Raw genomic sequence first — 72,089 nt, 5'->3', positions numbered from 1 at the left:
TTTCCCCTAGTCTGCTATAGAATTTCCTATTCCTTTCTTAACTTAAATTTTAGGTCATCCACCATTTTCTTATTCAGATTCCAACCATCACTAATACATAGGTTCATGTTACCAAACTCTCACAGCGTCACCCCGTTTCTCGCCAACACGTCCTTTTCTTCTGACTGTTAACGTTACTGATATTCTAAACCCAACTCATTTCTCCAACCTTGTTACAACCATATTTATCCAAAGCTTCTCTTAATCTAGCCTCTGAACTTCTTGCGAACGTACAACATATGACCTTATGACTTGATTTCTGGAAATTTTCATCACTCATAACCTTACTCCTAAACTCCAATATCTTCACTCGCCCTCCGAAGCTTAACTTTTAGTCTTCTAACTCCTATCTTCGCGGCAAGATCTTGTCTCAAAGGCTTAAACCAATTCTAATAAAGGTATACAACTCAAGTTGTCCTTGAATATGCATTCCTCTACTACTATCGAGCACAAAAGACTACCACAAAAGCAAGAACAAGACACGAATTACTACAGGAAACACCACTAAAACTCTAACCTTTTCTTAACTCTAACCTTCAGAATCAAGAAAGGAAAATCGTCTATGGTAAAAGTCATGAGTGTGCACCCTCATTACTCTTATCAAGACGTTTTCTGTTCTCAAAACATCTAGTTAGATACACATCTTACTATATAGACACGGAGGAAGTGGTAAATCAAACCATTTACACTAAATTCTTCACAGCGAAGACACGGTAAACCCACAACACAGAGGTCATCCTAAGGATGAACTGCTCTGATACCATTACTGTAACATCCCAAAAATTCACCCTAAAAATTAAAATTTATATTCAAAACTTAAATGTTGTAATAATACATAACATCCCGAACATAAACTAAAATTTATACATCAGTTTTAAGCTCAGACGCAACTGCAAAGATAACCTTGAATCCTTCTAATTCGATCTTCCATCTCTTCCTCCATTTGCACAGGATCACGTGACAATCCTTCAACTGCTCCCGTATAACATCACACATTATACGATCATCGCATTCACATGCACAAACAAGCAAAGTAAGGGTGAGCTAACCTGAAACACATCATTTATAAAACTTGCATAGTTATTTCAACACAAATATCATATGATAATTAAATCAGACATCCTCAAACCAACGTACCACAATTCCTGTTGGACACTCATCCCATAATACCTAATAATCAATCCAGTACACAATAGACTCTCATCCGGATGATACATTGATGAGCAAATCAATGGAAGGTGCCCCACTTGTGATTTCATTCTTAGTCCCCTCAATATATCCACAATCAACCACAGATCAAGACATCCTACTACAGTGCACTCAACCTCAATACATACCCAGATATCATATCATTACTGAATCAAACGATAAATCAACGAACTTATATTACATCGGATACTGTTTATACGAACATTAAGATTGATCACTTAAGCTCGAAACTAAACATCAACGCTATTATACCGAATACCATTAGGTTGAATACCAAAAGATCAAACGCTGATTAAGATCAAGTGCTTAGACTTCACGTTAAGACAGTGTACTCTACTAGAACAATTACTATTACTTCGAACACTATTCAAACGATTGCTCAAAGATCAAATCTCGCACACCACAGATTAAGTACCCTTCAGACGAACACTTAATTGATCACTTTACTGGATTTAATTCTATCTGGGTAACCTCATCGAGACCGGATGTTCCCTACGTACAACCACTAACTATTAATGATCCTTACCTGAGACAATCATCATCCGACCCAAGCATTACCTATGAATGATCACTTCCTGAATCATGCATCATCACAACTAATCACTATTTATTAATCGATTGTTACCTCAACGACTATCAAGGCTGGTCACTCCCTATAAATGATTACATCCTCAGAGCAACATCACCAATAAAGATCATTCCCTAAGAACCATCGCTACGAGACAGAACACTATAATAAAGAACGCTTGAGTCTGGGTTAAACACCTACAGTACTCTGCTGAACACCTCAGTACTGACCGAACGTAATCAAACTAAACCTCAGGTTACCAAATTAAGATCGGACGCTAGCTACCTCAGATCCACTAACATCAAGATCAACTGTTACCTAATAACACTCGCTACCAGAAAATAAATAACACGAAGACCGAACGTCGTTAGTAAGAACGCTCGTTACTACCTATAGATCCAACAAGTTTTACTTCCCGTCTCTCTCTTGAAGTATTCCAAATCCAACTTTATCTGCACTACCATCTCTCCCGTATCTGTACGACTATCACAGTTAGAAGCCACAGCCACAACATGCAGATGAATAACCAGAATTATCACATTATAAACCCACTACAAATACTATAACAATCCCCATGATAAATCGACTCACATGACTCTGCAGACTAGTCTTTCATAAACTGATGTCGTTTACTTGTAATTCGTCGTCATAACCTGCTCTCAATAACAGGCGACCCGAGCCGTCATCCATCGCGACTTCAGACCTATCTCCCCGACTCCTCAAGGACTAACGAGTAAAAACATCGATACTACGCGTAACGATGCACTATACTCAACACGAGCCGAAGTCAGTGGGCGAGACATTCACCTCCTCGCGCAGAAGAAGGTGACACTCGAATCTCCGTCTCACGCGTGAGACTAGCAAAAATGCTAAAAAGACCGACGAAGTTACAAGTAAATAACATAGTGTATGTACCACCTCCAACAGAATAAACGTGCTCAATCACGAAGTCATACATATTCTCAATAATATGTATAACTAAACCAGTAGAATAAACGTGCTCAATCACGAAGTCACACATATTCTCAATAATATGTATAACTAAACCAATAGTATAAAACGTGCTCAATCACGAAGTCATACATATCCTCAATAATATGTATAACTAGAAATAACGTGCTCAATCACGAAGTCATACATATTCTCAATAATATGTAATAAACCAATATTGGATCAAGGAAATAACCAACAATTCTCAATAATTGCTTCAAAATACTTCCACGGATTCATGCATTATTACCGAACGCTATTTCCAACTCTGATGCTGTCTGAACGAACGTCCTGAAATCAATCCTCATCAAAACCGAACGCTGCCGAGCTCCAAGGACGAACGCTCATAAAACCAAGGACGAACGCTCTCAAAATCAAGGACGAACGCTCCCAAAACAAAGGACGAACGCTCCCAGAAAACAAGGACGAACGTCCAAGATCCACACCGAACACTTAAAACCGAACGCTCCTTATATCCAAAAACCGAACGTTCACTTATACTCAAAAACCGAACGCTCGTTATACCCCAAAAGCCGAACGCTCATAATTATCACAAGGCCGAACGCTCAATTACTGAGCCGAACGCTAAGATCAATCATTTAGGCCGAACGCTAAATCATTGGACGCTTTGGACGAGCGCATAAGATCAAACATCCTCAAAGACCGAACGCTCTACATAACCTACGGACGTTCGTCTTGAGACCAAGGCCGAACGTTCAAGATTACTCCACGAAGATACTAAGTTACGGACGAACGCTCATAATTCACTGTTTAAATACCACGTGGACGAGCGTCCCATATATTATGACGAACGAACGCGGACGTTCGTTCAAAACCGAACGCTCAACAATTTGGACGAACGTCCAATTTCACCAGAATTGGACGAACGTTCAGAAGTTGACCGACCACTATTTGGTCGAGCACTGTTAGGACGAACGTCCAATTTTGACTTCCCAAAATTGGACGAACGCGCATTCTGCAGAAATTCTGCAGAATCGCGCCAGAGTCCAGAAAGCCCAGAAAACCTCCATTTTCATTCCTTCTTCCCAGATTTGCATCAAATACAGATTATTTCAACAATTAATGAAATAAATCAAACTCCCCTTACTTCTTGAAGACTTCCATGTAAGTTTTGGGATCAATCTCCTCCCAGACGTGCAGATCAAGATCTTCTAGGAACTTCAGTAGCTCTTCACTTCCTTTTCCAGCTCTTGATGCAAGAACTCCATCATCACCAGATGCCCAACTCAGGTCCTCCTCTAAGCCCCTTCCAAGGTTGGAACAGCTTCCCATGGGTGCTCTTTGGACGGGTGAAAATGGGAGAAAGGGTTCCCTCCCTTTGGTTGTTCTCCCTCTCTCTCTCCCTCTCCTGCCAAAAATGAATCCCACACCTTGCAAAGCTTCCCGTAAAATGCACCCCCAATAATTGCATCTTGATAGTCAAAGAGGTGGGTGACCACCATGTCCCCACCATGTCCAAAAAAAATACGGGTCTTACACATAGCAGGTAGCTCCATCTTTGATATCCTTCGCAGCGACTCGAGTTGAGCTTAGTTCTAAATTGTTCAAATTTAGAAACTCTATCTTTTGTTTCCCACAATCAATAAGAACGTGATTGGCAGTCAACCAATCCATTCCTAAAATAATGTCTAGATTTTGAAGGGGTAAGCAGATCAAGTTCACTTTGAACTTGCGTCCTGCAATTTGGATCGGGCATCCGACACAGACTGAACTGGTCGTAACTGGTCCCGATGCTGGTGTAGAAACTACTAATTCACACCCTAGATCAAGCATCGGTAATCCGAGTCTTTCTAAACATGCTAGAGATATAAAGGAGTGTGTGGCTCCAGAGTCAAACAAAACATATACGCATTCTCCTAACAGCATACAGGTGTGTAAGATTAATGTACCTGGCTTAGTAGCCTCTTCTGCAGACATTGCGAATACTCTTCCTGTTGCCCGGGGCTTTACTTCAGCAGAATCTTGTTGTTGTGGTTCTCCCACCTTCTTTTTCTTTGGACAGACATTAGCAAAGTGTCCTGGATCATTGCAGATGAAACATCTCTTCCCTTCAACTCTTTCCCCAGTAAGTTTAGGGCAGTCACGTCTGAAATGTGCCCCTCCACACTCAAAACACTTCACTGTTCCTCGATATGATAATTGTGGTTTTTCATAAGGTTTCTTGTTGAATTTCATTGAAGATTCTCCCTTTGCAAGTCTGGAAACTCTACTTGGATCAAACTCCAACAATTCTATCATTCTGGCTTTCTCTACCAATGCTGGAAACTCTTGTATTTCCAATGGCATAAGTACCTTCTTCAGTTCATGCCTTAGTCCTCCCTCGAATTTTCGACATCTCCATTCTTCTGTGATATTCTGAGTATAAAACCTCGAGAGATAATTAAATTTTACTACGTACTCTTGTACTGATAACCTTCTTTGTTGTAAGGTCAGAAACTCCGCCTCCCTTGCAAATTTTGCACTGTTTGGAAAATATTTTTCCAAGAACCTTATCTTAAAGTTCTCCCAATTCACAGTCTCACCACGAACCGTCATCAACTGTTGCATACTTTCCCACCAATATTCAGCCTCACCCACCAAAAGAAATGATGCATAAGTTAATTTTTGTTCTTCTGAGCAAGTTATTACCCGAAAAATCTTCTCGTTCTGCCTTAGCCAAGAGTCAGCCTCATCAGGAGTAGCCTCCCCATTAAATTTAGTTGGATCATGCCTTAAGAAGTCATTCAAGCTAGAATGATTTTGAGGTACTTGATCAACTTGTTGTTGCTGCATCTTTGTCGAGTTTAAATGATTTCTTCAAAAAGATAACAATACAATTTAGCATATGATATCAATTTCCTCCAAATAGTCATTTTCATCATAACCATTAATAGTTTTACTAAGAATAATAATTTCACTCCCCATAGTCCCAAAATACTTTCGAAAACCATTGCTCTGATACCATAATGTAACACCCGAATATTTTAAAGGGTATTACTGATAGTAGAGACTAAATTAATTTGATATCTCATATAAACAATCAAACTTTATTTCAATTACTCCAAAGTACAATACCAAACTTACAAACTTTAAACAATATAGTCTTCACCATTGAAATTTCAACTTATAAATTTTACACAACATAATCTTCCCAATACAAATTTATTCTTTTTACAAAAATCCCTGAAAGTTTTTCCCCGCATCTCTCTCATCTCTAAGCTTTTTCAACCGCATCTGCAACATTATCTAATCACATATAACATGAGTTATATGATCATAGTACAAACAAATAAGGGTAAGCCAACCATATCATAAAATCATTAAACTTGTAACAAAAATATTAAAATCAGGTATTTCTGCAATTGATAAAATATCATTATTCCGATGTCATTAATTCATCATTATCAAAATCATCTTTCTCATTTCCATAAATCTTACAAGTGTACCATGCTTACTCATGAAGCCTTATGGTCAGACCGCTCTCTGCCTGCTTCCTTAAGCCTCACTTACATACTATGTCTTACTTTCTGAAGCCTTATGGTCAGACCCCTCTCTGCCTGCTTCCATAAATCTCAGGTGTTACTTTGCTCATACCAAACTCTCATGGTATAACTCGAACATACTACTCCCGGTAGTAAACATCATTTCATAAGTAATGATTTCTCATATCCACTCCAACATTTCATAAAAACCAACAATTCATACCCTCTTATCCACCTAACTCAATCATGTTCATTCTTTAATCATGAATTCATAATAACCCGTTTTGGTATCGATAAATTAAACATATTGCCAGATATCATGCTTCATATTATAAACTCATTTTGCCCATAACGAGTATAACTCAACATATTTTCACCAAACAAAGATCATGGATCAACCAAAATACATCAACATATCTTAGGAACTACATATTAAAGTCTGGGCTCAATGTAATGATAAATAAAATATATATGAAATTTTTACCATGATAATATTATGCATCTACAATCAACTTGTTTTATTTTATTTTCATCCTAGTAGAGATTTTTCTTTACCCCAATTGGTCACCGGAGAGGACCCAGATGTCTGAACGCATCAAACTCACCTTCGACGCCAGCACATATGACTAGTCACAACTGACTGGACCAGGCCAGGGCTGCTCTATGATCAGGGATGTGCCAACTCAGGTTTTTAAGGTTCCTCTATCCTACCAACAAAGGGAGGCCTTCAATAATTAACAATTTATTTATTTAATTTATCTACCTTGTTTTCTTATGCTCTAAATCTTAAAATGCCTAATTTTACTTCCTCTCACAACAACCTCAAACACTGTATATATATTTAATACCCATATACAAGCTATTACAGAACCCTTATTCCAAACCTTCCAACAAGATTAATTTCAGCCAACAAACTCATTCAATAAAATCATCACAATAAACATCCATAATAGAATTCATACAAGATAATTATAAACAATTAACAATAATAAAACATTACTATAAATGGTCATAGAAGAATACAATATTTGACAATCATAAAAATAATCTTAATATAAAAATTCATGGGGAAACAAGAAGTTGAATCTGGCAGAGCCGGTTAGACAACTTCTAATCCATCCATCAATACATATAATTAAATAACAAGAACAATACATGTCTGGGGAAATAAGAAGTTGAATCTGGCAGAGCCGGTTAGACAACTTCTAATCCTTCCAAAAATGCAATAAAATAAATAAGTAAAGAAATAAATAGTTTGGGGAAACAAGAAGTTGAATCTGGCAGAGCCGGTTAGACAACTTCTAATCCTTCCAAAAATGTAATAAAATAAATACGGAAGGAAATAAAAAGTTTGGGGAATCAAGAAATTGAATCTGGCAGAGCCGGTTAGACAATTTCTAATCCTTCCAAAATACAATAAAAAAAATAAGGAAAACAATAAAATGTTTGGGGAAACAAGAAATTGAATCTGGCAGAGCCGGTTAGACAATTTCTAATCCTTCCAAAATAAAAAATAAACCACTAATAACATACAATTGACATAACATAATCAATATCACATTTTACAATATCACACTTGGATATTAACACACAAAAAAAACATATTCTCATTTAAAATTCAAAATCATACAGAAACAAAATACTCCATATTTAAGATTTAAAATCAGACAAAAGAAAAATATAGCATATTCAAGACTCAAGATAATACAAAAAGAAATACTCAAAGTTAGCTTCCCTTACCTCTATTCCAGACTTAGTTTCCTCTTCTCAAACCGTTCTCCGGAAACTTCCAGAATTTCCCCTCTTTAACTAGAATTTCCTCTAACTCTCTTCTCTCACAATTTCTCTAGAATTTTGGTGTAAATCTTCAGCCTCCCCCCCTTGGCTATTTATAGCCAAAAATTTTACTATTCATTTTTACTATTCATTTTTACTATTCACTTTTACTATTCATTTTTACTATTCAAAAATTATTTTTTATTCACCATTCTTATCTCTGAATGATTAATTCTACGTGGAGTGTTCTCTTCCATAATTTATTTTAATATTTTTTTTTTAACTATTCACTATTCACTATTCACTATTTACTATTTACTATTCACTATTCACTATTCACATTTCTAAAAAAATCCTAAATAAGTTATCAAAAATTTGAAGCTCTCCCTCCAAAATTACTATAACTTTATATCCAAAAATTTACATTTTTCTATCCATTAAAATTATTATTACTAATAAAATGTTAAAATTTACTATTATAAATATTTTTTTTTTTTCATGGATCTTACATTTTAACATACAAATATTTTCAAGGATCTTACAGTGAACACTAAAGCATGTGCACATCTTGATTGAACTCTTGGTCTTAAGTTTGAGTGAAGTTATTACTTATCTTGAAAAGAGGATTTTGAATGAGTAAACCATCATATGAATTGGTTGGAGATGGAGTTACATTTTATTTGCTTGAGGACAAGCAAAGTTCTAAGTTTGGGGTTGTGATAACAGTTGAAAAACTGTTATTTTCATGCTTAAAGTTGATACTAAAAGCAACCTTTAGACTTAGAAACTAGCTTGAAATCATGCCTTTTGTTTATATTTTCAGAAATAAGAGAGCTGGACAAGTTTATGCTTGATTTAAGTGTTCTTGTGCAGGTTTTGAGGTGAATTTGGTGAAAGAAGTGAAGAATAAGAGAGAGGACATTTGAAAAGACAAGAAAGAGTGCAAAAAGGAGAAGTCGAAGGCACCGCTCAGCGGCAAACTACCGCTGAGCGGCACTCAAGAGGTGACGTTGGAACCGCTGAGGGGCAAAATGGCCGCTGAGGGGAAGAAAGAAGACGCGCAATCACCGCTGAGCGGTAAATACCGCTGAGCGGCACTTTTTGGGCTTGGGCTTTTGTAATCTTTTGTAACTCTAGATTAGTATATAAGGGCTTGCACGTCCTAGAATTAGGTATCTTTGGCAGAAACGAGGCAAACACTCTCTCTTTCACCCCTTTGAAGGAGGATCTTGGATGCTCAGGCTACCTCTTCACCTTTATTGGGTTTATTCTTTCATACTTTCATTGTAATTCATCTAGGTTCACCATGAATATGGTGAACTAAACCTTGTATGTTTGTTGGGGAATCAAAGTAATCTCTTGAAGCTCTCATATATGGATTTGTTGAGTACATCTTTGAATTAAGACATATGCTTTCTTTCATCATTAGTTAGGGTTTTTCCTCTTTGCTCAATGCTTGCATTGTTTAACTCATTCTAATGCATGATTATTGGTTTTGTTGATACGGACACGTACGGGGAAATCTAGATCCGGGGAATTTCTCCCAATATTATACTGACAATATTATATTGGTTGCCTTAAGCTCCTGCGCAAAATAAACTAATCATTAGGAATGCTAGGAATTGTATGAACTATTTGATTAGGGAGAAGCCATCTAGAATGGTATTTTAGAGAGTGGCATTAACAATGATGATTTGAATGTTGAATTCCTAAAATATATGAGAGTGGATGAGATGAAATTGACCCCCAACAACATATTCATTCATATATTCCATTGAAAGTGTTTATCTTTTGTCTTTGCCATTGATCAAAATTCATGCATACATGTTTACTTTTCGTCTTGCATAATTAAATCCAAATATTTCGTTTGTAAGTCTTAGCTAATCAACAAATCACATAACTAAACTAGGCCGTGAGTCCTTTGGGAGAACGATACTTGGTCTTACCAAGTTTATTACTTGAAACGATTCGGTCATACTTGCCGATTGTGAAACAAGTTTGTGACATCATATTTTGGTGCTTACAAATTTGTCCATCTAAGCTCCTGCACTTATGAACTGATCATTAGGAATGCTAGGAATTGTATGAACTCGTGATTAGGGAGAAGCCTTCTGGAAAGGTACATTAGAGAGTGGCATTAACAATGATGATTTGACTGTTGAATTCCTAAAAATATGAGAGTGGATAAGATGAAATTGACCCCCAACAACATATTCATATCTATATTTCATTGAAAGTGTTTATCTTTTGCTTTTTGCCATTGATCAAAATTCATGCATACATGTTTATTTTCTGTCTTGCATATTAAACTCCAAATATTTCGTTTGTAAGTCTTAGTTAATCAAGAAACCACATAACTAAACCAGGCCGTGAGTCCTTTGGGAAGAACGATACTTGGTCTAACCAAGTTTATTACTTGAACGATTCGGTCATACTTGCCGATTGAAAACAAGTTTGTGACATCATATTTTGGTGTTCATAAATTTGTCCATCAAGTTTTTGGCGCCGTTGCCGGGGGCTCTGGTTTAACTGGTTAATTTGTGTAATTATTGATTATCTTTGACTTTAATTTTGAATTTCTGTTTTTATTTTTTTATTTTTGGTTATTATTTTATTTTATTTTATTTTCTGTTTTTATTTTATTTTATTTTATTTTTTCTGTTTTTATTTCCTATCTTCTTATCTTTTCAATTATATCCTTTGATTTTTTTTCTCTATCTTTTTGTGCTAACAATTGTTTTTAGGGTTTTGTGCCTAATGTCTGCAGAATGCAATTTAGTCAAGAATTTAACTATATGGGCACTCAATTCTACCAAAGTAATCTCAACCACTGGTGGGAACCTCACTCAAGCATGGATCAAAGCCAATTTCGGCAAGCTGCTGGACAATTTGAGAACCAACCACAACAACAATGGCAGCAACAACCCTTTCTATCAGGAAGTTTGGATAGGTTGGAGGACACCCTTCAACGATTTTTGAAAAATTCCGACTCTACTCAGAAAAGCATTGAAGAATCATGTAAAAGAATGGAGATGCAACTTCGTTACATCAATCAGATATTGAATGATGATGTTAATACTGAAGTTAATCTTAAGGAGGAAGGGCAAGTCATTATCACTGAAAGTGACAAGATTCTTGATGAGGAAAAATTAGAGGGAGATGAGGAAAGGGTAGAGAGAAAAGAGAAAGAAGAGTTGAGTGAGAAAGATAAAGATGAAGAAAAAGAAAAAGAAGTGGTTGAGAGAGAAGAGAGAAAGAAAATTTGTGTGAAAATAAAGAAGTTGAGGAGAAAAAGAGAAGGGAAGAAAAAAATAAAAGAAAAGAAAAAGAGAAAATTTGGGGAGAGAAAGCATAAGAAAAAGAAGATGAGAGGAAAGAAGAAGGAATCATATGAAAAATCCCATCCTCATCTAAAGAAGAATCATATGAAGAAAAAGAAATTTAAGTGCTTTATGGAAATCTTCAAGAAATTGGAGATTAAAGTTCCTATGATTGAGACAGTGCAACAGGTTCCTGGTTTGATTAAATTTCTAAAGAAGTTCAGTAGAAAGAAGAAGAAAAAGAAGATGGAACTTGAACTTTACTGGGTCAAGCTAATGACGTTAAAAGAGCGCTTGCTGGGAGGCAACCCAGTGGATTTAAAGATTTTTGATTTGGTTTTGAAACTGTTAATTTGTGAACATTATTTTTGTAACTATTTTGTTGGAGATAGCATCTACTGAAGGATGCTAGGTGGTTAAGTATCTAGTGAAGGATACTATGTTTGTAACACCTACTGATGAGTGTTGGTAAGAAAATTTTGCACCTACTGATGGGTGTTGGTGGATTTTGGGTCAGGCTCGTGACGTTAAACAAGCGCTACCTGGGAGGCAACCCAATTGATTGAATATTTCTGTTTGTTTATTTTAGTTAGGGTTTGCATAAGCATTTTAAACATTGAATTGCAGGGAACCAGTGAGGGCATGTATGGGAGGCACGTAGGTTAAGAAAAGAAGGAGAAGAGCATATCACGATAGTGCCGCTGAGCGGTACTTTACCGCTGAGCGGTTGATGAGTCAATATTTTATTCACTTCACTTAGTTTATTGTACCGAATTTAATCGGGAAATTGTGCTTAATTGTCCGGTATTTTCCCATTTTTGATAATTGTGCATAATTTGATCGGAAATTCAAATTTAAATTAATTTAAATTATTTGAGCTAATTATTTGCATTATTAATTGTAGGGAAATTTTTGGAAATACAATTTGGGACATTTGGAGGTCAAAAGAAAATGCCACATCAAATATATTTTGAAATAAAATGAAAGAGAGGTGTGGATTTAAATTATGGGAGTGCACATGGAGATGGACTTGATTGGAGAATTCTTTTTGGAGTGTGTAAACCGTGAAGCTTGATGGAATAAGGGTGTCAGGGAGAAGCACATTTGATTCATGCTAATTTATTTTGCTTGTGGCCCACTTGTTGGCTCATTTTACGTGGAAGCAAAATCCACACACGGTCAAAGCATGCGGCCCACACAAGAAGATGCTGTCCAGTGTTGGAAGGGAGGTGCACGAAGAAGGAGCAGCAAGCTTGCAGGGGTGTAGGAAGGAAAAAGAGGAGTCCACGGTCCAAGCAGCTTCCGTCCAGCAAGTGAAGAAGCACACGGCATCCCAGCACTCCACGCGTAAGGGGCTGGACAGATGGCACATCCAACAGCGGTCCAGCAGATGGCTTCATGCATCCAACAAAGGGAGCGTCCAGCAAGGCTCATGACACGTCCATATAGAGAAGCTTCAAAAAGCAACAGGGAGGTGCACAACACAGCAAGTCTGCGGCCCAACATGTTTCTTCAATTCCCAGCAGCTTGGGGTGTGCACGGGAGAGAAAGAAGAGAAGCACTCGGCCCTTGGAAAGAAAGCAATCCAGCAGCATCCAGCTGAAGCACGTGGTGTCCAAAGGAGAAGCATGGCCCACACTAAGCAGCAGCCTTCACGGTCCAAGAGGTGTTGCACGTCCAGTAAAAAGAGGGTGCATCCAGCATTCCAGCTTGGAAAACACGGAGGTAGCAAGTCCAGCAGGCACACGTTGAAATAAACCAGCCGCCACAGTAGAAAAGGGAGCTGACCTAATGGGGGGAACGGAGATTGAAGGGGCTGTAACGTGAAATGGTGTCCAGCCGCCACCCTTTCTTTTTCTGCTTTTCACCTTTGAACATTTGCTGGTCCTTTAGGAATTCATTTCTTCTATTTGTTTAAGCAGTGTACACGGTTGGGTCTTACTCATGCTGGACCTATAAGGATTCATATATTTCCCATGTTAGCTCACTCATTTAGTTCTACTTCACTGATTAATATGTTTGCTTCGAATGCCATTCTCGCTGCAATACATTTTCATTTCTTACACTAGCTTGAATCTTGTTCTATTTTTCTTATTAATCTGTAATGTACCCTTGTCTCAATTAGCTCATCACTGCAACTTACTAGCATGGATTTATCTTTACAATTCACGTTGTTTACACAAGCTGAGATTTAAATTTGGTTCTCTTGGTTTAATTGTTCTGTAAGTTCATAATGGGGCTCTCGGTTTTGGAAAAATGAGGAGAATGAGATGGAAGAACCCACGTGAAGAGGTCACGTCCAGGGGAGAAAAAAAAATTCATTTTAGCATTTGCTTTCATTTTGAAGTTCACAGTGCACATGGTTGGAGATAAAATCATATAGTTTTATTTTCATTGCTATTTTTATATCATATGTGATGGATGTGTCCTGGAGCTTTTCATTTCTTTTAACGTTGCATTTTATTTCGATTAAAGCATTTTTCATTTTAGTGTTGTCTATTTTGCTTGGTTGTGATACTTTAGTTATAATGTTAGTAGTGACCAATCAATTTAATTTTTATTTTTAATTGAAACTATTTTTATATTTCTGTTTGCATTCAAAATTCTTCACAAACCCCCCCCCACTGCGTGTTTGATCTGAGACTGAACCAAAAATTGGTCCTTGAGAGACGACCTAGGAGTCACTTCCTAGTCTATACTGCATTCTTTTCTGCACAATTTTTGTTGGGAGGTGCGACCCTCTCATCAAAATGGCGCCGTTGCCGGGGACCAACGGTTTAGTCTTAGGTCTTTTGTTGTGTTAGTGTCTTTTGTTGTGTTAGTGTTGTGTTGTGTGATGTGTTTTAGGATGTTTAGTTAGTCTTGTTTGGGTTTACTTCTTTTATCGATTTTTGTGTTTTTAGAATTTTTATCATTTTTTTTTTGAATTTTGTGCATTTAGTTGTTGTTTCTGGAAGTTTCAGATTATGTAAATAATGGTTTTCCCCCATATGTTATGTTTCTATATGTTTGGTTTAATCTTTGTTTGAAGTGGAAGTCCAGGTCTGGGACAGGTTTTGCACTACAATAGAGGAGATGACAGATTCTCAAGACTGGATATATGATCTGATCCAGAGTCTTCCCAAATTCCATGGGTTGGCACATGAAGATCCATACAGGCACCTCAAGGAGTTTTGTTTAGTGTGTTTGTCGATGAGGCCTCCTGGTGTTTCAAAGGAGACAGTGTTGATGAAAGTGTTTCCAATGTCCCTTCAAGGTGTAGCAAGAGACTGGTTCCTATACCAGTATCCTTTTGATAGTTGGCAGGAAACACAACAGAGATTCCTCCACAAGTTCTTTCCAACAGCAAAGGTAAGCAGCATTAGGAGGGAGATCACTACCATTGAGCAATTTCAAGAAGAAAGCCTGCCAGATTATTGGGAGAGGTTTAACAGGCTCTGCACAGCCTGTCCAAACCACCAAATTCCAGAGCATTTGCTCTTGATTTACTTTTATGAAGGGCTCTTGGACAATGAAAGGATATTAGTGGATGTAGCTGCTGGGGGATCTTTGATGGACACAACTCCAACAGAGGCAAAGAAGTTGCTCTGCAAGCTGGCGGGTCAAAATCCAAGTGAGGTAGTAAAGGAAAAACCTGAGCAGGTTTACTGTAAAGTTGAAATCCCTACTCATGTATCTGAGGTTCAAGTAAATTTTAATGCTTTTGAATTGGTAAAACTTGAACCATTTAAGCCTGTTCTGGATTCTGATATTGATACACATGTGCACACTCATGCTGTGGATTCATTATTCCCTGTAGAGCACATTGACATACCTGATGTTCACTATCCTTGCACTGACCTTGATTTAAATGATAGCCTTGAGGATGCAGTTGATGACTTGGAGATTGGTAAGAAAATTTTCAATGAGCAAAAACAGGTTTATTCTGAACTTGAGATTCCAAACACTTTACCTGATTTGCTTATACATTCAAATGCCTGTGATTTGATGCACACTGATTCTATAGGATTCATGACTGATACTGATACAGATTTGATTGACCATTCTAAAATTTTTGATTCAATATCAGCCATTGAACCCATTGGTCTAAAGGTTGTTTTGAATGGACATGATTGTCGTGATGAAATTTTGAATGATAATAGCCTTGAACTGACCTTTGATTCTGTTGATGATGCATATATCAATATTGATTTTGAGGTAGAAACTGTGCAATCTGATAACTCTATAGAGTTAGGACTGAACTTTGATCTGACACAGTTCTCTAAGAACTTTGAATGTGATTGTGAATCTGGTTCTTGCCCGATTTGTATTGAAATTGATTATGTGTTACAGATAGATTCTAAGCGTATAACAGATGCTATTAATTGTGAGTTTGATGACCATGCTGCAGAATTAAATGAGAATGCAGGTGCTGACATTAAGGAAATCATGATTAATGAAGGAGAGTGTACTGCTACTTCTTTGACTGAGCCAGAGATCTCCATTCTGGTGTCACACACTGAACAACTGCCAGTGGAAGGAAAGCTACTGATGGAACAGTTTGCTGGGAAAAGAAAGAAGAAGCATCTCGTTGTGGATGATATGGCAGTACTGATGAAGTTGTTCCTCCTCCAAACTTGTTTGCTGAATCTTGTGGTGGAAGACATCTCCCTGAAAGTCCAAAATTGGCAACTGCCACCATGATCAGGGGAGTTTCCTTTCTCTCTTCTCCCCTTTTCCCTACTTTTATTGCACTTGTCCATGATCTGTTCATTGTTTTGATTTTCGATCTTATGCTTATGACACATTGAGGACACTGTGTAGTTTAAGTGTGGTCTATTGGGGGAGATTTTTATTTTTTCTTTGTTAGTTTTTGTTTTCTTGGTTAAATTTTTTTTCTTTTCTAGGTTATTTTTGTCGTGTCTTGTGTACAGTTTTACATGTTTCTCTTGATTTCTGGACTTTGATTAGGTTGTAGATGTGTCTTTCACTTCATTGATACTCTGATTTGTTTGAAATCCTTGCTTTTCTCTGCTTGGGAAGATGATTATGATGTTTGAGAGGTTGATTTGATTGTGACATAAATTACCCTGTGTGAGAATTTGAGCCACTTTATGTTCTTTCTTGAGTGCATTGAGTTGAAATTCTTTACCTTAAACACTTGAGAGAAACACTGATTGTGTGCATCTGTGAGGTTCTGTTGTTTTTGATTCACCTCTTGAGCTGATCAATCATTTTGCCATGTCTTGAATTGCTTGGATGATTTCATGAGTATCTGCTTTCTCTGATTGATTCTGTGTTGGATATTGTCTACTTCCTTTCTTGGTCCAGATTCCTGGAGAACTGTGTAATTCTGTTTTTGTTCCTGTTTTGGAGTCTTTGTTGTCTGTCTGTCGAGTCTGTGTCACCTCCCTGATGTTTGAGTAGTTCCCTGGTTTTCGTCTTGATTTTGCCCAGGAGTGCAAAAGACTAAGTGTGGTCTATTTTGATGAGTCAATATTTTATTCACTTCACTTAGTTTATTGTACCGAATTTAATCGGGAAATTGTGCTTAATTGTCCGGTATTTTCCCGTTTTTGATAATTGTGCATAATTTGATCGGAAATTCAAATTTAAATTAATTTGAATTATTTGAGCTAATTATTTGCATTATTAATTGTAGGGAAATTTTTGGAAATACAATTTGGGACATTTGGAGGTCAAAAGAAAATGCCACATCAAATATATTTTGAAATAAAATGAAAGAGAGGTGTGGATTTAAATTATGGGAGTGCACATGGAGATGGACTTGATTGGAGAATTCTTTTTGGAGTGTGTAAACCGTGAAGCTTGATGGAATAAGGGTGTCAGGGAGAAGCACATTTGATTCATGCTAATTTATTTTGCTTGTGGCCCACTTGTTGGCTCATTTTACGTGGAAGCAAAATCCACACACGGTCAAAGCATGCGGCCCACACAAGAAGATGCTGTCCAGTGTTGGAAGGGAGGTGCACGAAGAAGGAGCAGCAAGCTTGCAGGGGTGTAGGAAGGAAAAAGAGGAGTCCACGGTCCAAGCAGCTTCCGTCCAGCAAGTGAAGAAGCACACGGCATCCAGCAGCACTCCACGCGTAAGGGGCTGGACAGATGGCACATCCAACAGCGGTCCAGCAGATGGCTTCATGCATCCAACAAAGGGAGCGTCCAGCAAGGCTCATGACACGTCCATATAGAGAAGCTTCAAAAAGCAACAGGGAGGTGCACAACACAGCAAGTCTGCGGCCCAACATGTTTCTTCAATTCCCAGCAGCTTGGGGTGTGCACGGGAGAGAAAGAAGAGAAGCACTCGGCCCTTGGAAAGAAAGCAATCCAGCAGCATCCAGCTGAAGCACGTGGTGTCCAAAGGAGAAGCATGGCCCACACTAAGCAGCAGCCTTCACGGTCCAAGAGGTGTTGCACGTCCAGTAAAAAGAGGGTGCATCCAGCATTCCAGCTTGGAAAACACGGAGGTAGCAAGTCCAGCAGGCACACGTTGAAATAAACCAGCCGCCACAGTAGAAAAGGGAGCTGACCTAATGGGGGGAACGGAGATTGAAGGGGCTGTAACGTGAAATGGTGTCCAGCCGCCACCCTTTCTTTTTCTGCTTTTCACCTTTGAACATTTGCTGGTCCTTTAGGAATTCATTTCTTCTATTTGTTTAAGCAGTGTACACGGTTGGGTCTTACTCATGCTGGACCTATAAGGATTCATATATTTCCCATGTTAGCTCACTCATTTAGTTCTACTTCACTGATTAATATGTTTGCTTCGAATGCCATTCTCGCTGCAATACATTTTCATTTCTTACACTAGCTTGAATCTTGTTCTATTTTTCTTATTAATCTGTAATGTACCCTTGTCTCAATTAGCTCATCACTGCAACTTACTAGCATGGATTTATCTTTACAATTCACGTTGTTTACACAAGCTGAGATTTAAATTTGGTTCTCTTGGTTTAATTGTTCTGTAAGTTCATAATGGGGCTCTCGGTTTTGGAAAAATGAGGAGAATGAGATGGAAGAACCCACGTGAAGAGGTCACGTCCAGGGGAGAAAAAAAAATTCATTTTAGCATTTGCTTTCATTTTGAAGTTCACAGTGCACATGGTTGGAGATAAAATCATATAGTTTTATTTTCATTGCTATTTTTTATCATATGTGATGGATGTGTCCTGGAGCTTTTCATTTCTTTTAACGTTGCATTTTATTTCGATTAAAGCATTTTTCATTTTAGTGTTGTCTATTTTGCTTGGTTGTGATACTTTAGTTATAATGTTAGTAGTGACCAATCAATTTAATTTTTATTTTTAATTGAAACTATTTTTATATTTCTGTTTGCATTCAAAATTCTTCACAAACCCCCCCCCACTGCGTGTTTGATCTGAGACTGAACCAAAAATTGGTCCTTGAGAGACGACCTAGGAGTCACTTCCTAGTCTATACTGCATTCTTTTATGCACAATTTTTGATGGGAGGTGCGACCCTCTCATCAGCGGTACTCTCACAGATTGGGTTTTAGTTCCCCTTAGCGGGACCCGAGCCCATTAGGGTATTTTTAAACCCTAAGCTGCGTATTCTCTCACACTTTCAGATTTTTCTCTGCACAAACACTCCCACATACCTTCTCCAAGGTTTTCCACATCTTTTCACTCTTCCCTCTTAAGAAAATTTCTCTTCCACTCACTTTTTCACTAGTGTGCCATCAAAGTTTGGGGTTGGAAGAGAGCATTCTAGCTTGGAAGCATTCTCATTGCATCTAGTATCTCCACCCAAGTAAGTAAAATGCATTTTGTTCATTCTAGGGTTTTTGATTTTGAATATGATTGTCAAAGCATGAAGATTTAGGGGTTTTGATTTCTTTGCATGATTTGATGATATATTTGATGTTTGAACCGATTAAACTGCATGATTATGAACTAGAAAACTGAAAATTGCATTTGGGTGGAGTTAGGAAAGCTTTAAAACAGGTTTTTCAAAAATCTACAGAGTTACCGCTGAGGGGTAAACTGCCGCTGAGCGGCACTCTGCCAGATTTGATTTTTCTGGTTTTTTGTGATATGGAATGTGGTACTGGTGGCGCTGAGGGGAAATTCTGGCCCTCAGCTGTGGTTTAGCTTCGAAAGGAGTTGTGTTCTGTGTTTTACTAATGATTAACATCATGTTCTGTGGTTTTGTATTTGTGTTTTGAATGTAGGAATGGCATCATCTTCAGGAAAAAGATTGAAAACCATGGCAACCAAGAGAAAGGAAAAGGAACCAGAGCAACCCCACTCTAGCAGGTTCCTCTCTAGGAAACATGAGAAGCACTTTAAAGTGGTTCAGGACAGGAGACTTCTGATGGAGAGAAAGGTTGGAATGATACCTAACCTTGCTCCTCGATTTGGAGAGCAAGTTTTAGGGAATGACTGGGGAAAGCTAGCCACTTATCCTGCACCTGCCAACATAGCTGTGGTTAAGGAATTTTACACCAATGCAAAGAAGATTGGTGATTATCCAGTTGAGAATTATTTGGGCTATGTCAGAGGCCATGCTATCAGGTATGATCCTGATTCAATTAATAACTTTCTGGACACTGTATGGGCTGGTGAGCAGTGCCAGTTTGCTCTTTGCATGGAGGAAGGTGCTGATTATGAGGATGTGGAGAGAGTACTATGTATACCTGGAGGACACTTCCAAAGGAATCGATCTGGCTCAGTGGTTAACATTAGGAGGACAAATTTGACTCCTCTTGCAAAGTATTGGATGGCGTTTTCTCATGCCAACATTCAGCCATGTTCACATGTGTCAGATATTACTCTCAGCAGGGCATTCTTCATCTACTGTGCTATCAGAAACTTGAATGTTAATATTGGGCAGGTGATAGCTGATGAGATTAGTGTGTGCGCCAATACTTCAAACAACAAAGCACCACTGGGACATCCTTCTTTGATCACGCACCTTTGCAAGATAGCTGGGGTGGACACTTCTGCTCCACCATTTGAGAGGCCAAGAAAAGCTATTGATGAGGCCTATTATAGACAGTACTGTGGAGGTGATGATGCAGCTCAGCCAGTTCCACCACGCCGGGCTCGTAGAGAGAGAGGGCCAGCACAGAGCCAGACATCTGCTGATACACATGAAGCAGAACCATTCTAGATGAGGGACATGTACATGTCTCTTATAGGTGCTCAGTTGCAGTCCATTCACAGAGGGCAGGTGGCCACTGCTGAGATGATTGTGGGGATGTATGATACACCTCCAGCCCACAGGTGGACTATGGATGAATTCCATAATGTGGTAGCTTGGCCAGAGGAACCGGTGCATGGAGGAGGAGCTGGAGCAGCTGAAGCTTCGGCTAGAGAGATGGAAGAAGATGAAGCTGATGATGATGATGCATTTGAAGATGCTGAAGATGAGGAAGAAGAAGAAGATACAGAGGACAGCTCAGACTGATGAGGAGCTGAGATAGCATTTACTGATAAATGTTATCATATGATTATGCTTTTGTGGTTTAAGTTTTCTGATGAGCCCAGCCACATTATAAGCCCAGCCACATTATAAGCCCAGCCACATTATAAGCCATAGAAAAGTCCTTGTGATGATGCATGCTTGTGAATGTTTTTTGATTGTGGTAAAATGAAAGGCAATGTTGATTCATGTAACATTGTGATAGTAGAGTGAATGAGTGATCATCTCTTATACACTTGAGTGTGAGTGAAACACTTGACTTAGTGAGGAAATATCACATGAACACATGAACATCCATGTTTAATTGATTGATCATTCATGAAAAACAGCATTTGTTGGAATTTAAATGACTTTGTGAACACTAAAGCATGTGCACATCTTGATTGAAATTTTGGTCATAAGTTTGATTGAAGTTTTTACTTATCATTGAAAAGAAGATTTTGAATGAAGTGAATCATCATATGAATTGGTTGAAGATAGAGTTACATCTTGTTTGCTTGAGGACAAGCAAAGTTCTAAGTTTGGGGTTGTGATAACAGTTGAAAAACTTTTATTTTCATGATAAAAATTGACACTAAAAGCAACCTTTACACTTAGAAACTAGCTTGAAATCATGTTTTTATTGATATTTTCATAAATAAGAGAGCTGGACAGGTTTATGCTTGATTTCAGTGTTTTTTGTGCAGGTTTTAAGGTGAATTTGGTGAAAGAAGTGAAGAAGGAGAGAGTTGAAATCAGAAAAGACAACAAAAAGTGCAAAAAGGAGAAGTCGAAGTCACCGCTCAGCGGCAGTTTACCGCTGAGCGGCACTCTGGAAGTCACGTGAGGTCCGCTGAGGGGCAAAATGGCCGCTGAGGGGAGAAAACAAGTCACGCACTCACCGCTGAGCGGTATTTTACCGCTGAGCGGCACTTTAATGGGCTTGGACTTGACTTTTTGTAATTTACGAATGATATATAAGCTTTAGGGTTTCCTAGAGTTAGGCATCTTTGGCAGAAACGAGGCAAACACTCTCTCTTCCACCCCTTTGAAGGAGGATCTTGGATGCTGAGGCTTCCTCTTCACCTTTTTAGGGTTTATTCTTTCATTCTTTCATTGTAATTCATCTAGGTTCACCATGAATATGGTGAACTAAACTCTGTATGTTTGTTGGGGAATCAATGTAATCTTGTGAAACTCTCATATATGGAATCTGTTTTTACATCTTTTAATTAAGACTTATGCTTTCTTTCATCATTAGTTAGGGTTTTTCCTCTTTGCTTAATGCTTGCATTGTTTAACTCATTCGGTGCATGATTATTGGTTTTGTCGATACGGGCACGTACGGGGAAGTCTAGATCCGGGGAATTTCTCCCAATATGATATTGGTTGTCGTTAAGCTCCTGCACTTATGAACTGATCATTAGGAATGCTAGGAATTGTATGAACTCGTGATTAGGGAGAAGCCTTCTGGAAAGGTACATTAGAGAGTGGCATTAACAATGATGATTTGACTGTTGAATTCCTAAAAATATATGAGAGTGGATAAGATGAAATTGACCCCCAACATATTCATATCTATATTTCATTGAAAGTGTTTATCTTTTGCTTTTTGCCATTGATCAAAATTCATGCATACATGTTTATTTTCTGTCTTGCATATTAAACTCCAAATATTTCGTTTGTAAGTCTTAGTTAATCAAGAAACCACATAACTAAACTAGGCCGTGAGTCCTTTGGGAAGAATGATACTTGGTCTAACCAAGTTTATTACTTGAACGATTCGGTCATACTTGCCGATTGAAAACAAGTTTGTGACATCATATTTTGGTGTTCATAAATTTGTCCATCACTTGGACCTAGGGTTTTTCTTTTGTGTGGACCCCACCCTCATTAAGGGGGAGACACACGGTCTTAGAAGAGGGTGCCCAGCCGCCACACTTTTTAGCACTTTTACACTCTCGGTCTCAGCTTTGGTTTTGGGGCTTTTGTGTTTTTGGCTGAAAACGCTATTCTCGAATGATGAATGAAAAGCACATTTTCAATTTGTCCATTTCATTTTTGCAAGCGTTGGATTCATGAGCAATGTTTATTTAATTTTCATTATGATAAGTGCACGGTTTATGTCCAACATTGTCACATTGCAGAGGGGATCCAAATTCTTTTAGAAAAGCTCATTTTTGTTTATTCAGAATGGATGCACACGGTGCTAGCACGTTTTGGAAGAAGTGGTGTGTTGTCACGGCATGAGAGAATGGTAGCAATAAGGTGTTACGTCCAGGGGGCAGCAGCTGTTACGTGGATGTATTTTTGTCAAGGGAGCACCACGGAAGAAGCTTGCACAGCATGAGGTGTTGAGCTAGAAGATGGGCAGCAGCTGTCACGGACACACGGCTGGAAGTAGAAAGTGTTGTCTCGGTTTGGGAGAAGAGTAGTTTGGTGAAGCAATGTATGAGGCACAGGTGGAAGCACGGGAATGAGAGGAGCACATTGTTGAGTTCTTAGGTGGCAACGTGAAGTCACGGCTGGAAGCAAAGAGGAGATACGGTGATTTGAAAGCTGCTGCCACGGAAAAAGGCTACCCCACTTTCGTTTATTGGATTAAACATTTTGCAGATTCATTTACCTTTAGAAATGAAGAAGTGAGTTAATAGGAGAATGAAGTGATGTCTCGGTTGTCTCACGGCTGCTGGAGGAAAAGAGATTTGTTTATTTTTATTTATGAATTGAGAAGTTGACTTGACGGGAGTAGAATGGTGTGCACGGGAATGTGATGCTGGAAAGCATGTCCAGCCTGGAGCAGCTGCAACGTGATTGTTTTTGGAGAAAAAGTAATTATCTTTCCTTGAGAAGCGGTGAAGAAGTGAAGCACGTGGTGTCATGGTAGTAGGGGTAATGGATGTTGGAATTGCAGAATGGTGTGCACGGAAATGTAACCTGGAAGCACTGCTGGAATGAAAAAAGCTATGCCACACTTTCATTTAGTTGGAGATGTCTTTTCTTTAAGAAATGAGAAGTAGAGTAGGTGGTAGTCAAGGATGATGGGACGTGCAAACTTGGCAGCAGAATGTGTGGCACCTCTTTCCTTTATTTCTTTGAGAATAAAGAAATAATTAGAAGGGAACGAAGAAGGCAAGTGAGTCACGACCAGAGAATTGCATTTTAGAAGCATCTTTAATTTCAAATTCTCTTGGAAGCATGCTCACGTTCACGGGTTGCATCTACATTTCTTCTTTCCTTTGGATCATTGCTTTTGATGTTTACCTTATAACATTGCATTTAATATTTTAGCTTTAAGTGTTGCATTTCTATAGTTTTAATTGTGTTTGAATATTTATTTATTGTATTGTTTTCTTTAATGTTTTCATGAACTTTAATGCTTTCAATTATATTCGGTCGTGTTTTATTTAATTTCCAGTTTAATTTAATTTTACCGCAACCAAAAAAATCACAAAAGCCCCCCCTTTTTTTTCCGTGTGTGATCTGAGACTGAACCGCAATATTGGTCCTTGTGAGACGACCTAGGAGTCACTTCCTAGCACTATACTGCATTATTTTATGCACAACTTTTGTGGGAGGTGCGACCCTCTCAACAAAAGGCATGGCCAGTATTCGTCCCATGAAACCTTTACAACCTCCATACCCTCATAATTATGATCAAAATGCAAGATGCAATTTTCATGGGAGAAGCATTGGCCATTCGACTGAAAGGTGCATGGGTCTTAAGTTCAAAGTACAATTGCTAATTGATGCAGGATGGTTGAAGTTCCAGGAAGACAAACCTAGTATTTAGGTCAACCCCCTTGTCGAGCATGGAAACGCCTCAACCAATGCCATCAAGGTTGGACGACACAAGCTAGTAAGGAATGTGAGGGAAATTCGAAGCTCCAAAAAGATTATCTTTGATAAATTGGTAAGATTGGGTTTGCTAAGGGATGAAAATGGCCTCGGAGAGGCATGTGGAATTCATCCAAGAACTAAACATGTCATTAATGAGTGTAGCAAATTTAGAAGTATTCTTCAAGATCTGATTAACAGAAGTTTCATACAAGTATACTATGAGGATAAAGAAGGAGAAGTATTTGCACAGACTGGTGGAGAGCCCAATATGACTTTGCGGGAACCATTAGTGATTCTTTCACCAGAACCCCTCCTACACTCATGACACAAGGAAGATCCTCTATCATTATCCAAACACCTTCCCCTTTTGCCTATAGAAGTGAGAAGACTGTCCCATGGAAATATGACACACGTGTGATTGAGGAGAAATGCGATGAGCCAATCATTGAAAATATATCAGGCATTGGCAGGATGACGAAAAGTGGACAAATCTCTCCACCGTCACTTTTGACAAAGGAAGATGTGGAACTTTCAAAAGAAAAGATCAGGCCATCAGATAAGAATGTTAAAGAAATTTTCGATGAAGAGGCATGTGAATTCTTGAAATTTATACAGCAAAGTGAATATAAAGTGGTGGATCAACTGAAACGCATGCCAGCAAGGATCTCCCTCTTGGAACTACTCATGCATTCAACCTCGCATAGAAAGTTGTTAATGAGAGTACTCGGTGGGGCTCAAGTAGAGCAGAATATTTCCTTGGACCAGTTCGAGGGGATTGCTAACAACATTACTGCTAATGATTACCTCACCTTCACTGATGAAGAAATACCTGCTGAGGGAAGAGGGCACAATAAAGCCCTTCATATCTCTGTAAAATACTTGGATCATGCCATAGCACGCATTTTAATTGATAACGGTTCCTCCCTGAATGTAATGCCTAAGGTAACTCTGAAGAAATTACCGTATGATGTGATTCACTTGAAGCCAAGTACTATGATCGTAAGAGCTTTTGATGGGAGCAAGAGGGATGTTATGGGAGAGATAGATTTGCCAGTACAAGTCGGTCCTTGTGTTTTCCAAATAACCTTTCAAGTCATGGAAATTCACCCAGCCTATAGTTGCCTGTTAGGTCGCCCTTGGATCCATTCAGCGGGAGTGGTGCCCTCTACATTACATCAAAAACTAAAGTATGTCATGGATAATCAGCTAATCATAGTCTCAGGAGAAGAAGATTTCCTTGTAAAAGGGCCCTTGTCTACTCGCTATATTGAGGCGGCAGAGGAGGCTCTCGAGATCGCGTTTCAATCATTGGAGATCATTGGAAATACCTATATAGAGTCAATGCCAGTAAATCCGTACCTGTCTTGTGCCTCTCTTATGACAGCTAAGGTCATGCTAAAAGAGTGTTTTAAGCACGGAAAAGGTCTTGGAAAATACGGGCAAGAACGGACCCTCCTACTAGAACTTGTGGAGAATAAGAATAGATATGGCCTGGGGTACAAGCCCACCAAATATGACAAAAGGAGAGCAAGGAAGGAAAAGAAAGAACAAAGCCTAGCTCGCATAGAAAGAAGAGATCCACTAATAGGGAAGATCCGCACTTGTGATATTAGAGAGAGTTTCTGAAGCGCGGGGTGGATTAACACCAGCCTAATAGCAACAATCGGGAATGAAGAGGAAGATTCCGCATTTGTGTGGCCGTGCACCCCGGAAACACAGCTCAAGAACTGGAGGACAGAGAATTTGCCTGTGATGCTTGTTGAAATGTAATAGTTTTTAAATAGCCTTAATGCTTTTCCCGGAGCATTGGGGTTCGTACGTTACGGGTTGACACTTTCTTTTGCATTCAGTTTAACGTTAAATTAAGTTTGTTTTTTTATTGTTTCGTGGTTATTGTTTGTCCTAAAAAAAGAAATTTTCTTTAAAATCAAATAATGCAGATGTGACAATGAATGTTTTGAAAACAATAATGTTGATACCCCTAATTTCGAGCACCCTATCAATAACATGGAAGATGATTATGAAATTGAGCCGGAACCCTCCCCAGAATTAATGAGATTAGTTGAGCAAGACTCCAGGGAATTAAAACCCCACCAAGAAGAAGTTGAAATATTTGATGTAGGAGAAGATAGCGAGAGGAGAGAGGTGAAAATCGGCACGGGAATGAAAAAAGAAGTGAAGGAAGAGTTATGTGCTCTGTTAAAGGAATTTAGGGACATGTTCGCTTGGTCGTACGATGATATGCTTGGTTTGGATACAGACATAGTCCAACATAGGCTGCCACTCAAGCCAGAATGTCTACCGGTCAAACAAAAACTAAGGAGAATGAAACCAGAAATATCCCTAAAGAACAAAGATGAAATACGAAAGCAGTTCGACGCAGGATTCCTAGCGGTATCAAGGTACCCTCAATGGATGGCAAATATCGTGCCGGTACCAAAGAAAGATGGTAAAGTTCGAATGTGTGTTGACTACCGTGATTTGAACCGCGCAAGTCCAAAGGACAATTTCCCATTACCACATATTGACACATTAGTAGATAACACAATTAAGTTCTCTTTATTTTCATTTATGGATGGCTTTTCGGGATATAACCAGATTAAAATGGCCCCGGAGGATATGGAAAAGACTACTTTCATCACGTTATGGGGAACCTTCTCTTATAAGGTGATGCCTTTCGGACTCAAGAATGTTGGGGAAACTTATCACAGGGCGATGGTGGCGCTTTTCCATGATATGATGCACAAGGAAATAGAAGTTTATGTGGATGACATGATTGCCAAATCTGAACAAGAAGAGGAACACATTCTCAATCTGAAAAAATTGTTTGAAAGACTGGGAAAATTCAAACTCAAACTTAACCCAGCTAAGTGTACATTTGGTGTAAAGTCCAGAAAGTTGTTGGGTTTTGTGGTAAGTCAAAAGGGGATAGAAGTGGACCCCGACAAGATACGAGCAATAATGGAAATGCCATCCCCCAGCACAGAAAAGGAGGTACGACGTTTTTTGGGTCGGCTAAATTACATTGCTAGGTTCATCTCTCAATTAGCAACCACCTGTGAACCCATGTTCAAGTTGTTACGTAAAAATCAACCTGTAAAGTGGAATGAGGATTATCAGACCGCTTTCGACAAAGTCAAGCGGTATCTACAGGACCCTCCTGTATTGAGACCGCTCGAGTCGGGAAGACCGCTCATTCTTTACCTAACGATATTGGATGAATCAATGGGTTGTGTGTTGGGTCAACATGACACAGCCGGAAAAAAAGAGTATGCTATATACTATTTGAGCAAGAGATTCACAGACTGCGAACGACGATATTGACCATTAGAGCGAACTTGTTGCGCATTGGCATGGACTGCTCATCGCCTAAGACAATACATGTTAAATCATTCTACTTGGTTGATATCTAAAATGGATCCTATTAAATATATTTTCGAAAAGCCTGCTCTCACAGGAAGAATTGCACGGTGGCAAATGCTTTTGTCAGAATATGATATCATATACGTCACTCAAAAATCTGTCAAGGGTAGTGCTCTAGCTGATTATTTGGCCCAACAACCTATTAGAGATTATCAACTGATGCAGCCCCACTTTCCTGATGAAGATATCATGGCTTTGTTCGGAAAAGTTGAGGTAGTCCCCAACTGAAGGGGGAATGGGAGACCAGGGATGGAAAGCTAGTCCCCTATCAAGCCTACATCAGTAAGTTGAATGAGGACTTTGACTCCATCACGTTTCATCACATACCGCGAGATGACAATCAATTGGCCGATGCCTTGGCTACCTTATTATCAATGTTTGAGATTAATCGGGATATGGAAGTACCAATGATCAAAATGAAAGCCATGTAGAGCCAGCATACTGTCATTCCGTAGATGCAGAGCCAAACAGGAAGCCTTGGTATTACGATATTATGAATTATCTAAAGACTCAGGGGTATCCAGAAGGGGCATCTGAAAACGATAAGAGGACACTAAGGAGGTTAGCGGCACACTTTATCTTAAATGGGGATGTTTTGTACAAAAGAAACCATGACATGGTACTCCTCAGGTGTGTGGAAGCAAAGGAGGCTGAGTCAATTTTGGAAGAGGTTCATGAAGGCACATTTGGAACACACATGAATGGGCACTCAATGGCTAGAAAGATTCTGAGAGCGGGTTACTTTTGGTTAACCATGGAACGAGATTGTTGTGCGCATGTAAGAAAATGTGAGAAATGCCAAAAGTATGCAGATAATATCAATGCACCACCCGTAAACATAAATGTATTAACGGCACCTTGGCCATTTTCAATGTGGGGAATGGATGTCATTGGGGCTATAGAACCTAAAGCAACCAATGGACATCGCTTTATACTGGTCGCAATGGACTATTTCACCAAATGGGTAGAAGCTGCCTCCTATGCCAATGTGACTAGAAAGGTAGTGACAAAATTCATAAAAAGAGATTTAATTTGCCGATACAGGCTCCCTGACAAGATTATCACTGATAATGCCAGATACCTGAACAATCAAATGATGAAAGAGTTGTGCAAAGAGTTCAAGATTTGACACCATAATTCTTCACCTTATCGTCCACATATGAACAGAGCAGTCGAAGCTGCAAATAAGAACATCAAGAAGATCGTACAAAAGATGGTAGTCACGTATAAGGACTGGCACGAAATGCTTCCTTTCGCTTTACATGGTTACCGCACATCAGTACGCATGTCGACCGGGGCAACACCTTTTTCTTTGGTATACGGAATGGAAGCAGTATTACCCTTCGAGGTAGAAATCCCATCCTTACGAGTGTTAATGGAAACCCATTTAGAAGAAGTCGATTGGGTTCAAACCTGATTTGATCAACTCAATCTCATAGAGGAGAAGCGGTTAACCTCAGCATGCCAAGGACAATTATACCAACAAAGAATGAAAAAAGCATTCAACAAGAAGGTACATCCTAGGGAACTCCAAGAAGGCGAACTGGTCCTAAAAAAAATTTTCCAATACAAAAGGATCACAGTGGCAAGTGGACTCCAAACTATGAGGGTCCGTATGTGGTAAAGAAAGTATTTGATGGTGGGGCACTTATTCTCACAAGAATGGATGGGGAGGAGTTACCTTTGCCAGTTAATTCTAACGTAGTAAAAAAATTCTATGCATAATGATTCCATGATAGGGAGTGCTTTTAAGGTAGAATTGACATCATTGTATTATGTTTTATTCAATAATTATTTTTCTTCGTAAGGTCGCTTTTAACTTTCGATTTACCTTCCCGAAAATAATAAGCATCACAGGCATATTCATAGGGTGCGAGCTTGTCCTTAAGGGATGTCGTGGATTTAAAACAAAACAGGAAATATAATACAATATTTGAGCTCAACTGAATTTTCACCCATACATTCATGCATTCAACTTCATGCATGCATCATCATAGGGGTTCAAAGAAAAAACGTAACACACCAGGCATCGCCAACTCCAACAAGAATTCACGAATTCAATGGAAGTTGACTCCACTAGTACATCAGTCAAAAAGTTAGGAGTTCTTAAATAAAAAAAAATAATACGAGGTTCGTGCGCCTCACCATCAAGTTATATGAGGTTCGTGCGCCTCTCCATTTAATTTTACGAGGTTCGTGCGCCTCTTCATTTAATTTTACGAGGTTCGTGCGCCTCTTCATTTAATTTTACGAGGTTTGTGCGTCTCACGATCAAGTTACGAGGTTCGTGTGCCTCTTCATTTAAAACGAGGTTCGTGCACCTCAATATCAAGTTACGAGGTTCGTGCGCCTCTTTATTTAATTTTACGAGGTTCGTGCGCCTCTCCATTTAATTTTACGAGGTTCGTGTGCCTCACCATCAAGTTATACGAGGTTCGTGCGCCTCTTCTTTTAATTTTACGAGGTTCGTGCGCCTCTCCATTTAATTTTATGAGGTTCGTGCACCTCTTCATTTAATTTTACAAGGTTCGTGCGCCTCTCCATTTAATTTTGTGAGGTTTGTGCGCCTCACCATCAAGTTATACGAGGTTCGTGCGCCTCTTCTTTTAATTTTACGAGGTTCGTGCACCTCTCCATTTAATTTTGCGAGGTTCGTACTCCTCACCATCAGGTTATACGAGGTTCGTGCGCCTCTTCATTTAATTTTACGAGGTTCGTGCGCCTTTCCATTTAATTTTACAAGTGACGAGGTTCGTGCACCTGACCATTTAATTCTACAAGGTTCGTGCGCCTCTCCATTTAATTTTACGAGGTTCGTGCGCCTCACCTTCAAGTTACAAGGTGTCATGGCTCTTCAGCAAGGTCCACAAGGTTGCTACATGCTCTACCAGGTACGCTCCGAGGTAATCTCTTCCCTTTTCCTTGGACCCAAACGAAATTAGTGTCTTTATCTTTATTTAGCTTTTACAAGGATAACACAAAAATCCTATGGTTCATGTTATCCAGCAAAATTCAAATAAAGAGGGGCAGTTGTCAACACCCAATTTCGTCTGGGTAAATAAATATTTAAAAATAATAAAAAAATAAGATAATAATAATTAATGGTGGGTAAAAAGGAATAAAATAATAACTTTAATACCATACTTTTTGAAATGTTAGTTTAATATGGTAATAATTTGAATTAATATTATGCTAATAATTATAAACAATAATTAAAATAGTATATTAATATAATTTGTTACGTCAGTTGCTTTTAAAGAGGAAAATATGATTTTCTGACAATAATGATAATCAATGTTTTGAATATTATTTAATTTGTTTCCTGGCAACCAAGACCATTTCTTTCCCTATTTTGTTTTATTGTCAATTAATGCACAATTAAGGCAAGATTTCCATAATATTATAATGTGTGTATATAAATACGCACTCTGTAAAAAAAAAGGGGGAATATTTTGAAAGAAGAGAGAAAGCAAGAGTACTGAAGAATATAGAGAAAAGTAAGTTCTCAGGTTAGAGGAACTCTGCCAAAAGCAATTGTAAAAGAAGAAAGAGGAGAGTATTAAAAGGTAAAAAGGTATGTCACCTCTATACCATTCTTTTTTTCTCTTTTTATTGTACTCTAAAGTTTTTTTTTCTAAAGGTATGGTTTTTTTCCTACACACAAATAATGTTTTTTAAATCATAATTTTTTTTAAGTATGTGGCGGCCTATGGCCGGTTTCTTTCTTTTTCCCACCATTCTTAAATAAATAAAAAAATACAAAAACATCTTCAAAACCAAAAAAGATGTCAATCTTGTTAAACCAAATCTTTTTCGGATTCACTTTTCAAAAAATCTAAATCAATCAATAATAATTTTCAAACAAACTCACAAACCTTTTTCTACCTAAAGAACTACGTGATCCCTGATTGTTCCATTATAAATGGATGTACGTAGGACCAAGGTCAATTCTTGTCGGGTTCATAAAACAAAAAAAATATTTTTTATTTATTTTTTTATTTTTTAGGGAAATTTAAACGTTTTGAAAAACCACGTCAACTTTATACATTTAGTTAAAGGTACTGCTTTTGGGCAGGCGCGATAAGGTGCTAATACCTTCCTTACGCGTAACCGATTCCCGAACCTGAAAATCACTTTTTGTAGACCATGTCTTATTTTATGGTTTTCCATAGTTTTTCCATAATAAATTATGGTGGCGACTCCCAAAACCATTTTTCTCAAACCCGTTTATTTTTCGGGTCGATGTCCCATCACGATTTCGGTTGCGACACACATATTTACTTGTTATAATTTCTATTATGTAATTAAAGTGTCATAAATTCAAGATGAGAAGAATAATATAAAAAAAGAAAAAAAAAAGAAAAGAAATGAACAATATAGTGTGAACGTTACAACAAAAGGTAATGTGCACTATACCAGAAGGACCGGGCGCCGTACGGAAGGTCATCCACGGATCACCGAACAGACCGGCCGCCCGCTTCACCGTATGTCCTCCCAACGCGCAGACCGGGCGAGCGGTTAACACAATGCCGCCCGCCAAGGTCACAATCAAGATCGGGCGCCCAAACTAACGATTATACCGACCGGTACTCCGCCAAGACCGAACGGGTCGAGCACCAAGACCGAGCGTCCAAGTGAACGGGCCCGGCCGCTCATGGACCGAGTGACCCTCCAAGGTCGTCCAGTCATGAAACGAACGTCCACCCAGGCCGAGCACCAAGGCCGAACGTCCACCCAAGTAAGCAAATAGGACCGAGCGTCCACCTGGGTCGAGCACCAAGGCCGAACGTCCACTTAGGTGAGCAAACAGAGCGTCCAATGTGACCGGACAGCAAAACCAGATGGCCGCCCACCCAGGTTGACATCCCTGGCCAACCATCCTTCCCAAACTACACGGTTAAATGCTAATGATCCATTAAGGCGCAACTAGACCGTTATCAGGCCCACTAAAGGTAAAAGCCCATTACAATCAGTATAAATAAAGGTTCCAGGTATGAGTTCTGGACCAACTTTCCTTACGATGCAATACATGCATGCATCACAAACTGCTCTGTCATATTACTGACTTGAGCGTCGGAGTGCCTTTGACAGGTACCCGACCACCCGTTCTGGAGCAGGAGGACCACCACCGGGAGCGCAGAAGGAGAGACCCGTCCAGCCTCCAATCCGAAGTGCGGAGTAGCATCAGTCTGGCGCCATACCGTCCGCCACACGCACAGCGCGTCCAACCATCGGTAGAGAGGTGGTCGTCCGTCCAGTTTTGGTCCGGCCTTCTTCAGCTCGTGGGATTCAGCAGCGTCCGCCCAGCTCTCGTCAGCTCCAAGTGCCACCAAGCTTCAAAGCCGCTTGTTCTACGGCCGTTCGGTTTTCAGCAGCGCCTAGAGCCGCTGGAGATAGAGCCGCTCGATCCGCTTCAGTTGGAGAGAGAGCGTCCGCCCGGTCCATAACAGCTTCATTGCTCGTCCGCCAGCCTTTACCGTTCGCGATCGTCCGCCCGGTCTGCGACAAGCTTGTGTGTTTTAACAAGGTCCTCACGGATTCAGTCGAAACATGCACTATGTGAATAATGTATACCTTGTAAAAAGAAAAAAAACACAACTAACAAAACACATTATTATCTTACCACTCGAACTCTAGCTTAGAATCCAACAAATTCGAAGAGAATTGGAATTAAAGAAATTGAGAATTTACAAGTTGCGGCTTGGAATCAATTAACAATTAGGAATTGAAAAGAACATAAAACAAAGAAACTTGTATAAAGAAGACCACAAAAACAAGACTTCATAATCGTAAGAATGATTCCCACAAGAGTTGTTGAATTCTTGATAAAATCAAGATGCAATAACAATAAACAACTAGTAGAGTATTTTGACAAAATAATCATCCCTCGTTATAAATATATAAAAATACAAATATAATTATAAATATGACCTCATTTATAAATAAAAAGATACAATCTTCATGTTTTAAGAAAATGAGATAATTTATCCTGATAATTAATTTAACATATTCTAATTGGTTCTAGATTTGAATCCTAACTCCAAACAAAATATTAATGTAATTAGCTCGGTACTTCATACTTTGATTTCACATAAATAGAAAGCAGAAGTACGCTAGAGTTGGATAAATTATTTGTGGTGTAAAAGAATCATCATTATGTTCGTTACTTTGCCTCAAGGAAAGATATTATATGGACATCTTTGGTTTTATTATACAATAGACATTGGATATTTTCTGTACGTGCATAAGTCACGACATTTAATTTATTTGTCCGTTCAAGGAACTGTCAATATAAAAGAAAATTGCCCCATATGATATTCTCTAAGATCAGAATAAATGGCATACTTCTAGAACCTTTTGGACAAATTGTTGGATTGTCTTATAGATTTTTTTAATGGAAATAAAACAATAGACACTCATTCTTTCTTCGAAAAGAATCTTGACTTTGGTAGCAACAAGACGCAATGTTCATCTTCAAATCACAAAATCTTTAATACAAACAAAGAACAAAATATATATGAAAAATAAATAAATCCATCTATCAATTAAACATACATTAGAAATTTACATTTTAGTGTTAGAGAAATCTCACAATCTAAAATCTATATATATATATATATATATATATATATATATATATATTATTATAAGTTTTTGTGAAATTGACTTCAATTAATTCTTAGCATGATAGTAGAGATATAGTTTGAATTTATTGTAGTAAAATTGATTGTTTATTAGATTTAATTTTTTTATTTATTATTGTGACATTTGTTATTATTTATTGAATTTATTAGAATTTATTTTATAATTATTTCGGTAGGGATTTGAAGGACCGAGAGACTAACCTTTGCTGAAGTGGCTCTTCTTCTTCTGACCTTTGAATCTCCTGCTCCAAGTTCTTCAAGTCTAAGCTGAGGGGGAGGGTACCTGCAAAAGGAACTCTGACGCTCAACTTAGGCGTGTGTTGGAAGAGCTTCTGCTCACAATAGAATATTTAGTGAATTGTTAGCACTGTTGATTATTTGGACGTAGTGAAGAATGTATAGAATGTACCTGGTTTTTAGCCTTGGCCCTATATTTATAGGTTATCACAAGCCTAATAAAATATAAACAGACTTACCTTAAAATTTGGTCGGTTGCTCATAAACAACTTTATGAATATCTTTAAACAGATATCTTTGATTATTTTATCCTCTACTAGATTATTAGCCCAATATAACTTAAATGTTGGCCCAATTGTGGCCAAACATCTTTTAACTTGGTTTGACCTAGTTGACGAGAGTTGTGGCCCAACATCATTTAACCTGGTTTGACCTAGTTGACGAGCATTGTCCATGTTTGACCTTGTTGACGAGCGCTGCTATAGTAGATAGACCGATCGTTCTTGGATGCTAACCGTTCGGCCTAGATATCATACTATACATAATGCTCCCCAAGTCCGAATTAACCGTTTGGCTTTAGCCAAGGTTAAGTATAGGACTTATATGAGCTCGGGGGAGGTCGTCCTCGTTCTATTGGGGAGCTTGTTCTTATTGTAATTTGAGTCGTTACTCGTCTTTGACCGAATGGTGGACTTTAGGAGTTACCTTTTGAACTTTTGACTAGGCCGATCGGCTTATGATGGGAATTCTTTTTAGAACTTTTTCCCACGCTGACTAGCGACTTTGATAGCATTTTGTTTATCTGCACTATGAAGCCGACTGACTGAATACCTTTTGAGCCAAATGGCGAAATATCTGTGAAGCTGAATGGCCGAGTACTTGCGAGGTGGAATGGCCGAACACCTTTGAGGCCGATTGGCTGAATACGTGTGAGGAGGCCGAATGGTCGAATGCTTGTGACCGCTAAGTTTAGGACAAGAGTGAGAGAACGTTCCTCACTGCTCGGTTTAAACCAGGAGTTTTTCAGATAACGTCCCTGGGTTTAAACCAGGAGTTTTTCCTCACTGCTCGTTGAGAACTTTTATCACCGCTCGGTTTGGAGCAGGAGTTTTTCGGATAACGTCCCTGGGTTTTATGGACGAGAGTGAGAGTTTCCTCAACGCTCGGTTCAGGACGAGAGTGAGCGTTCAGGGAGAACGTTTCCCACCGCTCGATTTTTTGACTTAGGAATTCGTTTTGGAAGTTCCTAGTGGACGAGAGTGTCAGTCCTTGTGGACGTGCAACACCGCTCGATTTTTTGACTTAGGAGTTCGTTTTGGAACATCCTAGTGGACGAGAGTGTAAGTCCTTGGGGACATGCAACACCGCTAAGTTTAGGACGAGAGTGAGAGTTCATGGAGAACATTCCTCACCGCTCGGATTTTCGACTTAGGAGTTCATTTTGGAACTTCCTAGTGGACGAGAGTGTTAGTCCTTGGGGACGTGCAACACCGCTCGGTTTAGGACGAGAGTGAGAGTTCACAGAGAACGCTCTTCACCGCTCGGTTTGAACCAGGAGTTTTTGGGATAACGTCCCTGGTTTTGTTTACGAGAGTGACAGTTTGTTGACAACTTTTACACCGCTCGGTTTGGACTAGGAGTTTTTGGGATAACGTCCTTGGATTTTGTTTAAGAGAGTGACAGTTTCTTGAGAACTTTTACACCGCTCAGTTTGGACCAGGAGTTTTTGGGATAACGTCCCTGGTTTTGTTTACGAGAGTGACAATTCAATGAGAACTTTTATCACCGCTCGGTTTGGACCAGGAGTTTTTCGAATAACGTCCCTGGGTTTTGTTTACAAGAGTAACAGTTCATTGAGAACTTTTATGACCACTCGGTTTGGACCAGGAGTTTTTCGGATAACGTCCCTGGGTTTTGTTTACGAGAGTGACAGTTCGTTGAGAAATTTTATCACCGCTCGGTTTGGACCAGGAGTTTTTGGGATAAGCTCCCTGGGTTTTGTTTATGAGAGTGACAATTCGTTGAGAACTTTTATCACCGCTCGGTTTTGACCAGGAGTTTTTCGGATAACGTCCCTGGGTTTGTTTATGAGAGTGACAGTTCGTTGAGAACTTTTATCACCGCTCGGTTTTGACCAGGAGTTTTTCGGATAATGTCCCTGGGTTTTATGAGGTGGATCGGATGATAAATTCTCGATTGGCCCAATGATTCATGTGTAGGATCTTGTCACCTGTGTTGTGAAGCCGAACGGCCGAATGCATGTGGTTGAAGGGAAACTCTCTGGCTTTATTCATACCAAAAGTGCAAATACGTAATTCTTATCAAAAAAATTTAATTGAAATAAGACATGACATCAAAATTTAACTAAAGTAAACTTGTGATGAGTCGTATTCCATTACGAAGGGCTTTTTGTTATATCTTCTAGTCGATAGCCCCCGAATTATGCGGTCAGGGCTATGACTGCGGCTGCAACTTCGCCTACGTCTTCGTTCCTCTTTTCTATATGACCGTTCGGGACTTCCTCATGCAGACCCTTTTCTTGACAGACTTTTGACTCGTGTTTTCTCCTACTTCAAATTTTTACGGAGATGACCCTCCCGGATAAGGTTCTCGAGGTCATCTTTTAGTGTTACACACTCTTGAGAGTATGTCCCTGGTTCCGATGATATTAGCAATGCTTCCTTCCATCTGCGTTTCTCGGTGTAACAACATTTTTGACCGAGAGGAGATCAGCATTAAGCACTTCATTCAGAATTTTTGTTCTCGGTGCATTAAGCGTTGTATAGTGAGTAAACCTAGGTGTTCAGGAAAAATCCTTCGAATAAGGGACCTTACCTTTCTCGTTACTGCCTGTAGAAGCTTCTTGTTGTTGTTTCTTCCTTGAGCTCCTCATGTCCTCCATACGATCAAACTCAGTTATCCTTTCCTGAAGTTCATCCATTGTTTTTGGTGGTCGCACATATAATTTTTCAGCAAAATATCCCGGCCTTAGGCATGAAGGCAGGTTGTTGATAATAAAAGTGTGATTAACATCATTAACTCGCCGTGCGGCTTCATTATACCTTTTCATAAAGGCTTTCAAAGTTTCGTCCTTTTCTTGTTTGGTGTTTACCAATTTTGTCAGTGTTATCTCCTGTCTCTGATTGGCTGTGTATTGTCTCCTAAAGAGGGTTTCTACAGTGACGAAGCAATCCACTATGTTGGGAGGAAGAGTGTTGTACCACTCCAATGCCTCGTCCTTGAGTGATAAGGAGAATGCCCTGTATATGACCGGATCACTGTCCGTGTAGAACATCATTGCATTGATGAAGATCCTGAAATGATTGTCGGGGTCTGTCAAGCCATCATACTTCTCTAATGCAGGAGGATTCTTTTCGGGCATTGGAGTTTGCATAATGGTCGTCGTAGAAGGGAGTAAACTTGTAGGTCGGACGGTTCGCAGGGGTGTTGGTTCCCTTCATCCTCGACCGTTCGGGTTTGTGTGTTGGGATAGTTGTTGATTACGGCTTCCATCGTTTTCATTCTCGCGGTTGTTATCCCGTTCGATAGTTGACACCGAGTGCGATCTCGTTCCACCCTTAACGTCGCAATCTCCTATACATGCTTCCGCTGCATCTCTTGTTGTGCTTGGGCTTGTCATTGTATGGTTCATGCTTGTGCCTGCATATGCGCTTGCATCTGTGTTATCAAATCTCAGGTGTTCTATTGTTCCTCCATGCTTCTTGTGGTCACCATTGGGTTTCTTCAGCTTGCTCTCACCCCCACGGTGGGCGCCAAAATGTTTCGGGAGGGATTTGTAGGACCGAGAGTCTAACCTTTGCTGACGTGGTTCTCCTTCTTCTCACCTCTGAATCTTCTGCTCCAAGTTCTTCAAGTCCGAGCCGAGGGGGAGGGTACCTACAAAAGCCACTTTGACGCTCAAGTTAGGACTGTGTTGGAAGAGCTTCTGCTCACAATAGAATATTTAGTGAATTGTTATCACTATTGAGTATTTGGATGTAGTGAAGAGTGCATAGAACGTACATGGTCTTTAGCCTTGGCCCTATATTTATAGGTTATCACAAGCCTAATAAAATATAAATAGACTTACCTTAAAATCCGGTCGGTTGTTCATAAACAACTGTATGAATATCTTTAAACAAATATCTTTAATTATTTTATCCTTTGCTGGATTATTAGCCCAATAACTTAAATGTTGGCCCAATTGTGGCCCAACATCTTTTAACTTGGTTTGACCTGGTTGACAAGCATTGTGGCCCAACATCATTTAACCTGGTTTGACCTGATTGACGAGCGTTGTGACCCAACATCATTTAACCTGGTTTGACCTGGTTTGACCTGGTTTGACCTGGTTGACAGCGCTGTCCACCTTTGACCTTGTTAACGAGTGTTGCTACAGTAGATAAACCGATCGTTCTTGGATGCTAACCGTTCGGCCTAGATATCATACTATATAATAATTAATTAAATTCTTTCACAAGAAATCAATTTTATAAATTAAGAATTTCTGTATTTACAAAACTAACTCCTCTTGTAGGACTTTAACTGGAAAACAATCTTCCACAGTATTAAAAACAGCCTCGTAACTATGCCTGAAATTTGTGAAGAAAAAGATAATAATATAAAGTTTCCAAATTCATAGGAAAAACAACTTGTTTTCACCGGTGAAAAAGAAGTTAATTAGTTTATTTTTTAAATGTAAGTCCAAATAAACATAAGTCACTAAATAAGTTTGAGTCGATTCTAAGTAATTAATATGTAATTCATCAGTAATAATTCTTTATTTTTTTATTATTTTTTATAAGTTTATTTATTATATTATCTCTAATTATGTAAGTTACCAATAAGATTTTTTTAAAGAGTAAATTGTCTAATAATATTTGAATAATTTAAATATTTAATTTATTTGTTTGTTAAAATATAAATTAATAATTTAATATTATTATTTTTATACTATTTTATAAAATATATATTTTTTTTTTATTGTGTTACTATGAATTCCTGAGTAGATTATTTTTTTATTGTTGTATATTATATTATATTTTTTTAGATTTAGGCTTTGTTCATTTAAATGAATTTGGGGGAAGGGTGATTGAGGAGATTTGAGAGGATTTGAAGGTCTATTTTTTTGTTGTTTCTTTGAGTGAATTTGGAGATACATGAGAGTAGATTTGGAAATAAATTTTTTTAATCTGTCACGTGAATCAAAACCTACACTAATTCTCACAAACTTTACTTTCAAATTCACTCAGTACCTCAAAATCTCCTCAAATAAATAACAAAAAAATTAACTTTCTAATCCTCTCAATCACTCTTCTCCAAATCTATTCAAGTGAACAATGTCTTAGAGATGGAAAATCTCTCCGCTTACAACTTTTCTATATAAAACTTCCCACATTTATTTATGTGAAGTCTCCATTTTTATATTTAACATTGAATTAACTTATATGCATACATGTTACATAATATATAATTAAATTTAAAACTATTTTTTTTTTAAATTAATCTTTTTACATAGTGTTAAAATCCGTTTAATCAACAAAAGCATGGGAAAAATAGGTCTTTATTACTTATTTTAATGCTAAGCTTGGGAAAAATAGGTCTTATTACTTCTTTTACTACTAATATCTTATTTTAATATTTTCTACAGTTCACATATTAGAACTTTTGGATTCACATTTGGCACTTGGCCAAGACACACAGAGGATTCTTCTTATGCTGTGAAAGTCCCGGTAACGCTTCTGTGTCAATGTCTTCGCTCTTCATTCCTTCCGGCAATTCCCAGTCAAAGGAACAAAGAAGGTTAGCAAGTACAACATCCAATGTAGCAAAAGCCATATTCAAACCTGGGCACATTCTACGACCAGCACCGAACGGAATGAAACAAAAATCTTGTCCACGAAGATCTACAGTGCTGTTTAAAAACCTCTCTGGTATAAACTCTTCTGCTTCTTCCCAAGCCCCAGGGTCTCTATGAATAGCCCAAGCATTCACATATATCATTGTCTTCGCTGGAATTTCGTAACCATCTATCGTAACTTTTTCCCTTGTTTCTCTTGGTACAAGCAACGGTGCTGGTGGGTACAATCTGAGTGTCTCTTTTATCACTGCTTTAAAATAAGGAAACTTCTGAATATCATCCTCATCTAAGAAAGGTTTTTTACCACTTGTGAGAACCTGATAATTAGTACACATTAATTCAATCTCTAATCACTATTTAATGCACCGTGACACGTCAAAATGCACTCACCTTTCCGCTGCATGCGCCTGCCATGTGTCACGGTTGGAGCATTCTGAGAAGGTTAGTGGGAGACAAGTGGCGTTTGGAGGATGGGAGTTTATTCTGCAGGGGAAAGAGAAAAATAATTCTGGAAAAACTCTCCCTCTTCCTCCTGCATGCTTCATCTTCTTCTCAGAATTTATGCTTCCAAAATTCTCTGCCCTCTCTCTCTAAACTGTTTTCATCTTCTTCCTAAGAAAATTCACCAGCAAACCTTTGATCTTGTTTCAGACACCATAGAAACCTTCCCTGCACTGTGAGCATCATTCGGATCCAAACAGAATTGAGAACTGAACTGGTAAGTTCTCGTCTCTGTGCCTCTCTCCATTTAGTTCATGCAAACCAAAATTCTGGTTGCATGCATGAGTTAGACGTCTGATATGTTAAAATTTTTGGTGTGTTAGATTAAGTTGAAGTGGTTGAGTGAACTTCTGATAGAAAGTCGTGAGAGCACGAGAGAAACTCTAAACATTTGGAAGTACACTGCTAGATCAGGTAAGGGAAGTTTATATGTTTAATTTATACTGTTTGATTTATGATCTGAGATGCATGTATGGAAAGCATGATGTTTGAGTATTTAGAAACGTTTACTGATATGGAATATGATTTCTGGTTTGTTTTGCATGTGTGAAAAATATGAAGTTGAGTTGTTAGAAATGATCACTGATATCTGATATGCATTCTGGTTTGGATGAATCTGTCATGAACTGATACGGCTTGTATGAATTATATTTGATGTTGAATTTGTTTTAAATGCATGTTGAGTTGATTATGGATGAATGGAGAATGGCTATTGTGTGGTTGGAATGATTTTAAATGTTGAAATCTGCATGATGATGATGTTTGAAGGGAATTAAACCTGAAATGGAAGTATAAAGTTGGAAAATGGAAATCTGGAAAAATTCTGCTAAGTGTGAAAAATCTAAATTTTCTGATCATTCTCTGTTGCTAAAAGGACGTTCGTCACTGTACGGTCTTAGACCGTTCGGTTTTTGGTTAACATGACTTAGATTGGAATTCATTCATTTGGAATGAATTCTGCTCGAGAACGAGCGTCCCCCAATTGAGTGAATGAGCGTTCGTTCTGCTCAGTACAGATCAATATTTAAAACTTTATAAATAAGTGACGTTCGGTCTTAAGTCGAGCGTTCGTCCTCAATGACGTTCGGCCTCATGTCGAGCGTTCGTCCTTATTGTTGTTCGACCTTATGTCGAACGTTAGTTCTAGAGAGCGTTCGTCCTTATACTGAACGTTCGTCCAAAGTTGGCGTTCGGTCCTATACCGAAACGCTCGTCCTATAAAGCGCTTGGGTTATAACCAGCGTTAGTGCTGATTCGTGCTTGGTCATTGACCTAGCGTTCGTCCACAGCAGGGTTCGGTTTCTAACTGAACGCTCGTCCTTATTATTGAATTCTGAGCGAACGTAATTGACGTTCGTCCAAAGTAAATTTCTGAACGTTCATTCATTGACAGTAAGAGTTGTTTCTGTACTTTAAATATTCTGGTTATTTATCTAAGTTATTCTGTAAGATAATTATTTCTTTTGATTCAACCTAAAGTTCTTGTACTCAACATCTTCTAAGTATTATTCTGAACTTCTAAATTCAATCTCATCTAAATTCTTTAAGAATTCTTAATGTCCATCAGTGAATAAGAGTTCGTTTCTTTTGTTCAGAAACGTGAAATCAAAGGTTCTGTAATAAGTTCGTTTTATTTGAGTAAAGAATGCATGACGTTAATGTTAAGAGAGTGGAACACAGAATGAAAATGTGAAAATGAGAAATGTTTAATGTGGACGAATGATATGTTGAACGAATTATTGGAATTGGATTTTTACGAGCGTTCCAGGGAGGAACGTCTCTTATATGATTGAATATTGAATTGGTAAGGTATGACTGTGGTTAGTTAATGCTGGCTTGGTCCATCCTGATATTCCGTGATACACCTCTTCAAGTAGAAGGGGGTAGTCATGCGTGGGAATGGCAGGAGGTCCTTAGTCCATAAGTTAACATGGGCGACGTAAGAACGGACTTACCTCGAGTGGCAGCTGTTTGGTGTTACCCAGTTACTACACCACTCGGGTGCAAGGACGCCTGTAACTACATGGTTCATACAGTCCGGACGGTCTGTCTATTATATGCCTTTATATGATTATTATTTGATGAATTACATGCTGTATGTGTGTTTAGAAATGTAACTGTATGTGTTGATTGTATAAATTAAATATTATAAGCTTACCCTTGCATTTCCATTGTGTTGTCTACTGTACATGTATACTCCGTCTTGTCAAATGCAATGATCATCCGTTGTGGATGTGAGCAGATGGTGGTGCATCCCTTGAAGCAATGCTGGAAGAAGAAAATTTGGACGACTCCAATCTGGTTGAAGTTGAAGTAAAGGCCGAGCCTTAGAGTGCTCGTTTGATTTAGGCTGTACATGTTAGCATAGTTATAACGTTCGGCCACCTATTTTGTAAGGCCGTTCGTCTTATTCATCTCTGATTGTATTTTGGTGCACGTTAGTTTATGTATTTAAGAGCGTTCACTCTTGGTTTTATTGTATGCGTTTACACGCGTCCTCTGTACTGATGCCGTTAGGCTTTTCAATCCAGTTTTAAATGCAAAGACTGTTTGTGATTACTGTTAATTGTAATTAATTCTGAATTATAGTGATTACTGTATTTTGGGATGTTACATTAGTGGTATCAGAGCAGTTTTGTTCTTCTAAGGACACTGTAGGGTTATGAGTGCACTGTGTTTTGCTGTGTGCTTATTGCATGTTTAATGAGTTATTATTGTTTTAACTCTTGGACATAACTAATGCTCGTTTGTTTTTCTCTGCATCCAGAGAACAAATGGCACCTAGACTTCCTCCTCCTCCTCAACCGAATGAGTCCGAAACGTCCAACAACACTAGATTGTTGGAAACCGTGGTGGAAAGATTGCATCAACAGAATACCACGTTGCTGGACAAAACGCCACCTTGATGCAGCAAAACCAAGCTGCTATGCAAGGTTTGGAGGCCTCGCGTGTCAATTCTGAAAACACGCAAAGGCAGTTGATGGAAATCTTGGCTGCAACTAGAGGTGCGCCTGGAGCATCTTCTTCAAACGCTGCTCAACCTGCTGCCGAGTGGAGTTTGGAGAGCTTCCTGCAGCATCACCCAGCTAAGTTCAGTGGGAAGTGCCTCCCTGATGAGGCTGATCAGTGGCTGAGGGATATGGAGAGGATTTTTAACGCCAAAAGGTGTCCGGATGAGAACAGGTTGGCGTATACAGAATACTTAATAACTGGAGAAGCAAGCCATTGGTGGACGAGCACAAGGGCCATACTGGTAGACGCTCACCGCCCTGTTACTTGGGAAGTATTCCGTAATAAGTTTTATGAGGAATATTTCCCTGACAGCGTAAAGTTTGCAAAAAGAGGTGGAGTTTTTACAACTGCTTCAAGGTGGAATGTCTGTATCAGAATACACCAATAAGTTTAAACACCTTGTCCGATTCAATACAATGGCCACTAGTGAGGAGTGGCAGTGCAGAAAATTTGAGAATGGTCTACGCAGTGATCTGAAGGTTGTGATTTCCAGTTTATGCATCCGAACGTTCCCTGCCATGGTGGAGAGGGCTAAGGTACTGGAAAAGAATTTAGCAGAGGTGGAACGGTATAAGAAACAGCAAACAGTAAGGGGGCCAATTGTCTCAAGGGGGAGTGTGAATCAGAGAGGATCCCCTTACGCTCGTCCAGCAGCCAACACAAGTGGATCTCAAGCCTTGATTCCTGCTGGACAGTCTGGACAGCAAGGTAGTATCACTTGTTTTCAGTGTGGAGGGCCACACTACCGTTCATCATGCCCTCAGTTGGCGAGAGGAAAACATTGTGCTCGTTGCGGAAGAAGTGGACATGGAACGAATGAGTGCAACTCTGGTGGGAGAGCAGTGATGAGGCCGCCAAACGCAGGAAGAAATCAGCAAGGAAGGGGTGGTCGAGCCCAAGCTACTGGGCGTGTGTACGCAATTACTGGTGCGGAAGCAGCAAGTTCAGGTACACTTATCACCAGTACTTGCTTGTTATATGGAATGCAATGTTGTGTGCTGTTTGATTCGGGGGCGACGCACTCCTTCATCTCGAAGGCGTGTGTTGAAAAGCTGGGAATAGTGGAGAGAGATATGCAGTTTGAATTGGTGGTATCAACACCAGCGGCTGGAGAGCTTAGGACATCTACCGTATGCATTAGATGTCCTATTGTGGTAGAGGGGCATAGTTATAAGGTGAATTTGATCTGTTTACCTTTGAAGGACTTGGAGATAATTCTAGGAATGGATTGGCTAGCTGCCAACCATATTATTATTGATTGTGGCAAGAAGGAATTAGTGTTTCCTGAAGAGGATGAAGAATACTTGGGTGTAACTTTCGGTCAATTGAAGGAGGATATAATGGAAGGTGCAAGCTGTTTTCTCATCATGACGCATGAAGATAAGGAGTTAAGGGGGTTGGCAGAAGCACGGATGAACAAGGGGAGCAGTATTGAGAGCACGGTTGTGAAGGAATTTCTGGACGTATTTCCAGAAGAGATACCAGGATTGCCTCCTGTTAGAGAGATTGAATTCACCATTGATTTGGTGACAACAGCTGCACCTATATCTGTTCAACCTTACCGGATGGCGCCTGCAGAATTGACCGAGCTTAAGAAACAGATTGAAGAACTTATGGAGAAGCAATTCATCAGACCAAGTGTATCACCATGGGGAGCTCCTGTACTCTTGGTGAAAAAGAAAGATGGTAGCTCTCGGTTATGTATAGACTACAGGCAATTAAATAAGCTGACCATCAAGAACAAATACCCGTTGCCAAGGATAGACGATTTGCTGGATCAGCTGCATGGAGCAACGGTATTTTCAAAAATTGATTTGCGTTCAGGATATCACCAAATAAGGGTTAAGGAGGACGACATCCAGAAGACAGCATTTAGATCACGTTATGGACATTATGAGTACGTGGTCATGCCATTTGGAGTAACGAACGCTCCAGCCATCTTCATGGATTACATGAACCGGATATTCAGACCCTATTTGGATAAGTTTGTAGTTGTGTTTATAGATGATATTCTCATCTACTCCAAAAGCAATGCCGAACATGAGGAGCATTTGAGAACAGTACTAACCGTATTGAGGGAGAAAGAGTTGTACGCAAAGCTGTCCAAGTGTGAATTTTGGTTAAAGGAGGTGCAGTTTTTGGGGCATGTGATATCGTCTGAAGGTATTTCAGTGGATCCCTCTAAAGTGAGAGCAGTGCTAGATTGGAAGAGCCCGCGTTCAGTCACGGAAGTGAGGAGTTTTGTGGGACTGGCAGGTTATTACAGACGTTTCATAGAGGGGTTTGCCAAGATAGTGGCTCCTCTTACTAGATTGACTAGAAAGGACCAACCATTCGCTTGGACTGATCTATGTGAGGAACGTTTCCAGGAGCTGAAGGTGAAACTAACGAGCGCGCCAGTTTTGATTATTCCAGACACGTCCAAGCCATATGAAGTGTACTGTGACGCTTCTCACCAGGGTCTGGGCTGTGTGCTCATGCAGGAGAGACGTCCAGTAGCGTACGCGTCTCGCCAATTAAAGATTCATGAGCAAAATTACCCCACACACGACCTAGAGTTGGCAGCGGTCGTGTTTGCATTGAAGATTTGGAGGCACTACCTATACGGATCCACGTTCCAAGTCTTCAGTGATCACAAGAGCCTCAAATATTTATTTGATCAGAAGGAGTTGAACATGAGGCAAAGACGTTGGTTGGAGTTTTTAAAAGACTATGATTTCGAACTGCTGTATCACCCTGGGAAAGCCAATGTAGTGGCAGACGCTCTAAGCAGGAAGGCGATACATGTCTCATTGATGATGGTGAAGGAGCTGGATTTGGTGGAGAGCTTCAGAGATCTAAGGTTGCAGTTCGAATTAGAACCGAACAGCATCAAGTGCTGCAACCTTAGAATATCAAGCAATGTGTTTGATCGTATATGGATGAAGCAACGTGAGGATGAGGAGCTGGGGAAGATCTTTGGCGCACTCGGTACAGAAAAAGCCAAAGAGTTTAATGCTGGAACGGATGGTATGTTACGTTACATGGGCAGAACGTGCATTCCTAATGATGGTGAACTGAAACGGATTATATTGGAGGAAGCACACCATAGTCGTCTTAGTATACACCCCGGTATGACTAAGATGTATCAAGATCTTAGGAAATCGTTTTGGTGGCCTGGAATGAAAAGTGATATAGCACGTTTTGTAGCTTCCTGCCTGACATGTCAACGTGCTAAGGCCGAACACCAACGACCAGGTGGTTTGCTTCAGCCACTGGAAATTCCTGAATGGAAGTGGGATAGCATTTCGATGGACTTCGTGACTCATCTACCACGAACGGTTAGGAATCATGACTCAATATGGGTGATCGTGGATAGATTGACGAAGAGCGCACACTTCTTGGCCGTGAATCTGAAGATGTCAATGTCTAATTTGGCCAAGTTGTATATAAATGAGATCGTTCGTCTGCATGGAGTGCCCTCAAGCATCATTTCTGACCGAGACACGAGATTCACATCTCGGTTTTGGCAATCCCTGCAAGGCGAGTTGGGGAGCAAATTGCAGATGAGTTCAGCATATCATCCGCAAACTGACGGCCAGTCCGAACGCACCATCCAGACGCTAGAAGATTTATTGAGGACGTGTGTCCTAGACCATTTGGGCGCATGGGATGAGATTTTGCCTCTGGTGGAGTTCACGTACAACAATAGTTTCCAGTCTAGCATTGGAATGGCACCGTTTGAAGCTCTCTATGGGAGGAAGTGCAGAACGCCACTTTGCTGGTTTCAAGAGGGAGAGAACGTGCTAACTGGACCTGAACTCATCCAGCAAACAACCGAGAAGGTTAAGTTGATTCAAGACAGGTTGAAAACGTCTTTGAGCAGACAGAAATCCTATGCTGATAGGAGGAGAAGACCACTGGAATTCGCTGCAGGAGACCACGTGTTTTTAAGGCTGAATCCTATCACTGGAGTAGGGAGAATTCTTCGTCCAAAGAAGCTATCACCAAAGTACGTTGGCCCTTATCAAATTCTAAAGAAGATTGGAGCAGTGGCGTATGAATTGGCGTTACCACCTCAACTGTCCAACCTTCATCCAGTCTTCCACGTTTCACAACTCAAGAAGTACATGGCTGATCCCTCACACGTGCTGGAGGTAGAAGACATCCAAATTCGCCCAGACCGGACACTGGAGATGCAACCTGTTTGTGTGGAAGACAGCCGCACCAGACTCTACAAAGGCAAAGATGTTCATCTCGTGAAAGTAGTGTGGAATGCCAAGACTGGTGACTCAACATGGGAGGTGGAAAAGACTGTGAAGGAGTTGTACCCTCACCTATTCCCTGGTAAGCTTTAGAATTTTCGAGGACGAAAATTTTTGTAGTTAGGGGGAATGTGAGAACCTGATAATTAGTACACATTAATTCAATCTCTAATCACTATTTAATGCACCGTGACACGTCAAAATGCACTCACCTTTCCGCTGCATGCGCCTGCCATGTGTCACGGTTGGAGCATTCTGAGAAGGTTAGTGGGAGACAAGTGGCGTTTGGAGGATGGGAGTTTATTCTGCAGGGGAAAGAGAAAAATAATTCTGGAAAAACTCTCCCTCTTCCTCCTGCATGCTTCATCTTCTTCTCAGAATTTATGCTTCCAAAATTCTCTGCCCTCTCTCTCTAAACTGTTTTCATCTTCTTCCTAAGAAAATTCACCAGCAAACCTTTGATCTTGTTTCAGACACCATAGAAACCTTCCCTGCACTGTGAGCATCATTCGGATCCAAACAGAATTGAGAACTGAACTGGTAAGTTCTCGTCTCTGTGCCTCTCTCCATTTAGTTCATGCAAACCAAAATTCTGGTTGCATGCATGAGTTAGACGTCTGATATGTTAAAATTTTTGGTGTGTTAGATTAAGTTGAAGTGGTTGAGTGAACTTCTGATAGAAAGTCGTGAGAGCACGAGAGAAACTCTAAACATTTGGAAGTACACTGCTAGATCAGGTAAGGGAAGTTTATATGTTTAATTTATACTGTTTGATTTATGATCTGAGATGCATGTATGGAAAGCATGATGTTTGAGTATTTAGAAACGTTTACTGATATGGAATATGATTTCTGGTTTGTTTTGCATGTGTGAAAAATATGAAGTTGAGTTGTTAGAAATGATCACTGATATCTGATATGCATTCTGGTTTGGATGAATCTGTCATGAACTGATACGGCTTGTATGAATTATATTTGATGTTGAATTTGTTTTAAATGCATGTTGAGTTGATTATGGATGAATGGAGAATGGCTATTGTGTGGTTGGAATGATTTTAAATGTTGAAATCTGCATGATGATGATGTTTGAAGGGAATTAAACCTGAAATGGAAGTATAAAGTTGGAAAATGGAAATCTGGAAAAATTCTGCTAAGTGTGAAAAATCTAAATTTTCTGATCATTCTCTGTTGCTAAAAGGACGTTCGTCACTGTACGGTCTTAGACCGTTCGGTTTTTGGTTAACATGACTTAGATTGGAATTCATTCATTTGGAATGAATTCTGCTCGAGAACGAGCGTCCCCCAAATTGAGTGAATGAGCGTTCGTTCTGCTCAGTACAGATCAATATTTAAAACTTTATAAATAAGTGACGTTCGGTCTTAAGTCGAGCGTTCGTCCTCAATGACGTTCGGCCTCATGTCGAGCGTTCGTCCTTATTGTTGTTCGACCTTATGTCGAACGTTAGTTCTAGAGAGCGTTCGTCCTTATACTGAACGTTCGTCCAAAGTTGGCGTTCGGTCCTATACCGAAACGCTCGTCCTATAAAGCGCTTGGGTTATAACCAGCGTTAGTGCTGATTCGTGCTTGGTCATTGACCTAGCGTTCGTCCACAGCAGGGTTCGGTTTCTAACTGAACGCTCGTCCTTATTATTGAATTCTGAGCGAACGTAATTGACGTTCGTCCAAAGTAAATTTCTGAACGTTCATTCATTGACAGTAAGAGTTGTTTCTGTACTTTAAATATTCTGGTTATTTATCTAAGTTATTCTGTAAGATAATTATTTCTTTTGATTCAACCTAAAGTTCTTGTACTCAACATCTTCTAAGTATTATTCTGAACTTCTAAATTCAATCTCATCTAAATTCTTTAAGAATTCTTAATGTCCATCAGTGAATAAGAGTTCGTTTCTTTTGTTCAGAAACGTGAAATCAAAGGTTCTGTAATAAGTTCGTTTTATTTGAGTAAAGAATGCATGACGTTAATGTTAAGAGAGTGGAACACAGAATGAAAATGTGAAAATGAGAAATGTTTAATGTGGACGAATGATATGTTGAACGAATTATTGGAATTGGATTTTTACGAGCGTTCCAGGGAGGAACGTCTCTTATATGATTGAATATTGAATTGGTAAGGTATGACTGTGGTTAGTTAATGCTGGCTTGGTCCATCCTGATATTCCGTGATACACCTCTTCAAGTAGAAGGGGGTAGTCATGCGTGGGAATGGCAGGAGGTCCTTAGTCCATAAGTTAACATGGGCGACGTAAGAACGGACTTACCTCGAGTGGCAGCTGTTTGGTGTTACCCAGTTACTACACCACTCGGGTGCAAGGACGCCTGTAACTACATGGTTCATACAGTCCGGACGGTCTGTCTAATTATATGCCTTTATATGATTATTATTTGATGAATTACATGCTGTATGTGTGTTTAGAAATGTAACTGTATGTGTTGATTGTATAAATTAAATATTATAAGCTTACCCTTGCATTTCCATTGTGTTGTCTACTGTACATGTATACTCCATCTTGTCAAATGCAATGATCATCCGTTGTGGATGTGAGCAGATGGTGGTGCATCCCTTGAAGCAATGCTGGAAGAAGAAAATTTGGACGACTCCAATCTGGTTGAAGTTGAAGTAAAGGCCGAGCCTTAGAGTGCTCGTTTGATTTAGGCTGTACATGTTAGCATAGTTATAACGTTCGGCCACCTATTTTGTAAGGCCGTTCGTCTTATTCATCTCTGATTGTATTTTGGTGCACGTTAGTTTATGTATTTAAGAGCGTTCACTCTTGGTTTTATTGTATGCGTTTACACGCGTCCTCTGTACTGATGCCGTTAGGCTTTTCAATCCAGTTTTAAATGCAAAGACTGTTTGTGATTACTGTTAATTGTAATTAATTCTGAATTATAGTGATTACTGTATTTTGGGATGTTACACCACTCAAACTCCTTATTTCTTCTTGAACCTTCTTCATAACTCGTGGATGTTTTAGTAGTAAAGTCATAGCCCATACTGCTGTGACTGCAGTTGTATCTGTTGCCGCAATGAGAATGTTCTGCAGAAGAAAAATTCAGTAGTTAGTTAATAATTGGATGAAAATAAATTTGCACTTTTGTCACTGTTACACAAGACTTCATTTCCTTTGATCTGTGGATTGAGATAACTGTATCTAAAGAAGAAATATAATCTCATCTTCAAGGTTAAGTTCTTTCACATTGATATTTCTCATAAAGTGAGACATGAGTGTCCTTACTTATAGATAACAATTTATCTATATTCTTATGATAATGAATTTATGTATGTCCTTACTTATATCTTGTACAATTTTTACATAAACTCTCATTTGGATTCCAATATTATGATAGAGGGTTATTTAGATTATTTGATTCCTTAATACTGTACAAATAAATGAGATAAGAATACTAGTGATGATGTAAGTTTTTTTCTGTGCATATTGAAGAAGACAAAGCAAAGGGGAGGAATGAAATTGAAAGGAATGGAATTCAAACCATGAGGACAGCTTTGATGATATCATTAGTGAGATCGATGGAAAACGAATGGAGTTTCTTGAGTTGAAGTAAGACATCAACGCTGTCCTCTTCCTGTGGAGTCTTTTTATGAGAATCTGCCATGTGTTCATCAATGACTTGTTGGTAGAAGTAATCCATCTCCTTGAAACTCCGTTGAAGACGTGCATGCAGTCCCCTCAGTTTATCAATCCAACCCATGAAAGGAATATAATCTGAAAAAAAGAGGGTAGCGAGCATCGCTTCACACTCACTGAACAACCTGTGAAATATTCTCCTTTCGGTTGCTTCCTCTTCATACCTTCTCCCCAAAGCAATTCTACAGATAATAGTGCTGGTAAGAGACACTATCATTTCACTCAGATTGGTAACTTGTGAATTTGAAGCATGCATGGAAATTTTCCTTATCATCTCCTTCACCTCAAAATGTCTTAATGAGGAAAAACATGAGACACGTTTGGAGCTAAGGACATGGACAACACAAAGTTTTCTGATTTCTCTCCAATACTCACTATATGGGCAAAATGCTACGTCTAACCCATTATAAGACAGTTTCTGTTGGCCAAGTAATTTGGGTCGATCACATCACAACAGTCAAGGTCATGGTCTTTCATTACCAGTTTGGCTAGTTTTGGTGAGGAAACAACTATTACTCGTCTTAAACCTAATTGAAGGGAAAATAAAGGACCATATTTCTTTGAGAATTGCCATAGCTGCATATGAAGAGAAGAACTTTCTAGTTGGTGAAGATTTCCTAATATGGGAAGACCTCTAGGACCAGGTGGAAATGGTGGGCTTTTGAAAGTTGTTAAGTATTTGAAGAAGAACAGCAAAAACAAAGGAAAGAGTAGGCAAAGAGTTAGAAGAAGTGATGCGAACATCGTCATCACCTGTATATGACCAGAAAGAGAATGCTTGAAAGAAATCTTACTTGTGACTGATAGAACTCCGTAGGTTCAGCTTCCTGGTATGGTATTTATAGATGGGGAGTCCTGAGGACACAGATTTTAATTCATAGCATCGATAAAACTCTTTTTTTATGTTGACCACAATTTATATGTGAAATAAAAGGATTTCCATTTTTTTGGTCCTGAGTAGCACTGATTCATTTTTAATTTATTTAGATAACATACTATTTTCCATATTTATCTCCATAACACATTTTGGATTTTAAGTTAGGGTGACTTTCATTTTGGTGTATGGTGGTTGAAATATCCGTCCAAATTTGGTTTATTGAAAATATGATTCTGAGTTGATTTTTTTATTTTTTATTTATTTTATTCAAATAAAGAAGAAGGGAAAAAAGAAATTGTATATTTTTGTATATATATAAATATATGAAACAAATAAAAATTCAAATATGAAAGATATAAAACATAAATGTATAAGTATATTTGATAGAATTCAAATATGAAAAAATAAAAAATAAATGTATGAGTATATTTAATAAAATTTAAATATGAAAGAAGTAAAAAAGAGTAAAAACATAGAAATTACATAAAAGAAAATAAAAAATTATGAAATGTGTTAGTAAAAAATGGTAGTAAAAATTATGAAATTAGAAATTAAGTGTTAAGAAATAAATAGTGTTTTATTATTAGAAATAATGGTAGTAAAATTTTGAATATGTAAAACTATGGTCTAATAGTTAAATTGTTAATAATTTAATTGTATTACTTTCTATGAATTATATAGAATATTGTTCTATAAATTATATAGAATATATGAATTATATAGAATATTGTTTTGTAGATAAAGATGGATTATTTACTTAAAGTGAACGAAACATTTGAATATTAAATATTTTAAAAAAAATTTGTTATTAAACTATTTAGAGAAATCTAATTAAATTGAGAAAGTAAAGTGAATAGAAGTTTTATTGAGTGGATGAAAAGATAAAATAATTAATAAAGTAATTGATGGGATGTAAACTCTTTAATGTTAAGGTTGTGAGTACAGTGATCTTTTGTGTGACCTAAGGTTTGATAGTATGAACATTTTTGTTAGTGTCCTCTGTTTGTAATGTCCATCTCAGTCTTAATTTTAAATTATTTAAGTCCTTTCACTAGTGCAGTCAGGGAAGCCGGTTATTTTCACCCATAGACAACGATTCTTTAACTGAGGTATATACAGACGAAGCAAAAAGTCTATAACTTTATGTTTCGGTTGTGAACCGAGATAAAAAAGTAGAAAATTTCGTCTCGATTCAAAAGAAACCGATGCAATAGATTTTTTTTTTTTTTTTTTACATGATTTTATACCTTGTTCCCTCTGAACCGAGGCAGTATGTTTTTTTTAGTTTCATTGACAGACAGGATTTTACTCCTGAAATGCTGCACAAATTTCATTCACGTCTTTGGTGAAGTACTTTGTCTTTCCTTGACACCGTGCAGACAACTTAGTTTTAGTTTACCTTCACGTAAACTTGCCCAGCTTCCTTTCTAACTCTACTTCTACACATTAACTTTTCTCCTACTTATCCTCATCTTACACCCTAATTCTCTACCCATTTCTCTTTTCTATCTTCTTTTTCTCACCTAAAACTTAACTTTCCGATTCACTTCAACCTGCCACCACATCATTCACCCTATATCTATATTAATAACCATTCTTCAAATGAAATAGAATATTAAAATACCCATTTTCCATATTACTTCTCACGTACCCATTTAAACCTGGAACAGGAAAGAAGATATAACCATGCACTTAATTCACGAACCCCTCTCATGGAAAAGTCAACCTCTCTTCTCCTTTTTCCCTTCATCACCTATTCTAACAAAAATAAACCTGACAATACTCCTTCCTACTATCTCTTACCACGGACCCACTCATATAAAACAATTAATTCCTCTACCTCTACAACTATCCCTGTACACGCTTCCATACTTAACACTTAAACTACACTCATAAAACTTTATTCCTTTCTTTGTACAAAACCCCTTTTTCAACCTTTTCTCTCCAACACAACTCATATATTCCTTCTCTGGACATATCAACACCCACGGACAAAACCAGGTTGAAAATAATACCCATTGTACTAGTTAAACATTATCAATGCACTCAATATACATATTACTACCAAGTAGGATTGACCGATCGGGCATGTTTAGACGATACCGAGTGTGCGGGAACGACAATCCAATCTGTCCGGTCGGGCCTTTCCAGCCGTTTGCTGGAGACAGTGTTTGAATGTTCATGAATGCGTAATTAATGAGGTAACGATCATTGTCGAGTAGTTAAGGTGAGCATTGAATGTCATTAAGAGGTAAATTAATGGATAATATTCTCTGAAACCATATAAATAACAATCAATTGAGAAGGTAAACTCTCTATTTTTACTAAATTTCGATAGACTTGCAAGGACAAATTCTGACTTGAGCGTCAGAGTGTTTTCTCCAGGTCACCCCATATTTGAGATTGAGAGAGCAATAGTCAGGAAGGAAGGAGGAAGTGAGAAGGACCGACCGGAAGAGGAGGAGCGTTCCCGAGTGATTGCAGCAAGAGTTGCCCTCGATCCCTTTCAGTAGAAACAATATATATATATATATATATATATATTATATATATACATATGTATATATATATATATATATACATATATATATATATATACATATGTATATATATATATATATACATATGTATATATATATATATACATATATATATATATATACATATGTATATATATATATATATACATATGTATATATATATATATATATGTCCAACCAACCGCAATGTCCTAATCACATAGAAACCATGAATGCATCACAACTTGTTATAACATAATGAAAAATATCCCAAACCCTACACACACATGAATATCCGCAGGGGCAGCAAAAGCTCTACGAAAGAAAAGGCACAATGTAAGAAGATAAAATCAAGACAATCATGTCTAATTAACAATAAACAGTGATGTAAAATAAGTAGCATAATAGATATTGGTGATAAAAGGATTATAGTTAATTCAAATTTCAATATAGTAACAACCCAATGAAAAGAAAAACATGATCATCACGTAAAATATAAACCTTGAGTGAAACATGATCTTCTCTGACATACAAAGCAAGGTCAAACCCTCCACTTCTTACAGAACACATTGAGCGACACAGTACAATTCATCAACCAAAAATGCCAGTGAAATCCAACCTTTGATGAGCCCAACCAATACTAGCAACAAACAAATACCCCTAAACAAAAGTTCTCAGCTTCAGCATTCCAATAAACACCCTAAGGAGATGCAATCATTAGAGACCCAAGAAAATGCACTGAACAAACACAGCAAGAAAATTAAAGAGGAATTAGCATCTGGGCAAACAAGTTTTTTTTTGGGTCATGAAAAAATGGGTACCTGACGATAAATGTTGATGCAACACTCACTTCATCACTATGCTAAGTCTTCACATTCAAATCGAAGAGAAAATGAATAAACTTTCACTCATAACCGAAACCCCACAATCCCCATAACCTCCACACTCAAAGCAAATTCCAATAGAGAACTCGGGTCATCAATTCGATCAACCTTCAGAAGGGAAACGATAAAAAATAATTAAATTTTAACATTAGAAAATCCAGAAACAATGAATCAAGAGAAAAACCACAAAATACCTGAAAAGGGGTCAGAAAACCCTAGAGATTTAAGGGAAGGGGACCGAAAAGAAGGGCTTCGGGGACAACAATTCGGTCCTTTGGAACCAAAAACCAAATGGGTAGGCAAAGGGCGGTGGGCGGTGGTGGCGCGACAGCAAGGGCAATGGAGGCGCGATGAGAAATGAGTGAATGAGTGGTGGTGGAGGCACAACAAAGGAGGCGAGCAGTGGTAGAGAATGCGAGCACTAGTGGAGAACGCGGCGCAACGAAGGTAAGACTGCGACGGAGGTACAAACACAGTGCGTGTAGGGTTCACTAGTGCAGGAAGAGGAAATAACACCAGTTATAATTGGTTATAGGCACCGGTTGGAGAACTGGTGCATAAACAGAGGAGGTAAAATGGAATAGATTTTATGCCTCGGTTATGAACTGAGATAAACGTGATAAGATTCTGCCTCGAATTTTTTTGTAACCGAGGCCGTAACACTTTTTTTTTAATTTTTTTTTTAATTTTAAGTAACACAGTTCAAGCAGGAGGATTTGGTGATTTGGTGATCGGAGATTGACAAAAATGCAGAGAGTTTCCTTAACCGTAACCCAGAAAGATGAAGAGCAACCCATGACCCAAAACAACAACCCAGAACAACAACCCGCTACCCAAAACAACAACCCAGAACCACCGTAACAACAACCCAGAACCACCATAACAGCACCCCAGAACCCAAATCGTGCCTCCATGATTCAATCTTCTCCACCCCAACCTGCACACAAAACCCAGAATCTCAAAAATCGCAGAAACCAAACTCAAATTGCAGCAACCAAACTGAAATCGCAGAAAGAAGAGATGGTGAGGGAGATCGAGGAATTCTCGCTGCCGCCGCGTCCTCGCCGTTGCCGCGTCTACCATCGTTTCTCTCTCGCTGGAAACCACCGATCTCGCGGCTGTGTTGGCTGTGTGGGTGTCATGACCCGTCATCGTCATCGTCATCGTCGCGAGGAGATCTACACTCGAGGACGGTTGGGGTCGTTGTCGCCCATTGGAGATCTCGTCCACGAAGTGGGACTCGAGGACGAGGCCGCACTCAGAGCAGAGGATGTCGCCAGTGGAGTGGTCTGGGATGAGACCGTACTTGGAGAAGACGATCTCGCCGGTGGAGTGGGACTCGAGGACGAGGCCGCACTCGGAGCAGAGGATGTCGCCAGTGGAGTGGTTTGGGACGAGGTCGCACTCGGAGAAGACGATGTCGTCGGTGGAGTGGTCGCGGACGAGGCCGCAGTCAGAGTAGATGATGCCGTCGGTGTGGTCGGGGATGAGGCTGCACACGCGAGAAAGAATCTCACTAGGTTTTCTGAGATGAATTTGGGGGAAAGTTACCTCCTTTGCATATAAGAAAGGCTTTTATGCCTCGGTCCCTCTTGGCCTGACCCTGTAAAGGCTTGTATGCCTCGGTCTTTTTGCCAACCGAGGCAGTATCTCTCCCACCACCAGAAAAAAGACTTAATTAAGATAATATTTGTGGGGTTTATGCTTCGGTTCACCCTAATAACCGAGACAATATTGCCTTTAGACCTCGGTTACTTGACAATCGAGGCATATAGTGCTCTAAATATTACGAAACTGCCACCGTGTTTTTATATGCTTCGGTTTTGCTGGAACCAAAGTGTAATATGCGAGTTAAAATTACGATTTTTTACTAGTGGTTAATTGTGAAAATATAAAAGCAATATTGCTTCGGTTATCATCTTAACCAAGGTAATCAAACCATACTGCCCTGGTTATTCACCTGACCCGATGCCTAAACATGAACTATAAGCCTCGGGTGCACACAAAATTGAAGCATAAAAGCTTCGTTCAAACTTGGAAAGGCGCTACTGCCTCGGGTCTAAGGACAACCGATGCCGTAGATATTTTTCACATGATTTAGCGGGAAAATGCGAAACATTATGCATCAATTCTTATATTAACCGAGGTAATATACACTTTATGCCTCGGCTCCTCTTGAATTGAGGCCTATAAGATTGCTGAAATTGCAAAAATGCCACCGTGTTTTCATCTGCTTCGGTTTTCGTAAAACCGATGCCTATAGGGCACCTTAGAAAGCAGTTTTTTTACTAGTGTTTGCATTTTTTCTTGTAGTTAGATGAGGCCAAATATGTGAGCCTTGTTATGGTGGCCAATATTCTTCATGTCTTAATTCACCAAACATATGGTCATACTTTTTAATGACAACATCCAACCTATAGTGGGAATTAATATATGTGTTGAAGTCCTGATGAGAATGTTTGCAAATCGCTAAGACGTGTGAACACGGTAGATGAATTTTTTGAAACTTCTCATAATTACACCACCGTTCATCCAACCTGACTACAAATTTTCTCAATGGACGTATATTTCTCTTAGGTTTAACATCTCCTCCACTCTGAATCTTATTGTATTTCTATCAAATTGAATGATCTCGTGGGTGTTTGATTTTGAACGGACTTTGGTGGCATTTTTAGAATAGACATGACCAACACTTATCATTGTAGTTATATGTTTCTTTCTTTTTGTGAAAAAGATGTTACATATGGTGTATGTGGCAAAAACTATGGAGGAGATTGATAAATTTCTTTTCTTCTTAAGAACTGCTTCAACCAAATTAGTTGTTTGGCCAACACTGAATTATTAGCAACTTAGCACATAATTGTTAAGCCTGACCAACTACATTTCATAATATTTGATCTAAAATGTAATTGTGTCAATTATAAATAGGTGCCAACACTTGCTTGGGAAATTTCAACAAGTGAAAATATAATTCTCGTATATAGATAAAAAAGATAATTCTCCTATAAAGGTAAAAAGGATAGTTCTCCTATAAAGGTTTTTGACAGGAAGTTAATTTTTTGTTCTGGGTGTACCTAGAAGGTGTTTGTGGCCCATAAGCAATCATGCATTTGTTTGGCATGGGAAATAAAAACTAAGAAGGCAATCTCTCCTTGCATATTATGTTCAAATTTTTTATTATTACAAGTCTAGCCCGCACACCATTTTTTACTATATATAAGAACAATGAATTTACCAAGTATAGTTTCTCGTTGCACTATCTAATTAACTTCGAAGGGAATGAATGAATAAAGACATTATTAATGACTCAACAAAAGAAACTGCAATCCAAACATAACAAAGAACAAACAACCAAATTGAAATTATTCATAGATTCACAGCTTCCCAGATCTGCAAAATATTAATTATCAAAAACTAACTGAGATTCATAAACTAGATTATGTAAACTTTGATAAACTAAATCAAAACATATTGTGAACTTTAAGAGGCCTTTGTATACTTTTTTAGAAACTGTTTTAATTATACTAAGTGAGATTCTTCCCTATATTTAATAAAAGAAAAAAATTAAAGAGTTCAATGATCAACATTTCTTAAGTGTTACTTTAATTTGGTCATTCCCTTCAAATTAATGTAAAATTGTTCGGCTTATTGCTTTGGTTTCAGGTATTCTTAACGGTCTGCATTCTCAGAATTATTATATGCACTTCTCACTATATAAGGAAAAGACCTAAACATCCTTCAATATTACATCACATCACCATTGTTGTTAGTATAATTGTTATTATTATTTAGGTTTAATGTATTTGGAGGTCCCTATTTCTGCGAATTCATATCAATTGGGTCCTCCTATTTTGGAAGTGCTCAATTGGGTCTCTAATTTGACAAAATTGAGTCAATAATACCCTTTCCGTAAAATGCAATGGACGGCGTTAACTTTTTAAACAGGTGACATGGTGAGACATCCTTTTATTTCCAGGTGGCACAGTTTGAGCTTAATACATGAATTATATATCATTTTAAATTGTAAAATATAATAAAAGCAGAATTAGGGTCAAATGTATTCTGAAATATAATTAAAACTTATTAAACCAATGTTTCCTATTTTGGGGTCAGATATTTTGTGTGTGCAAAATTGGGGAAAGTAAGGTTCGTGGGTGGGTTCGTTCTTGTGCTGGGATTTGGGGAACATTGCGCTTAGGTGAGAAATTACCTATACATAACCTTTCATTGTATGAAATTATAGTCATCTATCGGTGGTTTTCGGTGGAAGCAGCTAATTGTTGGCGGTGAATCACGTGGAAGAGTTTCACGAAGGTCGTTGGAGGTATAACACATGTTCAGGTTAGTAAATGTTTAATTGTTTGTATATTTTGGACAATGATGCATGCTCATTCGTGGTCCCCCATGTTTGAAGTGGTGTGCTAGTATGGTCCCCCATGTTTAATTGTTGTTGTGCTTTATATTGTTGTTGCAATGTGGTCCCCCATGTTTGTTTCTTGTGTTTTTTATTTTGTTTAAGTTATGTTATCGTTGGTCCCCATGTTTCCTTGTCCTGGTTCTAATTTTGTATAATTTTTGTTGTCATTGGCCCTCTTATTATTTTATAGGATATATACTGTTATAGTGTTGTACATGGAGGATCATTTTGAAGTTGTTTTCCACCATGGAGGTCATTTCATAAATGATGGGCCACTTAAGTAAGAGGGGGAAAGTACAACTCTGTCTTTTGACCCAGACATGTGGAGCTACTTCATTGTAGTTAGTGTAATAAAAGGACTTGGATATGATGGGTTTAAGGAGTTGTGGTATTGTGTAGGGGGTTCTGTGTTAGATAATAGGTTAGAGCCACTACAAGAAATGTCTTATTTACCGAAGGACTAATACCGAAGGTCTCTTGGGCCGCCAGTAAAGATGAATTACCAAAGGATTTACCGAAGGTCAATGAAGATGGTTATTATGGACGACCTATGCCCGTCGATAATGGGCAACTAATTTACCGAAGGTGTTTGGCCATCGGTATAGGCATGGACATATTGAAATCAGGAATTGGGATTTCCCTCTTCCATTTTCCCAAAATCCGTATTCGCGAAAGCAACATGCTCTCCATTTGTGAGTTCACTGCTCCGCCCTCTCCCCTCTCCCCCATGTAATCTCTATCTCCCTCTCTCGTTCAGAGTTTGAAAGCACCATTGGCATTGTTTCCCACTTGTCTATTACGGTTCTGCCATCGCCATTGGACGTTCTCGAGCTCCTCTCCATTCTCCAAAAGTGTGTGGGGTTGAAGGACGGAGGCATTGACGTGACGGCTTCCATTGTGGACGGTGCTTCTCTTAGGGTTTGTTCACGACGGTCCTTTGGCGGCGTGAGGAGGTGTTGTCGCTGTGTCAGGCGTGGTGTCGTGACGTGAAGAGGTTGGGGGAAGAAAGTGTTACTGATCTGGGGTTTCGTTTGGTTTGATTTGATTTCAGCAGTTACCTGTTCAAGCTTCTGCTTATCGGCGACTCTTTCGTCGGGAAATCATGCTTGCCTCTCTAATTCGTTGTCGGTCTCTCATCACTTCACCGTATTTCCCCTTCTCTTTCGCTTTCTCTCATCTTTTCATTTCCTTTCCTTGTAGGATGACTCGTATGTGGACAGCTACATAAGTACCATTGGAGTTGCTTTCGTAATCATCACTTCTCTTCTTTTATTTTCTAACTCTTTCTCTTTGTCTTTCTATTTATGTCCCGACACTTTTTCTTCTCTTCGACCTACAAGGAAAAACCATCAAGCTCTAGATTGTGAGTTTTCTTTTCTTATGCTCTATTTTTAGATTTTGATGATAACTATTTATCACGCCTTTTACTATCTATTATCTATTTTGATTATCTTGTGTTGCACCCACTGTAATGTTACAATTTTGGCCTGATTTCTGTATATGCCTGTTACCCAATGTAGGGTATTGAGAATCAACACATAGCACCATCTCTCACATTTATCTTTCTTATCTTCATCCTTGCGCATAAACATTTTTGGTATAGCTCATCATCACCGTTGGTTGTAACCTTGTTCAATCACCCTCTACTCTGTAGATGCCCCATACCAAGCTTCAATTATTTTATTATGTTTTTTCTGTTTAGTTGGTGAATACTGTGGAATCTGTAGTTAAACACTAACATTTTAACTGGGCTTTACTTCATGGTTCCTTTTTGCATTTTAGTTGTCTTTCACTACCTATGAATATGTTTTCCTATATGTAGATTTTCCAACTTACTATATAATATAAGCATGCTTTAGTCTAATTTTGAACACAATATAGCAATACTACCACTTCTAAGGACAAAACATAGATGTTGTAGTATAGATGATTTGATGTTGTTCTTTAGTTAAATTTGAAGTTTTCTGGTAACTTGTGCTTTAGAAGTTCATATAAAGGTTGATGCATGTTTCTGAGATGAAGTTCTATTTTAATTGAAGAATATAAACAAAAACATTTCTAATATCGCACTTTTCAGTCCCTTAAAATAAGAAAATTTTTGTCTCCAAAAGTGTAATATTTTAATATTATAGTCGAAGAAAAAAGGGCACATGTATTCACCCAAAAATAAATTAGACTGAGATTAATAAGTTGGGTGATTTAAGTGATATTCTTTAATGTATGTTTGAGAATTGAAGTGGCACATGTATTCATCTGATATTTTAGAGACTTATTTTGACTCTTTTATTTTACTTTAGAGCATGTTTGAGTAGTATGTTTAGATTAATTCATGTACTTTTCATTCACTTGTTAACATATGATTGAAGGAACTTGGTTGAGGGACTTTGTTGGAGTGGCCGTTGTGGGGCGTCGCTGTCGTGGTGTACAAAGGTTGCCATCGTCAAGGGCTATCTCAGTTGAGGTAAGTGTCAACACTCAATTTTGTCCGGGTAGTAAAAAATGTGTTTTTATTGGTTTTTTTTATTATTTTCCTTTTATTTTATTTTACCTTTTTGTTTTATTCTATTTTAATGTATTTAGATCTTTGCTTTTAATTCAATTTCTATTTTATTTCTTATATTCATTTTGTTTTAATAGAGTTAATTAATCAAAATAATTGAAAAATTGAAAAATAAAATTAAAAATAAAATTAAAAATAAAATAAAAAAATAAAATAAAATTGAAATAAAAAAATATATAATAAGATAATAAAAAACGTGGGGGTGGTGGTGTATGGGAGGCGTGTCTGGGGTGAGGGAGACCAGGTGGTTAGGGGGAATATTTCCAAGATTTTTGGAAAGAAAAAAGGGAGGAGGATTTTGGGGTGGCAAAAAAAAAGCACAGAAAAGCATAGAGAAAGAGGGATTTTGGAGAGTCCAGGGTCCTTCATCTTGGATCATCCATTGCTGAGGAGTTTTTCACCACTTTTTTTGCACCTGCAAAGAAAGACGCCAGCCACAAGGGGGAGAGATCATCGGAGACGAAGCGGACAAAGGCAAGCAGAGCTACAAGAGGTAAGCACACCTTGCTCACTCGTGTGGATGTAAGTTTGCTGCATTATGTTTCATTTTTTATGCTTGAAGTCCCCTTGCTTGAGTATGTATCGTGGTAGGAGTCTTCCCCTTTCTCCATTCTACATTCTTACCGAAAATCTTCATCACCTTTCCCTAAGAACCCCTGCACATTGGAGCTCTGAAAATCCCTTTGGTGTCAATCCGTTTCAAAACACTTGAGCATCACGAGTTCTCCCAATTTCAACATTCTTTAATGCCTCTGTTCACCCCCCAACCAACAACAAAATTGAATCATTAAGCAGAAATTTACACACAACCTATAATTCCTTTCCTCTGCAAGAAAAAGAAACAACCACCACACCGGTCTCACATAGCCAAAAAACTCCAACTCACTCACTTCCAAGCCTCCACTAGGCTCCCATCATTATCTCGCCAACCCATTTTAACGTATGATCTTCCTAGAGTCAGCAAAGATCTCACACAGAACACTACGTAATGAAACCAATAGTACCTGTCCTCTATTCATCCCTCACTTGCGCCAAATGAAACCAACCATTTAAAGTTAGATGCAAATACCTTAGTGTGTGTTTCAATTTCTTGAGTTTTAGAAGAATACAAGAGAGGGAATTTCCATCAAATTTCTTCCGTAAGCCATAAGCCACTTTCTTCCTCATTCGAAAGTTGCAAGGACCCCATTTAACCTCACCGGCAGCGGCTGGTCTCGGTGGGATCAGGAAGAGCTCATCCCAGGGAGTGCGTTTTCGTCATTCACGAGAAGGGAAAGAGAGGGTTGAACGCCGCAGCCAGCGGTAGCTCCGGTGGAGTGTGGTGTCGCTGGCGACGCCGAGACTAATAGAAGGTGGTGGCGCGGTGGCTGGTTCGAAGGAATAGTGGTGCATATGCGAAGGAGGTGGGGAAGCAGGGCTTGGCCGTTGTTAATGGCGCTACGGCGTTGAGTTCCGGCGGCCTGGGCTGTGAGGGAGGTGGCCACGGAGGTAGACGGGGATGCGGCGCGCGGAGGCAAACCCGTCCCTGGGTTGGCGTTTTCGAAGCGAGGAGAGAGTGAAGGTAGTGGCGTCGTGGCCGACGGTGGCCACGGTGGGGCGAGTTGTCGCCGGCGAGGTCAAGGTTTGTGTTAAGCAGTGGCGTGGCGGCCAGTTCTGGCTGAGATCGCGGTAAGCCTACGGGAGAGGCAAGAGGCCATGGGTTTCTGGAGAGTAAACACCGTATGAGTGTTGGGAATGAAGGGGGAAATGCTGAACCCCTAATGGGATTAGGGTTTCTGAATAGAGAGGCTTTGGGCCTAGCGGGGGGCTGCCTTTTCTTCACGTTGACGCGCATTTCTCATTCACACCCCCCTCTGTTTGGGTTGAAGCCCATTCCGTTCTGTAGACCTTGTTTTCTCACCTGCGCACCCCCATACCACCCCCGGGCCAGTGCTGGGTCAAGCCCAAGAAGAACAAACAAAAAAACTCCTTTCTCCTTCGCGCAGCCCCTGTTTCTCACTTCCGCACCTCCTTTCAGTTTGGGTTTAGGCCCAATCTGTTTAGTAAAAAAAATATAAAAAATTAAAAAAATAAAAAAAAATAGTTTAGACACCCTAGTTTTTTTATTTAGGCACCCCTACTATTTGTTTTATTTTTATTAATTATTTATTCATTTGTTTTTCTTTATTTATTCTATTTTGTTCCCTTATTTATCTTATTCTATTTGTTTTTTTTTATTTTATTTTTTATTTTTATTGTTGTTTTGTTTTTTATTGTTTTTATTTTATTTTATTCTAAATATCTATTTATTTTAAAATGCATATTTAATAATACAAAAATAAATAAATATTTATATATATATATATATACAAAATTTACAAAAATATTTTAAAGGTTTAGGCACATGTGTGATCGCACGCATCGTCCTTGTGCTAAAACCTTTTCTTCTTCTTTTCTCAAATAATAATAAAATATTTTAAAGGTTTAGGCACATGTGTGATCGCACGCATCGTCCTGGTGCTAAAACCTCCTCTTCTTCTTTCTAATAAAAAAATTACAAAAAATACATTTTAAAGGTTTAAGCACACGTGTGACCGCTCGCGTCGTCCTTGTGCTAAAAACCTCTTCTTCTTTCTTATAAAAAAATTACAAAAATACATTTTAAAGGTTTAATCACACGTGTGACCGCTCGCATCGTCCTTGTGCTAAACACCTCCTTCTTTAAGAATTTACAAAAAATATACGTTTTAAAGGTTAAGCACACGTGTGATCGCTCGCGTCGTCCTTGTGCTAAAAACCTTTTCTTCTTTTTTAAATAAAATTACAAAAAATATACGTTTTAAAGGTTAAGCACACGTGTGACCGCTCGCGTCGTCCTTGTGCTAAAAACCTTTTCTTCTTTAAAATAAAATTACAAAAAAATATACGTTTTGAGGGTTAAGCACACGTGTGACCGCTCGCGTCGTCCTTGTACTAAAAGCCTTTTCTTCTTTCTTAAATAAATTTACAAAAATATGTTTTAAAGGTCGAACACTCGTGAGATCATCCGCATCGTCCTTGTGTTCAATACCTTTTTCTCTTATAATTAAATAATGATATAAGTACTCGTGCGATCGTCCGCATCAGCCTAGTACTTAATATCTTCAATCTAAAAAATTAAATAATGGTATGAGTGCTCGTGTGATCGTTCGCATCAGCCTAGCACTCAATACTCTTAAGTCTTCCTAAATAAATTAAATAATGGTATGAGTGCTCGGGTGATCGTTCGCATCGTCCTAGTGCTTAATATCGTTATTTCTCTTTTAAAAAATAATTAAAAATATTTAAATACCATTCTAAAGGTATGAGTACTCGTGTGACCGTTCGCGTCGGCCTAATACTCATTACCTTCTTTTTCTTGAAAATGTAAAAAAAAAAAACAAATATATAAAATCTTCAAAAGCTAAAAACATCAACACTTTCAAACAAACAAACAGATTTTCAAAAAGAACTACGTAACCCTGATTTCTCATTTTAAATGAGAATACGTAGGAGCAAGGTCAATCCTTGTCGGGCCCAAAAAACTAAAACATATATTTTGTTTATTTAAAATTTTATTTTAGGGGATAGTTAAACATTTTGAAAACCACATCATATTTGTGCATTTAGTTAAAGGTACTGCCTTAGGGCAGGCGTTGTAGGGTGCTAACACCTTTCCTACACGTAACCGACTCCCGAATCCAGAATATGGTTTTCGTGGACCGTGTCTTATCATTTTATGGTTTTTCCGTAGTTTTCCAGAATAAACTATGGTGGCGACTCCAAAATCTCTTTTCAAAACTCGTTTCTTTGGATCGTCGTCCCGTCGCGATATCGGTTGCGACAGTAAGTTGTGCGTTTAAACATTCATTATGAGTTACAATGTTCTTGAATCTGTTTGATGTTTTTGTGGCATCAGTGTATGATGTTGTTTGATTGAGAAAGATTGATTTTTAATTGGAATGAGGGGCAAGGCATTGGCATGCCAGTGAGAAGGTTTAAATAACCTTAACCGTAGTTTAGGGAAAATCAAAGCAAACGAGGTGGTGAAGATTGAGCAACAGTGCGGATTGTTGTACCTGTTGCGTTTGCTTCTAATGCCTGCAAATGTGTGGCTAAGTACGCAAAACTTGAACTATGAACCTTTCAATCTCTAACCTCCCCTTGATTTGCTTCTAATCAACGTACACATATTGTTATATATTGTAAATGGTTGATATTATAGCAGTAGGTAGTGGTCCAAACTAGAACCCCTAGCAGCAAGTCAACTCATGCATCATCCAATAGTTTCTAGTGCCTTTGCCTACACTACCACGGTAATAGACTAATGTTTTTTTGAGTCGAATGCAGTCATTGCCTTCTCCACCTTGTGAGTACAGTGGTTTGTCTATGCCGGTTGCTTTCAAGAACCCAGACCTAGTCACTCTATTAGGCCTTATGTTATTCCTATACTTCCTCCGTCTTCTGCAGAAAAAAGTACCCCCTCCTTCTATCCTGCACTCCCATTGCTCTCTGCTTACACACAAAAGCTTGTTCTGATTTGTATTAGTCCAATTCATTCTATCATGGTGTATGTTGTTGGTTCTGAAATTCAAGGGTATTATTCACTTTATATTGTTCTTACAAAAGTATGTTAAATATTAAATTTGGTTCAAGTTTATAATATAAGAATCTACTAGGAAAGCCTCAAAGCTTATAATTATATCATACATATAGATGAAAAGCCTTCCATGATATTTTCAGACACTTTTCTAGAAAGTTTTCCTCATCACCATTATTCCATTAGCTTTCCCTTCAGAATCCTCTTAAAAGGACCTGATGTGACTATCATTATCAGTTTTTTACTATAAATATTTACTAAATCAAATGCTGCAATGTGAACAAATTAAAAAGGAAGAGACTGCCACTTGTTTATGGAGTTGTATGCACTAAATGTGAAATCATTAAAAAGGTTCCAGAAAAGGGCAAAAAGGAAAAGGATGGAGGGGTGTTAAGCATTGTCATTAAACTATAGCAGGGTTCTTTTAGTGGCACAGCCTGTGTTTGAGAATCAAGTGTTAGCTAATTAGAAGCATTGATGGTGTTTTGTTTGACGTTATTATATATATTGATAATAATCCTAATAATTATGAGGAAATGTGTATTGTAGTGTGTATACTAAAGCACTGGTTTTGTTGCTAAAAGAAGATGTGCTTGATATAATAATAATTGTTAGGGAAAAATAATGAGTTTGATGAGAGTTTGGGCCTCGTGGGTTATGAGTGGTAGAAACGTGAAGCATCATGGTTGACAGAGGGTGGTATTTTGGATGTGTCTATTTTTCTTTTGTGAGTGAATTTGTGAAACAGTTGATGGGTGTGGCCCCCTATTACTTCCCCCATTCAATTTTTTTTTTTGGACTTTGCTTGCATCAATCTATGTTTTCTAATTCTGGCCTCCATCTTTCTCAAATTACTCTGTCATCCACTCCCACACTTTTGTACTGTACTTTATTTCTTTTTCTGTAATTTCTCATCTAGGTTCATATTTATGTTTTTATTAGCATCTTTTTATATCTTATAAATTCAAATGTGAATGTGTTTAGTGTGTTAAAAAGGTATTGATGGATATGTTGGTAGGCTGTTTTGAACTCATTTTAGAGTTTAAAGACAATGAAAATCATCAAACAAAGTTGCTTGAACATTCATTTGTGTTTAAATCACTTTATATATGGTTTTTAGTATGAAACCTACAAACTAGGGACTTTATGTAGTGCAGAATTAGTATTCCAGCTAAAGTTTGATTCTTTTGTGTAGTTGGAACATGTTTAATATCATTAAATTGAAGCCATTAGCCACATGGATACCTCCTCTCATAAAGCATAAAAAAGGTAGCTCAAATCTAAGGATTTTCATTACGCTTAGTGTCCTGTGTGAGACCACCAATGGTAAGAATTGAAAATCAAAACATGAACTCCTTTCCATTGATCCCCAGAGCTAATTCTGTCCAACTTCAAAATCCTGCCTTTTTCTTTATCAATAGTCAAATCCACTAAGAACCCATTCTTCAAGCACATGATTGAAGCTATGTAATCCTATAATGTACCAAAAGTTGAACCAAATTATAAGTTAATCAAACAAGTAAGCCTCCAAACTTTCCTGTGTAAACAGAAAAAAACAAGCACTGGAAAGGAAAGAAAGATGGTTCAGAGGAAGAGCTAGAGGAAGACAAGGGCAAAGGGCAACAGAAGTGGAGGAAGCAGATAGAATTGCCTACTTTTGAGGGGATATATCCAAAGGGATGGATATCCAGAGCAGAGAAAGTTTTTGAGATCCAAAACGTGTTAGCAGGGGAAAAATTAAGATTGGCCTATGCTAGCATGGAGGCATTGATGGAATCCTACTTGACTTAGTTTTCCTTTTGTATTTTTACTTTTCCTAGCTTAGCTCTTAAGGAGTATGGGTTACTATAAATACCCAACTCCTCTCTTGTATTAGCACTTTTGAGATTAATGAGAATTGAGTTTTCTGAATCAGAAACTATTCTCTCTTGAAAGTCATAGGCTAGAGAGTCCAAAGACTCCCTCTAGCCACCTTCCAAGCACACTCTCTGCCTTCCATTTTCCATTTTCACGGTGCTTTCTCTCACCTCCTCGCTACCATTCTTTGCTGCCACCTCACGTCGCTCCAAGCGGCCTACATCTTCAGCAGCCACGCGTCCTCCTTTGTCTCATAACCACGTCTCGCTGCCATCTCTCTATCGAGAGCTCATCCTCGCGAGCCTTCTGTTTTCATCACTGTAAGCCATCATTTCGTCACTTACATTCTTTTCTCAGATTTGCATTTTCTATTCCCGCATCTCCTGAACACATCATCCGCTAGGTCTCCATCTTCTTTCACCTTCGATCCAGACTTTCCACCGATTGTTTTCCCTTTTCTACCGTTTAATCCACTTTCCTATGAGTAATCTAGCTTTCCTATCGCTTAATATTGAGTTTGACCCGATTCATCAGTTCATCTTGAGCTTTCCCCCTTTTCTAGGGTTTCCTTCGTGTCTCTAAGGTTATCTCCCGATTAAACCTTAGATCTTAGGGTTTTCTTGAGTCTGTTCTTAGTTTAGTAGGTTTCCTTTGAGTAAGCTCTGAATCTAGAGCTTCGTTTATTTTCCGCTGCGTTCATCTTTGGAGAAAGCTTCGAAGGAGCTCGCAACACGCACGTTCGTCGTCTCCTCGGGCGTTCGTCCATCAAGTGGTATTCAGAGCAAGGTCGAACACGCTTCGAAGGTAAGTATCTCGGTTCGTTTGTTCTGAGTTTTCTTCCATTTTTGAGTTGTTCGATTTTCTTCTGTTCTTGCGTTTGATTCGCGTCTCTGTCTCTGTCTTTGTTTCTAGTTTTGTGTTTTGATTCTGTCTTGATTCTGAGTTTGTGCTTCAATTTTTCGCATTGTTCATTATCTTCATTGAATGTCTTGTGTTGATTTCGCGTTTGTTCAATTTATGTGTTTAGGTTTCCAAATTCTGATAAGGTTGTGTATCCTGTGCTTGAGTCATTATTTTTGAGTCTATTTGTGTGTGCCAGCTTTTCTTTGAGTGTTTCATCATTTTAAATCGGTGCATTCTATTTTGAGTCAATTTTCTTTTGAAATCCAAGTTCAGTTTTGTCTAAAAGTCATGTGCATTGGTTGAAACTGATGTAGTTTTTGAATGTCCTAAAACTGATTTCAGTTGTGCATTTGATCGTCAAATTGTGTTTGAGCCTTGGTATAAACTCTATCACACCGCAAAAGCAATGAAACATTTAAATGAATGAGCTGGTTGATAGATATCCATTGGCCAGTCCAATTGATTCTTTAAAGTTGAAAAATGTTTTAGTCAAGATTCTTTTGATAAATTCATTTCTGGATTTTGAGCTGCTGTTAAAAAAGCAAGTGCATACTGCAAAGATCAATGAAAGGCATAGCCTAGATTAGTAGCACTTGTGAACACAGTTTAACCTTGTTGCAGCAGTTGGCCGATCTGCATTATCTTTGTTTGAGTCCATTTATGTTTTAAATTTGTTTGGCATTTAGATCATGGCTGAACATCTTTCATCTATTTCATAGCGTTTTGTTCAACTTTTGTTTGCTGTTTTTGAGTCCTGTGACTTGTTCACATGTTGTTTCAACATTTGAGTCAATTCTTTGTTGGTTGAGTTGCTTATTTTGAGTTAGTTGGTGGCTGAACAGTTGAAATTTTGAAAGACTTTGTTTCTGCATCTTTAAGCTATTTAAACCAGTTTGAATTCATGCTCTAAACTTGTTGATGCAAAAGTATTATGAGTTCTAGCTGCCATACATATTTAGACTATTGAGACCACCAAGTTTTGACCATTTTTCCTTCACAAGTTGCTGCATAAATTGTGTGCTAAATTCTGATTTCTGGAATCTTGTATCTGGACTGTAGCAACAGGTTTGACCATAAAAAAAAAAATTTGAGAACAATCAACAAAAATAGTCATTGAACAGTTTTAAAAACCAATTAGGTCAGTGCAGTCTAGTGTGTGTAAATTTTTGAAATACCAAAATCAGAAATTGTTGATAGAAACTGGATTTCTCTTAAACATTTCAGCAGCTTCTTGTTTGGTTT

General features: G+C 38.6%; 3 protein-coding genes and 1 long non-coding RNA gene across 5 annotated transcripts; 3 read left to right on the top strand and 1 right to left on the bottom strand.

Moving 5' to 3' along the window:
- The first annotated feature begins 24,965 nt into the window (after positions 1–24,965).
- LOC124848598 (uncharacterized) lies at positions 24,966–26,270 on the top strand. The gene has a single exon (XM_088101246.1). It carries the CDS (start codon positions 24,966–24,968, stop codon positions 26,268–26,270), a length of 1,305 nt encoding a protein of 434 aa, XP_087957372.1.
- Positions 26,271–28,058: 1,788 nt separating this feature from the next.
- Positions 28,059–29,196, top strand: LOC148191004 (uncharacterized). Its single transcript, XM_088101245.1, has 2 exons — positions 28,059–28,280; positions 28,582–29,196. Exons 1-2 carry the CDS (start codon positions 28,059–28,061, stop codon positions 29,194–29,196), a joined length of 837 nt encoding a protein of 278 aa, XP_087957371.1.
- Positions 29,197–40,497: 11,301 nt separating this feature from the next.
- On the bottom strand, positions 40,498–53,158 carry LOC124848599 (cytochrome P450 83B1-like). Its single transcript, XM_088101437.1, has 3 exons — positions 52,079–53,158; positions 51,511–51,624; positions 40,498–41,116 (listed from the first exon to the last, which is right to left on the bottom strand). Exons 1-3 carry the CDS (start codon positions 52,505–52,507, stop codon positions 40,622–40,624), a joined length of 1,038 nt encoding a protein of 345 aa, XP_087957563.1. The 5' UTR covers positions 52,508–53,158; the 3' UTR covers positions 40,498–40,621.
- Positions 40,740–43,868, top strand: LOC148191003 (uncharacterized). Of its 2 annotated transcripts, XR_015782802.1 has the most exons (4): positions 40,740–40,881; positions 41,460–41,526; positions 41,633–41,723; positions 43,552–43,868. It is a non-coding gene; the product is annotated as an uncharacterized LOC148191003 (long non-coding RNA). The 2 variants fall into 2 exon arrangements; XR_015782801.1 differs by lacking the exon at positions 40,740–40,881 and having other exon boundaries at positions 41,141–41,526.
- Positions 53,159–72,089: the final 18,931 nt, after the last annotated feature.

Source organism: Vigna umbellata, chromosome 11 (genome assembly GCF_029865625.1).
Source record: "Vigna umbellata cultivar VRB3 chromosome 11, Vumbellata_1.0, whole genome shotgun sequence".
Classification (NCBI taxonomy): Eukaryota; Viridiplantae; Streptophyta; class Magnoliopsida; order Fabales; family Fabaceae; genus Vigna; species Vigna umbellata.
The sequence above is the reverse complement of the archived record's forward strand: the minus strand, read 5'-3'. Positions and strand labels throughout refer to the sequence as shown.

Bases quoted from the DNA above. Each gene is read 5' to 3' on its own strand.
- LOC124848598 (XM_088101246.1), top strand. From the start codon at position 24,966: ATGACACAAGGAAGATCCTCTATCATTATCCAAACACCTTCCCCTTTT.
- LOC148191004 (XM_088101245.1), top strand. From the start codon at position 28,059: ATGGATCCTATTAAATATATTTTCGAAAAGCCTGCTCTCACAGGAAGA. The intron at 28,281-28,581 runs GTAGTCCCCAAC...CTAAAGACTCAG, and splicing joins CTTTGTTCGGAAAAGTTGAG to GGGTATCCAGAAGGGGCATC.
- LOC124848599 (XM_088101437.1), bottom strand. From the start codon at position 52,507: ATGATAAGGAAAATTTCCATGCATGCTTCAAATTCACAAGTTACCAAT. The intron at 51,625-52,078 runs GTTTGAATTCCA...TTTCTTCTGCAG, and splicing joins TCATCAAAGCTGTCCTCATG to AACATTCTCATTGCGGCAAC. The intron at 41,117-51,510 runs AGTGGTGTAACA...CAGGTTCTCACA, and splicing joins AAGAAGAAATAAGGAGTTTG to AGTGGTAAAAAACCTTTCTT.